General features: G+C 39.1%; 5 protein-coding genes and 1 pseudogene across 5 annotated transcripts in view; 2 read left to right on the top strand and 4 right to left on the bottom strand.

Annotated features, from left to right (window-relative positions):
• The first annotated feature begins 913 nt into the window (after positions 1-913).
• LOC110053600 (uncharacterized) lies at positions 914-20,625 on the top strand. Its single transcript, XM_020759851.2, has 22 exons — positions 914-1,606; positions 2,433-2,504; positions 2,856-2,979; positions 3,532-3,605; positions 3,797-3,918; positions 5,571-5,730; positions 6,565-6,731; positions 7,080-7,153; positions 8,441-8,563; positions 10,112-10,227; positions 10,574-10,713; positions 11,341-11,453; positions 11,987-12,099; positions 12,381-12,471; positions 13,283-13,410; positions 13,523-13,609; positions 14,158-14,266; positions 14,607-14,965; positions 15,215-15,682; positions 17,018-17,353; positions 17,829-18,120; positions 18,796-20,625. The coding sequence occupies exons 1-22, from the start codon at positions 1,484-1,486 to the stop codon at positions 18,948-18,950; spliced, it is 3,546 nt and encodes a 1,181-aa protein (XP_020615510.1). The 5' UTR covers positions 914-1,483; the 3' UTR covers positions 18,951-20,625.
• A 717-nt stretch (positions 20,626-21,342) lies between these two features.
• On the bottom strand, positions 21,343-23,861 carry LOC110053565 (ficolin-2 pseudogene; annotated as a pseudogene).
• Positions 23,862-26,983: 3,122 nt separating this feature from the next.
• LOC110053535 (microfibril-associated glycoprotein 4-like) lies at positions 26,984-30,100 on the bottom strand. The gene is made up of 4 exons (XM_020759777.2): positions 29,720-30,100; positions 28,439-28,514; positions 27,767-28,150; positions 26,984-27,510 (listed from the first exon to the last, which is right to left on the bottom strand). Exons 1-4 carry the CDS (start codon positions 30,068-30,070, stop codon positions 27,245-27,247), a joined length of 1,077 nt encoding a protein of 358 aa, XP_020615436.2. The 5' UTR covers positions 30,071-30,100; the 3' UTR covers positions 26,984-27,244.
• A 4,508-nt stretch (positions 30,101-34,608) lies between these two features.
• On the bottom strand, positions 34,609-37,921 carry LOC149118735 (ficolin-2-like). Its single transcript, XM_089271870.1, has 4 exons — positions 37,553-37,921; positions 36,163-36,238; positions 35,493-35,876; positions 34,609-35,309 (listed from the first exon to the last, which is right to left on the bottom strand). The coding sequence occupies exons 1-4, from the start codon at positions 37,916-37,918 to the stop codon at positions 35,044-35,046; spliced, it is 1,092 nt and encodes a 363-aa protein (XP_089127996.1). The 5' UTR covers positions 37,919-37,921; the 3' UTR covers positions 34,609-35,043.
• Positions 37,922-42,659: 4,738 nt separating this feature from the next.
• Positions 42,660-46,975, bottom strand: LOC110053526 (ficolin-2-like). Its single transcript, XM_089271917.1, has 4 exons — positions 45,584-46,975; positions 44,214-44,289; positions 43,544-43,927; positions 42,660-43,360 (listed from the first exon to the last, which is right to left on the bottom strand). The coding sequence occupies exons 1-4, from the start codon at positions 45,947-45,949 to the stop codon at positions 43,095-43,097; spliced, it is 1,092 nt and encodes a 363-aa protein (XP_089128043.1). The 5' UTR covers positions 45,950-46,975; the 3' UTR covers positions 42,660-43,094.
• Positions 46,976-51,308: 4,333 nt separating this feature from the next.
• The window catches only part of LOC110053528 (L-rhamnose-binding lectin CSL3-like), a 4,003-nt gene continuing 3,752 nt past the window's right edge, over positions 51,309-51,559 (top strand). Inside the window, exon 1 of the mRNA XM_020759765.2 lies at positions 51,309-51,350. The gene's annotated coding sequence lies outside the window, so the exon portion shown is untranslated. The remainder of the gene's footprint in view (positions 51,351-51,559) is intronic.

Here is a 51,559-nt window from a genome sequence, read left to right as displayed (position 1 = left end):
ATGTTTATATTTATAATTTCTGCCTGTTTCATTGCTCTTTTGGACAAAATCTAATTAGCAGCTTTCAACACTCAGGTCAAAAAAAGTCGATTTTGAAAAAAAAAGGCTGGAGAAAGGATCATTGAATTCTTTTTGGAGAGACAAAACTGTACTTTAAATGTACTCATGAACGCCCTAGAAAGAGGTTTTCGTTTCCGTCCTTCACGTTTTTTAGTGTTCTTACGGAATTAGTCACAAATAAACTGTTCGATAACATCAGCTACTCAAAAAGTACTATCGCTGCAAGATTCGTTTATGGATTTGAAATTTCATCCAAAAATTCCCCTTTCCCTTCCTATAAAAGTTAAAAAGATAGTGAGTAAGGATATTACATGTAAGAATACAAAAGCAAAAACCGACACAACGTAGAATGATTTTTTGAAGGTGTACGATATTTCGGCTGGCCAAACCAGCCTTCTTCAGGTACAATGGAAGATTTTACATTGGTGCGTGTTTTTATGTAGCCGATATTTACGTAATACCGGCAATACGCAAAAGTAATTGATAGTGTAAATTGAAGATAAGTATACGGTAAAATAAAATAACATGATAAAAGAACATAATAAAAGAAAACAAATGGAAACAATTAATATGTTTCTTCGCGGATGTTCAGACCATTAGGATCAATTGTTCTGCCTTTTTTAATTAAAAAAGCTTCCCTGGCCTTACGGATAGAGTCTCGGTTAGAAACGATTTCTCCTGTTGACATCTTCTTTCATATTGACATAATAAACAGGAACACGAATACCTTCTCATTCACCATTTACTCTAAAAACCCCTCAGAAATCGGTTGCGATATAATTTACTTCAAATTTTACACCGATTCCTTTTAATCACGTTTGACCGAGTTTTAGTGTTGCTGGATCCTGAGCTAGCATGGTCATTTTGGGTTGTTTATTTGTTTTTGTTTTTTTTTGTTTTTTTTTTTGTTTGAAAAGCAAGGAAAAGATCTCTAATGCGACAGTATCATCTCCTCACTGCATGCTCTTGGCAATAGGCAATTCAAGCAAAAAGTAAGGTCAACGAGTCGCGAAAGTTGAGTCAGTTGTCATGGATTGATGCGTTTACTCCAGGAGCGCAAAGTATAATAAAATTGGAAAACTGATCCTTACAAGAGACAAACGAAATTAAAAAAGTGGACTGTATCGTAGGTCACAAACCCGTCTTAAATAGACACGATTTGTGTCTATATTACATAAAAGACACAAAGAAAACCTTATGTTGAGATGAGTGAAGTTTATTTCTACATAACAGCGTCATGCGAATTTCTGTTACCAACTCTGTAAATCGTTCGCATCGTTGACCTTGGGCTGCCTGTGCTTGCGCGCCACTTGGATGGATTTTCCGGGAACGTTCGGTCAGCGGCAAACTCCTGTAAAATCCAAAAAACAAAATGGCGACGGGTTAAATGTATAAAAAGTGCCACAAAAAGTAGGAAGAGATCATGACTTCCAAAGGCTCGGCAAATCTGCCTAGCTTTATCACCGGGTACTACGGACCAAACTCCAGTAGTTCACGAGCGTTTGAAAGTTTAGTGAGAGCTATTGGAGAAGCCAAGTCAAAACAGGCAAGTTTGATTGGTAACTGTATGGTTTCATTTTACGAATTGCTGTGTAAATCGTCGGCTACCATTATTCTCGAGCCGAATATTTGGCTTAACGAGCCTTGACCTCTGCAGAGCTGCCCACTCTCCGCCGAAAAAAAAGAGAGCCGGAAGAAAAACAAAGTGGGGGAAAGGCTTCTTTGTTTTTACCGTTGCATAATAATAATTGCGTGCCCGGATTGTCTGGGAATTAAATGTTCTGATTAGTTAATCAATCGTTGGTAATTCTCATTTATTATATCTCTCAGTTACTACGCACGTTGTGATTGGTCAATTTAGCGGGCCGTATTACATTGTACGGTCCGCTAAGATTTAATTCTGTTTTTGTTGTCAAAATGTCTTATTTCATGATTTATCGCTAAGTGTTCTTAACTCTTATCGCAAGTAAAAGTTTAAAACTTTCATATATTTTAAGTTGTGTATTTAAACCTGTGAACAACTTAATGATTTTAAATTGACTTGTTTTGCATTCGATGAACATCAGAAGTTTGATGCCATTCTGCGTCAATAGACTGTTCCCAAACCTGTCAGACACACAGTAGAGATATAGTAAATATCTTACTAACCTTGTCTTCTTGATCAGTACAGTAAGTTACGGATCCTCAATTTTTCCCCTTTAATTTATGGTCTGTTCACTTCACGCTTAGGCCATAAATTGAAATTGAAAAAACATGGTCCGTAAACTTACAGTACTGACCAAGTTGAAAGTTGACCTGTCCTTGCACTGGTAACAATAATGCTATTGATTAGAATGGTGACTTAAGTCAGCTGTTTCATGTTTTTCTTCCAGGAAGAGGACCGAATTGCCAGGAAGGAGCTGGTTGTGTTGAAAGAGAAGCTTACCCAACGGGACACTTCCACAGTAAGGCAGTGTGAAAAGCACATGACTTAATTATGCAATTAAGTTGTTTTGTCACTGGGCTGTTATCTCTCTTTGATCAGATGATGTTCAAACCGATGATTTAATTTAGAAAATAACATTGAAGCTGTTGTACAAGTTTGCTTGCTTTTCTGGCAGGGGAAGGGTACATGTCTGTATAGCATATGTAGCCCATGATCTGTTGTGATCTTGAACTTACAGACTGTTTTCAGTTTTTCAAACCTCGCTAATTTATATTTAATATATTGAAATCCGAGCAGCCAGCACATAGTTATGTACAAATTCATGTTACAAAACAATTGTTGCAGTATTAAATGTTTCCTTGCTTTCCAGAAACAAATGCGAGAATACCTTGTCCGTCTAATCTACTGTGAAATGCTGGGTCATGATGCATCAATTGGTTATGTAGAAGCCATCAAGTTTGCACAACAGCCAAATATTTTAGACAAAAGGGTTGGTAAGTGACTGCTTGTATAGTTATTGTTACCTTTTACGTTCTTAATATAAATGATTAAAAATAATTAGTACAATGTTTCTTGGATAGGGGCTTCTCCATATCAGTTGAATTTTTTGGGGATCAGGGACGTAGCCAGGAGTTTTCAAGGGAGGGGGATCACACTGCATCAAAGTAAGGGTACTCACCAGATTGTCATGTTGTTTTCGCCACCTGTTTGCTTAAAAGAGGCTTACAAAAAGGGGGTCACAGGCACCCCAGGACCCCCTAACTACTCCCATGGGGATCTGCTTGTGGGGACAAAACTGATTTATAGTTTTCTTGTTGGGGGAGCCCCTAGAGGGGTGGTGTTCATCAGTGATTTGCCGCCTGGCTATTCTGACCTTACACATGTAGTATCCTTTACGTTCAAACAGGACATTCTTTTGGTAGGACCTCCACAATGTTGCAGCACAAAAATTATTCTAGATAAGGGAAACGAGATTAGAAACAAAAACTATATAATTATATATTAAATAAAAGTTATATTCAGAGAGCATTGTCTTTGGATCACAGGTTACCTGGCTGTGTCATTGTTTCTTCATGAAAACCATGAACTGATTGTGCTACTGATTAACACACTTCAAAAGGTTTGTGTCTGGGCATTTTTTTGTAATTATAATGATCTGAGGTTTATCACAGTATTTGAGCTCTCTAATTATTCACATCCTTTTAGCAGTAATAAACAGATTCTTATAATGCAGAACAATTTGCACATACATGTAGCGTATTAGCCTGCTTAATTATAAACTGCAAGCAGTGAATTTATTATTGATTTCAGGATTTACGCAGCACAAATGTCATGGAGGTATGTTGTGCTTTGACAGCTGTTTGCAAGTTGATCAACAAAGATATGATGCCTGCATTGCTACCACAAGTTCTGGAATTAGTTGGGTCCAAAAGGTTGGTTTTGTTTTGTTTTGTTTTTGTATTTTTCAACTTAACGGTAAAATTACATGTAGTTCTGCACCAATCAAGAATGAATTCTTGAGCAGTTTGTTGGATTTAAAAACTTGGCGTTTTTACTGTAGTTCAACCCATGAACTCCATAGGCACTTTCCTTTTTGATTGTAAATATTAATGCAGAACTTCTATTTATAAACCCATGTATGCAAAACAGCAATGCAGTCATGTTTCATTCAGTGTCCAATGCATGGGTAAGCACTGCTCGAATTGAGAGTTTGATAATAAATATTTCTGGAGAGGAGAGAGATGTCTGATGGCACATTATTTTCTTGTCACTATACAGGCAAGACTGATGAGTTGGACTTTTGCATTTGAATCTAGTAAATTAAAGTAGAACTCACAACGGGTTTACTGAATCAAAAGACAACTACAGTGAGTCCATAATGTTCAGCTTCTCTTACCATTGCCTTGCATAAATTCCCACTTATCCCATATTCTTTTCTGGATTTGTGTTTTGCCAAGGAACCTGAGTACGCAAGATGATTCCTCAGTATTGCATTGCACATCCCTGCTGTGCACAATTTTTGCGTCATTGGCACGCACATGTGTGTGGCGGAGTGAGCGTACACAATGTAGAGATTTTTCTCAAGCCAAGCTCGACAGCGAAATAAATACAGTGACCCCCACTTTTCAATGCAAGAATTTAACTTACTTGAGGTTATCTACGATATATCACGATTTGAAGAAAAGTTTAAAATTCTACTTTAAAACATTTTTATTTTAATGCTCTAAAGAGCACATCTTTAAGGAGTGCTGGATATGTGCGCATGCAGAGAATTCTTAAGTTTGTAATGTAATCATAACTCTTGTTTAACTAACACATGGCTCAAGTAAGTTCAGGCTCTATTTTGTTTTTAATTTCTCTAATAAATTAATCCAATAAGTACGTTTCTTAGAATTTCCAGTGCTCCTTTCTGCTAACTAAGGTTAAGTAATGACAACCTAGTCAGTTGCAAAAGTGCTTTATTAAGGCTGTCCATTTTTAGCAAAAATGAGCCTGGTGACCCCCATTTTTTATTCCATTTTTCTAATATACATATAACACGATTACCAAGTCGATAAAGTTTGAGAAATTTTTTATACTCCTTCTTTTTTTAAATAGAATCACTTTTAATGAAATACAAATTGTTTTGTCACTCTATGAACCACAGGTATTCCAAGTAATTGCAATTTAGTGCACTTCTGACTTAAGCCACTCACTGGGAGGTAATAGGGGTTGGTTAGCAGCTCCATCAAAGTGTCATGTGAATTGCTTGACACCTTTCAATGGGACGGTCAATAAGACAAACAACAGAAACAATGCCTCTACACCAAAACAATATCAGCTGCTACACTATGACAACACTTTTGACATATTTATGCATGGAAATTTAAGATTTGTTTAGGACTCGATGTCAGGATGTCCTTTTTGCACAAAAGAATCATGACTGTTTTGCTCACCTGTAGCCATATAGTGTAAAACTGTAAATTAAGCTTAAGACAGTCCTGAGGTACAATATAATCATGCAGGTTCAGCGTTGATGTTAAATAGAGTTTTTCAAATATTGTTGTGACTGTGTGTTTATATTTTTTATGTTGTTTTAAATCAGGGATATTGTGCGTAAGAAGGCAGTGATGGCATTACACAGTCTCTACATAAAAAACCCATCAGCTATTCCAGATGTGAGAGAACTTGCGAAGAAAAGTGTTGGTGATAATGATCCCGGGGTTATGTCGTCATCACTGCATATCTTCTATGAATTGATTAAGGTATGCAGTTTATTGTAAAAGCTACATGTACATGTACAGTGTACAAGCAGTCTTGTACAGTAGACTAGAATCTGCTCTTTATTGTCAAAATAATGCCCAGGTTTTCCACAACAGATAGAATCAAACCAACTGTAAAATTCACTTGTCCCTGGTTAGCTTGCGAGCAATAGCACACTTTCTTGGCGCTTCTGCACCAGACTCCTCCCACCTGATCACTGCTTTTGCTGACTAGGTCTTCACCCTTTGCGTGTGGGACTCAACGGTGAGCTTGCTTGCAGGCTAGTCCCTGGCTTCTGGTCACAACTTTCTTTGCAAACGGGAATAGCAATTTCTGATCCTACCTTCACGTACCTTGGTGTGAGAGAGATCTGAGACTGACACTGTTAGCCCTAATCACGCTGTGCATTACTGGGGTACTCATGCTGCACTTTGAATCAGATGCACTGGGGACACAGATTTCTGAACATCTCTATGCCATGACATAGTATTCAACTTGAATCTACAATGTAGCTGTGTGGCACCTAAGCCATGAATATGTAGTGTGATGTAGTAAGATGGCAGACATTTACATGTACATTTTGAAACTACAAGTAGCTGCAATGAAATAACCAGAATTCAGGACAACAGAAGAAAGTGTAATAATAATAAGACGAGATCAAAAAGATTTGGATTGTATGCGTACAGTGCACAGTGTACAGTGTACAATGCTGCTGGATTTTTCATGGGCTACACGAAGCAAGATTGCACAATTCCATCAATCAGTTATCTCTAATCAATAATAGCCAAAGCCACAGTCTGCACGATTACAGTGTAAGCTATACATCTCACCAACAGGCCAACCCTGCTGGATACAAGGACCTTCTGCTTGGATTTGTCAACCAGCAGACTATGATACTAGAAGGCAAAATAGCAAAGGACTATGATTATCATGGAGTAGCATCCCCTTGGATACAGATGAAGCTTCTGAGAATATTGGCATTACTTGGAGCAGATGATCAAAAGTAAGAGAAGTGGCTGCTGACGAATGAATATTGTTACTCTGTAGGGACAATTTATGACTTAACACGAGGGAAAAAATGAAAGTAAACTTATCTAGCTTAGACAGAGGGTAAGAAGGAACAAGAAGCGTTAAACACTGTTTTAGATTTCTTTACGTCAACCCCAGTTTCCATTGTGAGCATCGAGGGATATAGGTCTGAAATCAATCTCAGTGCATGCTCTAAACATATAGAAACCAATAACTTGCAGGACATCTATGCAGTTGTACAAATCGTCTTCTTCCTGAACTTTGTTGTATGTTATTAGCACCGTGTACAGTGTAGCGTTGTATTTTTTTTTTTCTTTTGCAGATCAAGCAAGAAAATTTACCCAGTGCTGGGAAAGACTTTGTCAAAGCTAAATACCAACTCTCTTATAAGTTATGGTGGGTCTGAGAAATTGCATATTAAGTAAGCTACCTTTAATCAGGAACCATGGCAAACAATTTAACCCCTTAACATCGCCTGAATACTAAATTTTTAAATATAGTTAAATGAAATTTAACATAGTTAACGACTAGGAGCTAGTCTTGTCTGTAGCGTTTTTGTAGGCGGTTGTTAGTGTCTCGGCCGTCTGTGAGCGTTTGGTTAGTGTTTGATGCGTTCTGTAGCGTTTGATATAGTTCAATGAAATTTTACATAGTTTATGACCAGGAGCGAGTCTGGTCAGTAGCGTTTTTGTAGGCGTTTGTTAGTGCCTTGGCCATCTGTTAGCGTTTGTTTAGCGTTTTGTGCGTTCTGTAGCGTTTGCAACAGCCATATGGTCGTGAGAGCCCTAAGGGCTGGCATTGGTATTTTTGGTTAGTACATGTGTTGTCGTCCCATGTGCTCGCAGTGTGTTCATCGCTCTGTTAGTGTGGCGTTGTGGATTGAATTATAGTTTAGCGGTTCTCGGCGTTCCCTCCCTATTCCCCCCCCCCCCCCCCCCTTCTTTTCAGCATTTCTTTTTTTTTTTCCACCAGTGCCATCTGGCTTGAGTGTGACGGGTGCCTGTAGGGAGCTTGGCGCGGGGGGCTCGTGGCTTGGTTGCTGGTTGGGCAGGCCAGTCGGGTGTTCTAGCGCCTTGGGGATGTGACTGCGGTTGCAGCCCCCGGGCTTCGTAGGCACCTTCCCTCCACTAGCGACTTGGGCGTTAATAATGATAGAAAAAGAGTATGCGACGCTATAATTCCCTGTGCCTGTATTAAAAACTGGATGATTGCATAACGCAGTTCAAGAGTTTTTCATTGGCTTAGCCATTATGGAATGTGAGCCAATATATACCACGCTCTTCAAATATGGGAAGCGTACGCGTGACTTTTTGGAGTTTTTTTCATCTTTATTATATTTTAGTTTTCTATATCTTGGGGCGTTTTTAATAAAACAATGATTTCGCTCGCGCTTGTTAGATATGAGATGATTATAATATAGCCAGCGAGGCGCTACATGCGGCTCAAAGACAAATGTACAGAGTGATGCTTATTCGTCAATTGCTAACCGGAATAATTTGTATGATTCTACTTGTTTTGAGCTGTATGTAACGTATCAAACATGTAGTGCTGGAAAATGAACAGTGCAAGCAAGCAAATTTAAAAGTGTCTATTTGATTTGAAATGTAAAGGAAATTAGCTCCTGGCCGATAGAGCTCTTAAAAGGTACGTCAATCCGATTCTTTTCATGGTTGTTATCTTTAGCTGTTGCTTATGAGTGTACAAGGACAATTACAAGCATTTATCCTGACAAGGGTCTTATAGACAAGGCCGCTAGGTGTGTGGGCGTATTTCTTGTGGCCAAAAGTAATGACATCAAATACTTGGGTAAGTGGTTCAAGTGTTTTTTTTTTTTCCTACCATCCATCATTCACGTGGATTTTCACATGAATATTGTAGCTATTCTAACCGTTTGTTCGTGGCAAGTCCGACTCGGCGTGTCGTCTCGGCCAAGAGACTTTTCAGGGACCTTTCAGAATTCAATAGCACACCCTCTGAGAATGGCGCTCAAAGTCCCTTTCACAAATTCAAGATGCTAGCAGTCTGGCCTTCAAACCGTACGTTTACGAGTTTGATGTTGAATTCTGAAAGGTATCCGAAGAACCTCTTGGCTTAGACGAAACCCTGTGTCAGAGTTGCCACGAACTATTTTTCATAAGTATTTGACAATTTTTTATTGTCTACAGCTGTACTAGGAAAATGTCATGTTTGATATTTGTGGTTTACCATATCCAAAATCGGAATTGACTAATCAGAAGCCTTGTTTACCGCCCTGATTTTCTGCAACATCACCAACCTCTTAATGCCGGAATTTTGGCCAAATTCTAAGTACTGTGGATCCCTAATGCCGTAATGGTGGCTTTTTCACAAACTTCTGCTGCATATCAGACTCGTTTGGTCTCGTATTTTGGCCTGATCGGTCTCGCCGAAATACTTGTACGAACGATAGCTCAACTGAACTCAGCTGATAAACACCCTGAGAATGTCAAAAAGGTACGAAAGCACTGCATGGCCATTTTAATACCACTTTAATTCAATTCCTCTTTTAGTATTAAACTTAACTTCTCGGAATTGGACCGGAACAAGCTTGCAATGGAGGCTCATGCGGGCCAATATCATCAATGTCATTTGCATTTCAAAATACTCCCCTTATTAGCCTCAGCTAGTTCCAGTCCAGTACCGAGAATACAAATATGGCCTGTTGTATTGTACATTCGACCGTTTTTCAGTGATGATCAACTACTTATCGAAGACTTACAGATATTGTCTAGAGTGCATTTGGCCGTATTAGATCATTTTCGGAACATTACCCGTATTACTGACCGAAGAATACTGAAGTTCCTGATTACTTCCGTAGGGAGGTTATGTTTCAAGTTGTCTTCACCATATCCTATCGTATTCCAAACTCTTTTTAATAAATTATTTAGTCTAGGAAAACTGGCGAAAATCAAAAGATTGCGTACGGTACTACCGAAAATGCAACGGCTCTTCTAGCCGTCGGATTAGTTCGTAAAAAGAAATATTCAATACATGCTTTTCCGTTGAATCCAAAGTCTGTAACACATACTATAGCATTTTCGATAACAATTCTTTAGAATACTCGACATGCATTAACCTTCAAATTTTTCGGAAATAGTGAGAACCCTTTTAGCAACCTTCGACCATTTTCAGGAAATGTCTGGTATTGGTTAGGAACGGTTGAGATCATTTTGATCATTTTGATCTTCGTGTGCAGTTCTCGTAACACTGCTTGATATCGTTGGTCAAATTCATCAATTTGTTACACCCATTTTGTTAGGGTAATGTTCATGTAGTAATTCCATGAGTTTGTTATGGACACTGACAAAGTAAAGTTCCTCTCTCGGTATTCCATAGGCATCAATTCATTAACATCTCTGATCCAAATGGGCGGTGGATTTGTCATGGAACCTGCCTACCAGCGGATTGTCATTGACTGCCTCAATGATCCAGATGAGACACTGAAAAGAAAGGTATGTACAACTTAGCAATACTAGTTATGTACATGAAGTTGTAGCTACAGTGTATGTAGCTACATAAGGGTGGCATGGATTTGAAGTTGATCAACGTCATCTGCACGCAATTTGAACTCAATGGGCACCTATTATTTCCATAATTATGTGGCAATTCCTTCTGTTTTTCACTTCCTTTTTCTTTACGTCATCTCTTTAACGTTGCCTTTACTAGTCACATACTACTGTGCATGTGAAGGTAGTTATCATCAGTAAGTTGTGAAGCTTGGACAGAATTCCTTAACTCAGTATCATTTAATATGGTGTTGTTTTTATGTATCTCATGTTTTCTCTTGATTGATCCCAGACATTGGATCTGTTATGCCATATAACAAATGCTGCGAATGTGGAAACAGTTTGTGATAAACTGCTGTCGTATCTCAAATCCACAACAGATGCGTATTTCAGAACAGAACTGGTCGATAGGATAACCGAGCTTGCTGAAAGATATCCTTTAATTCGTCAACTTCCATACTTAAACAAAAATATGTGTAGATTTTATATGTTTGTACATATTCGTGTCAACTGGGTCTCCAAGGTTAGGAACGAACCAACCAACCAACCAACCAGTGAACGAACCAACCAACCAACCAACGAGCGAGCGAGCGAACGAACGAATGAACGAAAGACCGACCGAACGAAAGTACGAACGAATGAAGAAGCGAACGAACGAACGAACGAACGAGCGAACGAGCGAACGAGCGAACGAGCGAACGAGCGAACGAGCGAACGAGCGAACGAGCGAACGAGCGAACGAGCGAACGAGCGAACGAGCGAACGAGCGAACGAGCGAACGAGCGAACGAGCGAACGAGCGAACGAGCGAACGAGCGAACGAGCGAACGAGCGAACGAGCGAACGAGCGAACGAGCGAACGAGCGAGCGAGCGAGCGAGCGAGCGAGCGAGCGAGCGAGCGAACGAACGAACGAACGAACGAACGAACGAGTGGACGTACGAACGAACCAACCACGACCCGGGCCAGAATATTCAACAAACGCACTCTGCGTTAAGCCCGCCTTATTATTTCAATAATTATTCCGTTAATAAGTAATGAACCCTTGACATGACTGTCAAATATGCGCCAGACAACTCGTGGTACATTCTGACTATCAATGAGGTGTTTGAGCTTGGTGGATCGCTCGTCAGAGAGGGTGTGGCACACAACTTGATGCGGCTCTTAGCTGAAGGTGCGCTATGCTAAGTTCTTTTCATTTCAGTATATGCTCACCACAGAAATGATTGTTCAGGTTTGAGTTTTAACTCTGACTTTGTTTGTGGACCTCTCTGATGTCCTATACAATTAGCAAATATCAATCGCGAACTGCTTGGGCCGGTATCGTTCAGAAACTCTTGGTGCCAACAAGCATTTAGAAACTCCCCGGGGATAGCAACATGCAGAGACTCGTCATGGCCTTTGGCATAGGAAACGCTTTGTGGTTGCTACAATTCGGATATTTTTCGTAGCCAATAGCAATCAGAAACTTTGCGGTTTCTTGTTACTGAAAAACGTTTCGGCTGCGTCTGGAATATTTGCATCCAATGAAGGAAAAAAAATATATTTTGAATAGTTAAAAAAAATAGGTTGATCAGGTGTTTATTGAATAAAACCTTTAATAGTGCATGATAAGCGTTAGCGCAAGGGGAGCGTAAAACTGGCGGGCAAACTGCGTTATGTAATATTTAATCGCCAGCAGATGTCTCGCCTTTCTTAAATCCACAGGAAATGATGATGAGGAACTTGATAATGAAACCCGCCGATTTGCTGTATTGTCCTACATCGACCTTCTTGAAAAACCTGTTTTACCGGATATTCTGGTTTGGGTTATTTGCTGGGTGAGTTGAATCTTGAACTAAGGGAACTATTAGGTTATTTTGTAAGGAAAGTAAAGATAAAATGGACCTTATGGTTATGGACCTCGACCGCGCCCTGGCTCATAAACATGCCAAAAAATAAAACAGAACTCTGCCAATATGCAGGGCTCTTTGTCCCACACTTGTGACGTCATGAACGTTACATCTTTCTTATTTATTTACTACCGCCCGAATTTAGAAAAGTATTTTTAAAAAGTATTTAAACGAATTTAACACTTCGTATTAATCCATCCTCTTTGAAGGTGTTGGGAGAATATTCATACGCAGCTTCCGAATACGAGCCGCGAGTCATTCTTGAACAACTTTTCTCGTTGCTGGAAAGGAAGTTCGAAGGTATGAACAGAAACTTCACATGTTCTTGACTAAACTTTTGCGAGCTATGATCGTAGCGAACTATCTTGTACGTTTTTATTTATGTAAAACCAGAGGTTACCTTTTACGCTTCCTGAAAGTGCCCATATTGTTTGTTTGTTTTCGTTTTTTTTACTTTTTCGCCTAAATCTGCACATCACCCGACGAAGGAAAAGAAAACTGAGATGTGAACGAAACGTCATTTCTTATCACTGTGTTTTAAAGTTTCTGTTTTTTTGCGGTACACCTACGCCGCTAATTAAGATGGTTCATGTGAAAAAGAGAAAGAATTCTGCTTTGCGCGCTCGTTTTGTTTGCAAAACGAAAGCAAAAAGTGAGTGTTGGTTTCTTGTTGTCTTGGAAACGCATCTTTCTGGTAAATTGCAGTCTGAAGCCACGTGTTCCTGACGTCACAGCTCTTTTGACAGGGAGAAGAACTGAGAGAAGACTGATGCGAAGGGTCAGCCAAAATGGCGGCAAATTTTAAATTTTTGGAAAATTAGTGAAATCAAGGTCGCGAGTTGGTGGCCTTGAATTGTGTGTGTGTGTGAGTTTTTTTTTCGCAGAGGTTTTTTACGCGCAGTGTAAATTCGAGTGAAAAAGTGAAAAAAAAAAAAAAGAAAATACGGTTTACGGGAACTTTAACACATTCTTATTAAAAAAAAGGTGGGAGTAACCACCTTCCTCTCAAGTGATTCTCTTTCTACACTCCTACATACATGTTCTTACAGAGTTCCTGTTATGTAATGTAGCAGTGTAATCTTGGCTGATTTCAACGTTTGTCATTATTTAGATCCCAGTACCAAGGGCTGGATAGTGACTGCTATTGGAAAGCTGACGTCACAAATTGGACAGCTGGATGATGGCACAAGAAATGTGTTAGAAGAACACGTGACAGGCACGGATGTCGAGCTTAGACAGGTCAGTAACCGAGTAGTGAGAATTTGCCAACCGATGCCATGTTATATTTCATGCTTGGTTTATTGCCAAAGTAATAAAGGCAGACCTCTATCTTGTGCTATATTTTTCCCAGCGTTGTTCAGAAATTCAAGAACTTTCTCAAAACGTTTTCCTGATGCAAAGTGTGCTACCTTTAGATGGTTGCTGTGAAGAACTGGAGGTGAGTGGATTCGAAACAATTCAGTCGCTTTTCATTTTTGTCCCGCGATAGGTCATTTGAGTCTCCTTTTCGGCCCTTACTTGTTCGTCACGAAGGACTCCTATCGGAGCATTACGTCACGCAACACTTTTAAAGAGCGTGATAATCAACTAACATCTCCAAACGGAGACTTTGGTTTTTTTTATCTCGCTGTTGTTAAATCTGTGCTAATGGACTTCCTTAGGCGGACATCTCTCTTAAGTGGTCACTTGCCTTCGTTACAGCCAAACTAACAATATAGCTGACCATGAGAAGACACCTCTCCCAAATGGACATAGGCAAAAATGAAAATACCAACATAACTTCCCATGAACGGACACCTCTCTGAAGTTTCTTCGTCCCAGCCACTTACAATCACCTCATTTTTTAAGACTCTCTGTAAGTAGGCACCTCTCCTTAGTAGACTCTCCCACTCACAGGAATTTTAACTGTGCAGACTACCCCCGAAGAGTCAGATCCAATGAACAAAGGAATGTATGTATTGTTCTGCGTTTATTTGGCGTTGACAGGTGGACGAATCCTTGTCTTTCTTGGATGACTTAGTATCAGAAGCGCTATCTAATGGAGCTTCTCCATACAGGCCCATGAGAGAGCGAGAGATCGACACAAAAGTTAAAGGTCTGTAGTTCGCTGGCAATAGCATTATGATAAAATAAAGTTGTAGGATAGAGAGTTTTGTACATTAGGCAGCTTGATGTATCAGTTGTCTGGTAACGTCTTGTAGTCCAATAGTTCTAGTAGAAGACTTTATTTACCTTGACTGACTAGAACAAAATAACGAACGGGGATAACTCTCTTTTTGTTAAATACCGTTGTACAGATAAGTAATAAACTTGCGCATCCCCGCTAATGTAAAGTACTGAAAATAGAATTGAGCAAGGTAGAAGTTATCGTTTCTATTTCTCGCTAATAAATTATTCACGCTCCCTAATGCGTCACGTTTCCGTTTGTCTTTCAGAGGTTCCAGATTCCCAACCGAGCCTTAAGTTCACACCTTACGAAAATCCAGTGAAAATTTCTAACAAACCGCCACAACAATCATCTGTAGCACCTGAGATAAAAGAGCAAGCAAAGGCCGCCAAGCCTGCTAAAGAGCGTAAGAATATTGAAACCAAAGTGAAAGGCCGAACCCATGCAAAGACCATCGAGGTGTCGCCTCCTAGTAACAAGCTCTTTTCTGGAAAGGCTGTGTGGGGACCTGGGGGCTACGTAAGGGATCGAGGGCAGTCTGGGTCAGTGGAGTCCAGTAGTAAGTCTGATTCCTCATCGCGGAGCTCTGGGTCTGACAGGCAAACAGTCGTTAAAACGAAAGCTGAGGTGAGAGAATCTGAGAATCTATGTGGCAGCCTTCTGTTTTTTTTTTTTTTCGCCAAAGGGTTTTTTTTTCCCCTTTCCAATGAGCGGTTAAATTCCAAGTGTATCGAGAAAGTTACAAGCAGTAGAACTGAGAAGTTACGACCTTATGAAAAGATTCTAATGAGAGGAATAGTCTTACTCTCATTCGTCATTCTCTACATTTTTGTAATTTTAAAGTATATTTAATTGTGTACGGGTTCGCGACTCTAGGTCAGCACCAGTCCTTCTGTGACTGATCAAGAAGACGTCCGCAAACAACAACTAGCCACTCAGCTCTTCAGTGGTGTCACAGATAAACAACGTCCATCTGCAGGCAGAGGTCACTTGGCAGCCAATAGGATAACTAGAAACCCTGGGAAAACAAGGTTAACTGCTGCTAATTCTGGAATGACTGCATCAGCCGATGATCTATCGCATTCTGTAAAAGGCATAGCTTCAAAGTCTGCAGGAAAATCGAACATGGATCTTTTGCTAGATCTTGAGAGCACTGGAGCTTCTCGTATTGGAGAAGAAAAAGCTTCATCCGGTAATGATGTCCTTCTCTCACGTTTGGACAACACAACAAAATTAATACCGCCAAGGGATAATGAAACGTTAAATAGCACACGGGAATCTTTTGATTCTGATTCTCCTGTGGTGATGAACACAAGTGAGGCTGGTTACGGGAACGCTCAAGAGGTTTGGCATATCTTCTTATTTATTTAGCCGTTTTCCGTGAAAATAATTCTGACTACATTAACACGAGACGTTGAATGTGAATAGTTTATTGAGGATGCTTCAGTCAGTCATCTGATGCAGATGTATCCCTTCTAACAATTATAGCTATTACTTCTAACAATTAGAACCTGTGCTACTCCAGATGAGAAAAACCACTAAAACCCACCTTTTAGATGTGGCCAAAAATGTGGAAGCAGCAGGAGACCCTCAGGATAGGATGCGAAATCAATAAGCCAGAACATTATACAAACATTTATACAAGCTGTTAAAACAAAAGCTTAATCCAAAAGGGTGGGCGAACACGAAGACTGACTAACCTAGAATGACCTGAATCTTCCGCCAAAAGCCTAAATGGTCCCTTGACGTCCCATGACATCCCGCGATCCCTTCTATCGTGCCGTCAGAATAATAACTTCTGACTAACTCGCTGTTACTCAATCGCCATAAATTACATTAGCTTATAGTCGACCAGGTTTATTGTTTCACATGCAATGCTAGTTCATCTCGGAGTGGGATTCTTATCTACTATAATTTGTAGGTTTATTTAGGCTTTACAAACTACTGAATTTTCCAACATAAAACTGAGGAATACTGAGGAAATCAGAACATAAAAATGGACATAATACCTGTAGATTATGGGAAGAAAGGCGGACGAGAACGCGGAATCTGATGATCTGTGGAAGATGAAAGTGACAGGCGGCGCATTTTGCCCGTGTATGAAGTGTAGTCACAATCAACAATTCACCATTTTGTTTGCCAAAGCACATGAGGCAGAAAAAGTAATACAACGAATAAAATAAATATGTTCGTGTTATCTATTAATTATGTGATAATTGTTCTTATGTGGAAAAGTTAGTGCAACTCAGTTACTAATTTCAGTGCGGCCACTTTTTCCCACTTGAAATCAAAATAGTATCTTAACTAGCAAGTGCTTGAAAAAACTTTATACAAGTGTTTAAAGTCCATCTTTTTATTAAGCAGTTTAACATTTCAGATGTAGAGATAACCCTTCCAGGGTGCTCACTTCTTTGGAACTGTAGGTGGATTAATAACATTCGAAACTTGTCTTCAGACATAAAATTGATGCTCTTTTCTTTGAAATATTATGTTTGAGAAGTAATTTAAAATGTAATTTCACACTAAGGGAAAATGTCATTTCCCAGGTATTTTTTAGTTCGTTATAATTTGGACATTTCTGGAGATAAAAATCGATTTCTTTGCAAAGTGAAAACGTTTAAGACTTTGAATGTTGTGTCTCTAAGAATAATGTATCTTTTTGTATAATGGTCTACTCAGAATACAACTTTGCTGGACGAAGATATTACAGAACGAATTCACCGATTAGAGCTCACAGGCACACCATCTGCTTCTTTACCGGAAGACTTGGTTGACTTCCAGCATTCTCCAGAAGCTGTGGAACTCTGTTTCGATAGCAATCTTCGTGTTACTCTTCAGAAAGTCTTCAAACCTCTCGAACTTGTTCTTGTTCTTTACCTGACCAATCAGAATCAGGCTAACGCGCCGATCCATGACGTCAGCAGCGTGCTAGAACCACCCTCCAATCTGATTGGCTCCTTTGATTCGTCGACAAGTAACAAACTTCAGGATGAATCCATTGGTCCTCTCGAATGGGTAGGAATATCATCCCTTTGTTCAATTTCTAATTCCGTGTTATTCTTGTTGCTTTCCCTAAGGCTTGTTTTCGTGTCCTTATCTGTTTATTAATTCCTCTTAGAGCGGTTTTCAGTTGAGTGTCGAAAGTAATCAGGCAATTAATTTGGTTTCGTTTTTGGTTTTTCTGTGCTTTGGGATTGGCTGAGTAGTCTAATTGGTAAGTACTTGGTTTGGTTTTGTTTTTATGACACTCAATTGAAAACCGCTCTAATAAACTGTTCAAACATGCACTGTAGATCGGATTGTATAATTTTCCCTTGTCCTCTAACGTTTAGCTGTAATTTTATAAGGTTTCCCAGTGAATCATGTATTGTTGAACTATATAAGATCAACTTGTAAGCCTTCTTTATAATATCAAAACATCTTGACAAACAGACAAGGTGGTGAACATGCAGGTTGCCCAGCATACTAACGCCAAGTTGTTTCTTTATAGGCGAGGCACAAAATTGAATTAAAATACAAATCTCCTGCTCTTCATATGAACTTTAGTGGCAAAATTTCGTATAAAGATCCTAACAGGACATCAAAGCATTTGTTTTTTAATCACACTTTGAACATCAGCGACATTTTACGGCCTCTTGCGATAAACACGGAAGACTATGGACAAAAGTGGACCGAAGCTTCGTTTGAAAAGAAGCAGAGACTATCAAGTTCACTGAAAAACTGTCAAGACATCTGTGAAACAGCGGAAGAACAGTTACGACTTCACACGGTCGAACAAATAGGTGAGAAGTACTAATATAAGGCACCGTCTACACTACACCAGAGGAATTTGAAAACGCAACAATCAGCGGCCATTTTGCATTTGTGTTTGAGGAAAACTTGGACAGGGGAATACCGTGATTATCGTGACGTCATCGCTTACGAAAAGCTTTGTTTTCAAAATGTTTTCCGTCCACATTAAGACGCAAAGCCGGCGTTTTCAAATTCCTCAGGTGTGAATAGCGTTTTCGTGACTGAAGGCCTAGCCGGAAGAATAAAGCATTTTCCAATTTCTCCGGCGTAGTTTGGACGGTGTCTTAAAGTGGCCCAGCCTGGTCATTCTCGCATCGAATTGTTAATTGAACACAAGGGTTTTCGACCTGAGCTCTTGCTTGTAGCTTACTCATTTCCCTAAATCTAGATCCGAATTATATTCTTATTTTATGTTCTAAAAAAGACTGATTTTTCTCTTCGCCCACCTTTTGATCAGCGAGAAACTGTGCGCAGTTTAAAACTTTGAGTTTTAAATCAATCAGCCACAGGTCCAAGAATACAGCCGCCTACGGAAAGTCCTTTGTGGTCTGCACAGCGCCTGTTTTCAGGAGGCTCGTTTTGTATTTGGTCGCGTATATGGATAATAGCGGCTCTTGTTATAGGATTGCCTTGTCTTTGAATGACACAGTGCTATTTCTTCTTAGGTACAAAAGTTATATTGGCTGGTACCGTGATGCAGTGTGGGATATGTCTGTTGCACATCAGCTGTAGTAGTGACGATTTAGAACTGTCAATCAAGTCGAACAACAGACTTCTAAACGATGCACTGATGAAATATTGTGTGACTATCCTCAGATAACGCTTCAGCGCCTGGCGGTTTCTGCTGTGGAGAAAATGGTGCCAGGTCAATATTTATTTCTTTCTTATATCCCGTGCGGTTGGCGTCACGGACGATGTTGAACTTCGACTTGAACACGGTCCCATAATTGAATGATTTCTGTCAATTTTTCTGTTTTCTCAAATTCGACTGTGGATTAGCGAACGGACATATATACCACAAATATTTAAACGAGTTAACGTACAATTCAATCGTAGGACTCTTGCTCTCATTATGTATGTATTAACTTACAAACCTCGAGGACTGATGGGTACTCGGAATATTCTTGATAATACGTGTGGTAAGCGATCGATAAGGAGAAGATTGTTTCCTTGTATTAGTATATATGAATTGTTGTTCTCAGTTTGGAAGCCCCTACGCCCGAATGTAGCTTGTCCACAGCTTTGAACAGCACATTTTGTTGTCTTTATTACTGGTTCGGATGGTCTTGGGTGTGACCAGGGTTCGGAAAGCAAGAATAGCTGCAGTTTTGTAGCGGATTTTGAGGTTTAGGAATTGACTCACGAGGAAGGTAAACTTGGTAAATTCTATTGTCTCATAACAGAGGAGGATTTTCAACACTTGTACAACGCTTCGTAGAGATGACTAATGGTCAAAAAATCTAATTTTACACCATAGCTAATAGAGGGGACTGGTTATGAAGCCCGGCAAACATCAAGGGAGCAAACAAAGATGGTAAGATTTATGTGGAAGGTCCACGACCGTGCACAATTTTTTGTTTTGCACTCATACACTATGCATGAATTAGGAAACCAACACGTTTCTTTTGGTTAGTTCCTCGGTCAGTAGTAAACAACTATGGTGTTTTGTGCACGGTCAAGGCCAAAAAAGCGAACAAAAACACACAACAAAGAACTTTGTCGGGTTTCATAACCATTCCCCTCTGTTAACTTTGTTTACACATTTCTTCATTTACTGTAATGCCAAAAACCTCAATAAGTCCTGAATTGTGATATTTACCTCTGTCATAGCACAATAGAGATTACCTTTTATCACTAAATTATGTAATCGTTTAAGTATTTCACTGTCTTTCTAATGTAGCCGAAGACTTGGACACAAAATTGCATTTTCTGCCGTGTTTACTACAACACCTTGAAAAATCCTCGTCAACGGTTCACAGTAAGACGCAACAACCTTTAAGTGTAACAGAAATTTTTTAGCGGAATCTATGGTAAAAATTCAGAGAATGAGAAATATTTTTTTAATAACTGTAATCTATTAAGGGACGGACCATTTTGTTTTTATTTTTTTAAGGCGGGGGGGGGGCGGGGTAGGCAATTTTTGGGGGCATGATTTTTTTTTTCTCACCTTTAAGCTGTATATGATTGTTTTTTTGGTGGGCAATAGCTTGTGCAACAATTTTTCTTTAACGTCAAAAACAGGACCTGAATAGTAGAATGCTTGTTCTTGATTTTTTCCCCATGGCTTCCCTTGCACGATTTTTTTCCAGTTGTACTGTGCAGGAACTTTTTCGAAATCGCCGAACCCTCCCCCCTCAAAAAATAATGGTCCGTCCCTAACGAGCGAGGGCCCCGCTGGACCTTAAATGTAGCTGCTATTTTTAGTTCTTAACTATATTTGTCAGGTGGAAAGATATGCAACTTTCAGAGAGATATTAAAATAGAAACGTAGTGTACGTTGAGACTTGTCTTTGAGGTCTTTTTTTAGGAGTTATACCTCGGACGAGACTAAGATGTTGTTGATTGGGCTTTCAATAGACATCTCGAAGGCATTTGACAACTTTAAGTATGATCTCCTACGAACTCAATTTTACACTTTGGGCGTCTCTCTCTGCTAGAAACTGGTTTGAAACTTGCTCGTCCCAACGCCAGCTAGGTCGTGATCAGGCCTGAGAGGCCTGGGTAGTGATGATTGAGGATGCTTGGGAACCAATAGACCAATTCTGGTCCTCTATAGAGGGAGGGGATAGAACTGGACCAGGAAACCCAGAGAAGACCATTTACAAAAGGTTCGAGAAAATAGCCGCGGGGAACACAAAAGTTTAAATGCATAGTGAATCGGAGATACATCCATTGTCTTCTTTTGGGAATGGGAGTTGGGTCGGTTGATGCATGAGACATTTAATATTTCGGTGCAATAACCTTTGTTTCTTTCAGTCCTTGTTGTGAAGATCAAACCTTTTTTCATATGTATCATGATTTTGGTTACCAGAATTAAATAGGTGTCCGCTAACTGCACTTTCGAAGAAGGGTATCGCCAGGCTAACAAGTTTGCTATCTAGCCTCTTGAGGCAGCTTTTAATATTTCAAGGCGGTACAGTGAGTCAAATATTATAAAACTGAGCGACAATAAAGTCACTCGTTGTGCGAGGCAAACCAATAGCGCCCCAGTTTTAGAGGATAACTGGTCTGATCTTCATCTCGGCTCGCTTCATGGGGTAATTAGGTCCTTTCCAGTGATACCAGCTGACACCATCACCAACTGAAGAGTGTCCGCCGTGATGATACAAACCGTTCAGGTTGGACTGACGACATGACTTGTACCACCAGGCTCCTTTAAACTCCGCAGCACAGTCTCTGCTGCTGCTGTCATTATCCTGATCTTTGGTGCTAAAGCGTTTACCACTATGAGTAGAAAGAGAATCACCAGCCAGTCCTGAAAAGCAGACAATCGCGAAGATAGATGAGGATTTAGAAATAAAAGTATGTTCCGTGTTTAGTAAAAATCTGCTAGTATTCCACTCGCGCTTGTTGGATATGGGATGATTACTGAGCCAACTCGGCGCAACGCGCTTCGGTGGCTGCTTATCTCATATCCAACGCGCGCTCGTGGAATATGTGGAATTGTCTTGTTGCTTTACGCTTTTTAAGCGCCCTAGTCAGCCACACCTTTCTTTTTGTTTACATGCGAGAGTTTGGCTATTATATTTTATTCGGAGCATGTCGAAACGAAGGAAATCATTGTGAAACTACTAAGGATAATTAAATATACTTTCAGGAACACAACTTACAGTAAAGCAATATCAATAACTTCCATTACATCGAAAATGGCTGAGGTTGACTAGGGTCCTTTAAAGGAGCTAAGTCATTTGTGCTGCTTGAAAAGTTTAGCCTAAATATTACAAGTTTGAGTATTGTAATCCGTGTTAAGCTTCACCATCCTAAACCGTACACGTTCCTTAATGGTTTATTATTATCTCTTCAATAATATGCATGAAAAAATTACTCGATTCTGATCGGCTGATCGGCTGGCTCGTGCAATTTCAGCTTTTTGAAAAACTCACTCGTGCAAATTAATTCCAAATTGAACTCGGAACCGTATGATTACCTATACTAATTTTCTTTATATCTTAGCAACTACTATTTTCAAGTTTCCTTGAAACTGAAGTTAATTTTTTGCGTGGCAAAAATAACCGCGTATGTGTCCTGACCAAGCTCCTTTAATGGTATCACTCCGATCTTCACAACGAGCCAAACTCGTCGTTCTTCAAAAGGAAACGAACAAATAAACAAACACCGTTTATAGACTGATTTAAGTTAGTTAATGTTTATTAGCGGTGCACGAGAAGAGGCTGCAAAATTAGATCCCGGCTGTAGCTTCATAACTTGTAGGATGTACCTGAATATGATCCAAGACTAAGAATGCACTTAGATGCTTCATCCTCAATTACAAACATGTCGTACTCGGCAAATCTGGTCTCTCCCTGCCAATTCTCTAATTCCACTCGAAGCTTGAAAGTATCACTGTTGGTCAGGCGGTGTATCTTGTCCAGTCCCAGCCAAAACTCGCCATTCAGGTTACCAAAGTCGTTCTCACAGTCGGCCCAGCCGCGGTAGAAATCAACGGAGCCGTCTATCCTCTTCTGGGACACAGTGCACCCTCAACCGTCTGAACCATCAGGGTCTATTGTATAAACACCACCGCTTGTTTTACCAGCGTTGTACAGCTCATTACAGCTTTTCATTGGAGCTGCAAGGAAGATTTGAATTAAAGTGACTGCCTGCGTATGAACGGTGACTTCATGATCAACTAGTGCCGTGAGATAATCTCAGGTAATGCAGAGTGCAATGTGCAGTCCCAACCTGTGCTCAGTCCAAATTTGTATTGGCATCGGTAGTCAGCCTGGGCTTTTTCCCGTGGAGAATATGAACAGAAAATGAAAGGACAAGTAGTGTGAAGGTTTTATGTTTTAAGTTTATTCAAGGTACAAAAATAACTTATCAGAGCATCACTCTGTGTGGTTCTGGAAACGGGAGCAAAGCGTATCACCCTAACCGTGCCATTCTCAAACGTATGGTCCTACCACAAGGAAAAGCAGACAGCGTTCGCGAGAAATGTGTCGTTTACTTCGTCTGTAGTCGATATCGTAGTCTGTAGTCTGTAGTCCACTTAACTGAGCGCGCGTAAAGAGCAAATTGCTTTTGTTCTTCAAAGAATAGTAACACAAAGAGAACTAGGGGTCTTCTGACAAAAAATGTACAACACTTTTTACGCCGTACAAACAGGTACCTGCCCCAACCCACTCCAGCCCCTTCATCGCCAGCCCACTGGATCATCCCAATAGTGCACTCGGCGCAATAAATACCAATAATGCAATGTCTGACAGACAGACAGACAGACAGACAGACAGACAGACAGAAAGACAGAAAGACAATACTTTCTTTGTCATGTAGGTAATTAAATGGCAACTAAAAAACTGGTGTTGACCTACAAACTAAAGTATAACTACAAAATTTAGATGAGAAAAGAAAAGGAAAAGAAACTTAAGTTTTCAGTCACTCGAGTTTTCAGTATACATACAAGTTTTGCAGTGGAAAATCAAGTCTTGGGAAGAACAATTTTAAAAAGTTGAAATAATACCTTTTGGTATACCTTTTGATATGAAATACCAGGTTTGAAAACAAACTCCATGATTAATATCACATGGACGTGATAAAAGTTTCCAAGATTAAACATTACGCAATTTGACAATCAGCGTAATATTTCCATTAATTATTTTCCTACCTACCGATGCATTCGCAAACCTTGGGCATTTCATTTAACGCGCATTAGTCCGCATTCGTGCATCCAGTCAGCGGATAATCGTGCTGTAGGCAAATGAAAGGAGAATAAAGGAGATCGAATGTGGCGAACGTTTGTGGATGAAAATTAACAAGTTACCATCTCTATGTGGATGAAAATTAACAAGTAGCAATCTTTATCAAAACTTAAAGGTGTCTTTTGAATGGTACATTCCATATTTTTTGTAATTGAGCACCAAACTTGTGGGAATGTTCGTGCCGGTAAAGTTCCAATGCTACTTCATTTCGCCGCCGGCAATTCGTAAGACGACGCAGGCAACAAAATTTCCATCCAATGAAAAAACTCTAGGCTAAAAAGCCCGATCAGACAGGACAAGAGAGCTCTAGGTTCGCTTAGCTTATTCACCAGTTGACACAACATGTTTGCAGGCGTGGCCAAAATTAACTAAACCTCGGCAGAAAATATCTGAAACACAAATATAGTTGCCTCGCAGACCATACCACTCTCAGGGCCATAGCTATTAACAGGCGACCCGAGGCCCTAACATCGGTAAAAAGTTTGGAATTTATATATTTATTTCAAGTTTCGACAAGTTCGCGTCAGAGGCTGCGCATTTGAAAAAAATAAATCAATACAAAAAAAACGTTTTCTTCTGATATTGCCTCGGTTAAAATTTTACAGTGCGCCTGTCTACAGTACGCCGGAGAGATTTGAAAACGCAACAATCACTGCTCATTTTGGCAACAATCAGCGGCCATTTTGGATTTGTGTTGAAGGAAAACTCGGGCACGGAAATTGCATGATTATAGTGACGTCATAGTTTTCGAAAAGCTCCGTTTTCAAAATTTTTCCCCCCACATTAGAACGCAACGGCGGGGTTTTCAGATTCATCCGGTTTGAAGAGCGTTTTAGAAAAGCTCCATTTTTTTGACGGATTATACTGAGTGTGGATGGCAGGCCTAACCGTAGATGTCACGTTGAGTTTTCAAATTTCTCAGGCCTAGAGTGGACGCGCCCAAATCTTGCTTTTCCTGGAGAAAGTCAGCCATTACGAGAAATAAATCAACAATGGCTCTAGTTGGAATCGAATGATGTCTTTACATAGCTAGCTGCTAGCAGAGTACTATATCAAACACGAAAGACCGTGTATGACCACATTTCCAAACACCGAGCAGAGAGTTGAAACCACGACACGCAGTGGAGTATTTTTGACGAACTTCCGGGTGTTTCGTAACGTGGTCAAACACGGTCTTGAGTGTTTGGTATATCTTGTCAATCGAAACTAATAAATATAAGAAGAAAACGGAGAAATAAAATCTTAAAGATCTATGTTAATAAAGATCAGATATCCGAACACCGTCACGATGATGATTTCCGTTGTTTAAACGAGATAAATTTTATGAGTTTGAGAAGTACAGTTCTAATACCGACAAACAAACTAAACAGATTCAGAGAATCGTGAAAATATTACGTAGGATATGGATAAAATTAAATCGACGTTGTCCTCGGCCTTGCTGCTGTGGTTGCTGAAACCCCCCAATACTTCAGTTGTACATACACAGCATTGTTGTGTTTTGCATATCTCGTACCCGGTTTCCACGGTTTACGCGTGAAACGCCTGAGACCATAACCCCCCTTTTGGCGACCAAAACGCTTGCATTTTAAGACTCGGGCTTTCCTACGGAGGCCCGAGTAAAAATTCCAATCATTAAACGACCTTGGTCAATTTTCTTAGAAGCTAAGAATTTTGATGGGTTCGTAAAAGTTGCTACCGGATTCGCAAAATTTTAAGGTAGATTCTAAAGAGTTTCAGACAGTATTATAATGATATGTTCAGTTCTCTGGCCACTAGCAGCTGGATTTTAAAAGGGGGATATTTAGCTGTTGCGAGTTTCTAGTCGAGTACTTGCTTCTATGAGCTCGCTTAGTGAGCCTGTTCCTTCGCAAGGATCACAAAACCAAATGGCGCCCCCGCGTGGAAATTACTGTCAGTCCTATCTGGGTCAAAAGCCCAAGGGTTCATACAACTTGTTACGTATACAATAATTCAGACTCAGCATTCAGACCTATTTTACAACTATTATACGATCCTGAGTTGAATCCTCGACCAAATATGTATACTAGGAAGTACTCTATTATAGGGCACTGAAACCTTGAATTTTCGTTAAAAAATAATAATAAAGCACGACTTATGACAGTGTAAACGGTACATGAAATCGTTCCTTATGGCAAAACCCCTACCCAGAAAAAACCCATCAGATCGCTCAGATTTGCTTCATATTTGGTTTGCTTTGACAGTGAGTTTGCAAAAAAAAAAAAAAGCACCACTTCTTAACAAGGATTCGAAGGAAGGAAGATTTTCTAGCAAGATTATCCAAATGTCATTACATCATTCCCAATCAGTTTTGAACATTTATGCAGATTTTGGAGAACATCCGACGACGTTTCGACCATTGATCCCCCCAAAAAATTTTATTCAGAACAAGCTACTAAGATCCTTATTAGACCAATATTAGTAGAGTTTTTTGATTTTGTTGTTTTGTTTTGTTGTTTTTTGTTGTTGCAAGTTTATGGACCAAGCCTTGTGCAAGTTCCATAAACTTGCGAAGACCAAAGACTTCCTAAGATCACCCAAGATCAAAACAATCGCGACGAACGCTTGGAAACCGAATTGAAATCTGAAATGCGGGATCATATTCCAGATGACTCCATACTAGTCTAAGTTAGACCGAAAATCTGTGGGCCTATAGCAGACTTCCTCTTTTCCGGCTAGACACTGAGTTATATAGTTCAGTAAAGCTCAACCAAGGGAGGGAACCGAAAGAAGTCTATTTACAAAAGGCTCGAGAATATGTCAACGGGGAACAGAAAAATTTAACTGCATATTTAATCAGTTATACATCCACTGTCTTCTTTTGGAAATGAGAGTCGCGACAGTTGGGGTCGAAGACATTACATTTTGCGTTCCAGTAACCGTTTTTTCCTTCAGTCCTTGTTGTAAAGATCACACCTTTTTTCACATATATCACGATGGTTTAATTTGGTGAAAATAACTAACTTGGTGCCAGCTAACTACACTTTCTTATATAGTATCACCCAGGAGCAACAACGAAGACCGGAATCGTCAGTGCCTAAAAGTTCTAACAGGTTTGTTATCTACACTCTTGAAGCAACTTATAATGTTTCAAAGCAGTACAGTGAGTCAAATGTTATAAAACTGTGTGACAAAAGAGTCATTCAAACGTGCAAGGCAAACCAAAAACACACCAGTTTTAGAAGTTAACTGGTCTGATTTTCATCTCAGCTCGTTTCATGGAGTAGTGATATCCTTTCCAGTGCATCCAGTTGATACCATCAGCATATGATGAGTGTTCACCACCTTGATGATACAGACTATTCAGGTTAGAGTAATGACATTCCCAGTACCACCAGGCTCCTTTGAAGATCACAGCACAGTTTTTACCCCAACAGTCGTTATCCTGATCTTTGGTTGTAAAAGAATAACCACCATGCCTAACAAGAGAATCACCAGCTGATCCTGAAAAGCACACAAAATCATGAATATTGATAATGAAATGGTTTAAAGTTCATACGTTTACACCAGAACACAACATTCTATATTTCGCCACAATTTACATTGACAGATAAAATCAACTAGTTTATAAATTTGTTTTTCTGCTGTGTTTAACAGCGTGTATAGACTGAAATATGTTCGGTTAACGTTTACTAGCAATGCACGAAAAGAGGTCGCAAAATTAGATCCTGGCTGTAGCTTCATAACTTGAAGGATGTACCTGAATATGATCCAAGACTGAGAATGTACTTAGAAGCTTCATCCCCAATTGCAAACATGTCGTATTCGGCAAATCTGGTCTCTCCTTCCCAGTCCTCCAGATCCACTCGAAGCTTAAAAGTATCACTGTTGGTTAGGCGGTGTATCTTGTCCAGTCCCAGCCAAAACTCGCCATTCAGGTTACCGAAGCCTTTCTTATAGTCGGCCCAGTCGCGGTAGAAATCAACAGAACCGTCTATTTTCTTCTGGAACACTGTCCACCCCCCGCCAGCTGTCGTTTGGTCGCAGAAAACATCAAAGGCTCCTGAATCATCAGGGTCTATTGTGTAAACACCACTGCTTGTTTTACCAGCATTGTACAGGTCAGCACAGCTTTTCATAGGAGCTGGAATGGAGATTTGAATTAAAGTGACTGCCTGCCTATGGACGGTAGATAGTGCAGAGTGTTAGGTACATTCCCCACCCGCGCTCAGTCCAAATTTGTAGTGACATCTTTTGTCTGCTTGGGCTTTTCCCCTTGCAGAATATGAAGAGTAAATGAAAGGACAGAAGCAGGGTGAAGGTTTCATGCGTATATTTTTATTCAAGATACACAAAATAATTCATGAGAATTAAGACACCAAGCGACATTGGAGACGAGAACCATAATATTTTCCATTCGGTACCTACTTACTGCATTCGTAAACCTTCGACACTTCATTTAACACGCATGAGTCTGCATTCATGCATCCAGTCAGCGGACAATTGTACTGTGGACAAATGAAAGAAGAATTTAGGAGTAATATGGCGAACGCTTGGGGATGAAAAGTAACAAGTAACTATTCGAGTTCTCTATAGAATTCTGTAAGTCATAAGTAAATCAGATTTCATGATGTGTGATTAGCTAGCTTTGGACGGCAGGAAGTCGTTGTATGGTAAACACATCTGTACTTTTCTCAGGCTTTATATGTTAGATAACACTCAGTTTCGACATGTACAACAACTTGATTGCATATTTCGGGCAAACTACAGTCGTGTACTATATATAATCTGACAATGAAAGAAAATGCAAATGACCCTTACCAATCAACTATCCCCAATGCCAAACTGAACAAGATGTTTTAGTAACTCAGCTTAAGACATGCAAACACCTTACCCGTGATTTGAAGGAAAGAGAAAAAGGTTCGGTCGATGTCTTTAAGAAAATATGCAAGTCACAACGATGGCAAACCATTTAATATATGCACGTGCGTTATAAACCTTCATTAGTACATTTCTTACAGGTAGCTGTCTTGCGAGGCGTCGTCCACACTACGCCGGAGCAATTTGAAAACGGCTTTCTTACTCTGAAAACGCATTGCATGTTTTCTGTCCACACTACGCCGGAGAAATTTGAAAAGGCAGCAAACACCGTTCCTCTCCGATTTTTGTTTTAGGAAAACTCGGGCAAGGAAATGAGATCCTTATCGTAATGTCATCCTTTTTGAAAAGCTCCGTTTTCCTATTTTTTTGCGTCCACACTTAAACTCAAAGCCGGCGTTTCGAAGAGGGTTTTTCAAAAGCTCCGTTTTGTTGGCGGATAAGTGTGGACGGTAGGCCTAACCGAAGAAATAAAGCTGTGTTTTCAAATTTCTTCGCCATAGTGTATTTAACTGTCTTCTGAGGAAACAACAACGTAAGATAACCAAATCTTGCTTTTTTTTCTGGAGGACATCAGCCATGACGCGAAATTAATAACCAACAGTTCTGGTTGGAACGGAGCGATGTCTTTACATACCTAGCTGAGGATAGTTCTAATACTGAAAAGAGATATTAAACATATTCAGAGAATAACGAAATTATTTCGTAGAATATAAATTAAATTTAATCGACGTTGTCCTCGACCTTGCCGCTGTGGTTACTGAACCTCCCCAAAACTTTGTACGCTCAGAGCATCATTTTGTTTTGTATATCATAGCAGCACATTTGTTTTTACCTTCCTGTCGTAAAATTGAGAATAAACTGTTTCTTCGTCATGTACAAACTCCCTTCCTTTGATAGCTTGAGGCAGCATAACCCCTCTGTCGTTCAACTCGCAAATTCCGTCTGTTTCCTCAAAAGTCGAAGCTTTGCGAAAATTTGTTGAAAAGCACCGAGGGTTTCTCTGACACTGCAAAGCACAAGATACCAGACTAGCAGAGTGAAATGTGTTAAAAGTGAAGCCTTTGAGTCGGCGATGATAACGAGTCAGAACAAGTCGGGACAGTGAGTTCTCGTCCGAAGCAATTACTCGAGATGTTAAAATTTTAGACACAAAAACTGCAGAAAGGAAAAATGAAAATTTCATTTTGAAGTCCTGTATTCACTCCATCAAACACGTTGCACTACTTGTGTTTTAATAATGTTTGAAGCGTAACTGAAATATGTTTTACTATTGTTATGTTGTGGAAACATACTGTGATGGAAACTCAAATTAATCTTTACTTAAGGTTGCTTAAGCACTTCTCAGAAGGGTTTCAACATACAAGGCTCCAAGCATGGGCAGGTTATCAATAAGGGACGACACAGACAACTTTTTGGATCCAAAGTGATTTTGCAAGATGATGTAATATTACACCCAAGCTGCGTAAAGTAAACGAATAAATGTCCAGTTAAATTCTAGCATTCATTCCTTACAGATATGTAGATTAGGATATCTTTTATAGTGAAGCATAGAAAAAATGAAAATGATTAATTTTTCGATACTATTGTCTACTGATATATTCACATTCATCAAAATTTTTAAGGCTGTATAAACAGGCGGTTGGACGCCGGTTTCTAGTGAAAACGAACTTTGTAAAATCTTTATTGATTTAGAAATCTAATTTTATTAATCGTGCTGCAAAAAATATTTATTTAGATCGAATTGTAATTTTTAATTACACTGATAGAAATGGTAAGCTCTTAACACTATAAACGTGTTTTCTTTTCTTTTCTTTTCTTTTCTTTTTTTTTTTTTTTTTTTTTTTTGCTTTTAAAGGGACTATTCTGAAGTCTATGTTCTTTAACATTTCTTTTAAAGAGCCTCTGTAGATAGAAAGGTGAGACCCTCCGATAGTGTTCAGTGCCTTCAACGTTGTTGGCATATCATGATCAAAACTTATAATCCATCAATATTTTTGCCCGCCCACGACTGGTCTAAACACGTCACGTAACTGTATATGCCCTCGCCAAAGATGGGGAATATTGGAGTGATATTCCCCAATTTTCAAAACGACGCGCGTTGCCAAAAATGTTTGAAGGATAATAAGCACAATCAGCCTACATTTGGTGCGAAAATATGTATAAGTAATCGTATGAATGCGAGTGTAATTAAGGATTTACACTTGAAAATCCTCTCAAACTGCAGGAGTCTTTAGGCGAGTTCAATTTGAAAGGATTTTCAAATATCACTCGTAGTGTAAATACTTAATTGATTGAGCTTTCATACGATTACTCATTTATATTAAATGTGGCCGGAAAAATCACTGCAGTGCAAATTAAAAGTTAACGATAGATGTGCCTCCTCTCACCCAATCACAATGAAGTAGTTTTCTCAGTTATATAATGAATTCGGAAAATTGTCCTTGGAAATCATCTGCTCGTCAAAGCTCACGGAAAACTGTTCGTTTCTCGAACAGATAATGTGTTGAGACAAATATTCGCGCATATTTTGGCACCAAATGGAGGTTATTGTTTATATAACGTAAAGGAACGCATCACAAGGTAGGGTAAGGCGAGGTAACGTAACGTAACGTAACGTTAAGTCTGTATAAGAGCCCAGTGGCCCATCAGGCTGGAGCTTATCCCAGTTTCTGTGGTATGAAACGACTAGGAGTATTTCTACACCCCCCTGGATGAGATGCTGGTCCATCCTTTCATGCACTTTCCAAAATCTTAAATGCTTTAGAAAGTTTTAGTAACAATACTATTTCGTTTTCTTTTTCTTTTAGACCGAACTTTAATTTTTACTGAGTAACACTGGTAAAAAAGCTCTGAACACTATAAACGTGCATTGTTTTTTTAGGCTTTTAGAAGAACTACATACCTCTCGTCCCCACCAGAGCTTTTCAGGAACAATAACTTTAAAATTTACAATTATAGCGGAGCTCCTGCCCGTGGAAGTCGCGCAAGCGGAGCTTCATACCTTAGAGTCTTTGGTAACCAGGGCCCAAAAACTCGGTTGTCACGTGATTGTGCGTACGCTACTTGCACTGCGCCTGCGCGAGCCGATCCCTTCACCTTGAAAAATAAGAGTAGTAGTAAAGAGTAGCACCACAAACATAGGTACATCTTTGATGTTGGATTCATGTTATTGCTAATTGACAGCTGTCAAAACAAGGTATCCGACCAGTATCACTTGACCATATCGCGGGCTCAGGCTTTTAGCTACTTGAGCTCACGTGTTTTTTGAAGTACTGGTTTTCGATTGGATCGCTCGCTAATGCCAGGTTAACTTACTGTAATCAGGAGTTCCGCGTTTTTCCGCTCCGAAGTTAGTCGATAATCTACGAAGCTAAGAATTTTCTTAAACGTTTATGCCTCGGTGTCTTTTTTAAAATGCTACTGGATTAGCAAAAAACGTAAGGTAGACTCTAAAGAGTTTCAGACAGTCTTATAATGATATGTTCTCTGGCCAGTAGCAGCTAGTTTTAAAAAAAGGGATATTTAGCTGTGGCAAGTTTCTAGTCGAGTGCTTGCTTACATCAGCTCGCTTAGTCAACCTCTTCCTTCGCAAGGAAAACAATACGAAATGGTGGTTCCGCGCGAAAATTACTGTCAGACCTATCAGGGTCAAAAGTCCAAGGGCTCATACAACTTGTTACGTATACAATAATTCAGACTCTGCATTCAGATCTATTTTACTACTATTGGGCGATGCTGTGTTAAATCCTGGACCAAATATTTATGCTAGGATACAGTTTGTTATACGGCACTCGAACCTTGAATTTTCGAAAACAAAAAAACGAATTATGTCCACGTAAACGGTACATGAAAACGTTCCGTATGGCAAAACTCCTACCAAGAAACAGTGATGATGAAAAATGATAATATGATGTCCTAGATGATCCCATACTAGTTTAAGTTACACTGATTTGACACTTTTAGGTCAAATCTGAGGGCCTTACTATTTTCCGGATAGACACTGTGTAATATCGTTCACTAAAGCTCAACCAAGGGAGGGAACCGAAAGAAGTCTGTTTACAAAACGTTGAGTATATCAACGCGGAACAGCAAAATTTAAGTGCATGGTGAGTCAAAAATACATCCATTGTCTTCTTTTCCGAATGGGAGTCGGGACAGTTGGGTTTGAACACAATTTTACAATAACTGCAGAAATTCTCGTGCGCTCATTGGCTAATTTTCATCGTCAATAAGCGGACAGACCCATGAGATTGTAAGGGATGTTGTTATTTTAAAAAACAAATTGACGTCAGTTTTTCATGCGTCTGTCCTGTTATTGACACTCAATTTCGCCATAACATTGTCAAAGTAGTCTGCGGATCGCCTCGTAGATCCACAGCCACTTTCACAATTGTATGACGAAATTCATAATCCATAACAGGACAGACGCATGAAAAACTGACGTCAAATTTATTAATTACATAAAAACCCAGATTATTCTCGTATTTTGATTGGTTCTCGCCTATGATCTATTAGAGGACAGACGCACGAATGACGTCATCATTACAAAGTTTTTCCGTCTGTGTTAGAGATTCTCTTGTTCTGTGTTTTAAAATGGTGGAAACTTTTGAGAATTTAGCTAATATTTTACGTGACTGGGCGAAAGATAAGGTTTGTGTATCGCGTTTCGCTCTCTGCCCGCTAATCCACCTGTTCTGCAGGCTAGTACAAAAACGTCTTGTCGAGGCATTGATCAGGTACGAAAAGCAGGAAGAAGAAAGAAAAAGCTGTTTCTTTTTTAAGAAAATGACTCAAAAAATATACTCGAGCAGTCTCAGTCGACCCAATCAACAAAATGTTTATGAGGTTAACTGGTTTAAAAAATTCAACTTTTCTTAGTCTCAAAATAATTGTTGAAGCAGATTGATTTCAGGAATGAAACGTTAAAACATCACTTCTTAAAATCAGTTAAAATAAATACATAACCTTGCTTTACGACGCGAATGTTTCAGTCCGTTTTAGGGCACAGCAGCGAGCAAAGTATAGCACACTACAACTCGCGGCCAATTGTATCGCAGCCGTAAGCCAAAAGGTGTCTCCGATACTATACGGTAAGCTGATTTGAGAATCACCAACCACAGAGGTCACAAATTTCCACCGTCTATAACGCTCCTTTCATTCAAAACTCGAATCAAATGGCCTCCAGTGTTGACCGCAACCGCAAGGTTTCCGAGCGTATTTTTTAGCTCCTGCTATATCCAAGGCAACGTTCAAGCTTTTCGGCTCACAGAGCTGCTCTGATGACAAACACTTAACATTCCAGCATTTTCTTTAAGATTTGGAGATTTCGTAGTTCGGCGCCCGTCTGTTCAGTAATAGACCACAGAAGACATCAAAATGTGGTAAGAACATCAGTGACACACTCGGCTATCGCCTCTTATGTCACGTTTTTGTTCTTGCCACATTTTGACGTTATCAGTGATCTATTACTGAACAGACGCACGACAACATGGAATTCATTGCGCTTGAATAACCTTTTTCTTTCAGTACTTGTTGTAAAAATCACACCTTTTTCACATATATCATGACGATTTAATTTGTTATTTGTTGTGAGTTCGATTGTTAGCGATTGCCGATGGTAATCGACAACGATTGATTCATCGATTGGTATTGATCGGTATCGATAGTTGTCAGAAATTTTTTTTGTCCTTTTAGTACACTGATAAAGTAACTTACAAAATCTCTCTGTAATGGTTTTATTGAGTCATTTGATCTTCATAATAAGCGTATCTTTAACATTCATCAACAAAATAACGGGAACAGAAACAACTAATAACAGAAACATTTTGGGCTTTACATCCTACTTTGTTAGTTTACGACACCGGAAAGAGCTCAGGCAAGAGTTGCAGTGTAAAACCCTCCAGTCCCATTGTCCGGGAAAAAAAATGATAGATGGTTAAATAGTTATTGTCGATTTGTTCAGTCGATATTGCTGAAGAATACATAATCGATTGACCAGGCCTGGATTATCAACGAAGACTGACGGGAATCGTCAGTGCTTAAAAGCTCTAATAGGTTTGTTCATATTTCAAGGTACTATAATGAATCGATGGTTATTAAACTGCGTGAGAATAGAGTCGTTTATAATGTGCAAGGCAAACCAAGAACACGCCAGTTTTAGAAGTTAACAGGTCTGATTTTCATCTCAGCTCGTTTCATGGAGTACTTATGTCCTTTCCAGTGCTTCCAGTTGATACCATCAGCATGTGATGAGTGTGGTCCGCCTTCATGATAAAGACTATTCAGATTGGAGTCATGACATCCCGTGTACCACCAGGCTCCTTTGTAGGACACAGCACAATTTGAACCAAAGCTGTCGTTGTCCTGATCTTTGGTGGTAAAGGGATAACCGCGATGCCTGGCAAGAGAATCACCAGCCGATCCTGAAAAGGGGGCAAAATAACAAAAAATACGTGATGAAATGTTTAAAAGTTTAAACGGTTTACACCATAATATAACATAAAATAACATACTACATTTCCTCACAATTCACATTTACATATAAAATTTGCAAGTGTATCAATTAATTAGATCCTGGCTGTAGCTTCATAACTTGTAGGATGTACCTGAATATGAGTCAAGACTCAGACGGTACTTAGAAGCTTCATCCCCAATTGCAAACTTGTCGTACTCGGCGAATCTGGTCTCTCCTTCCCAGTCCTCCAGATCCACTCGAAGCTTGAAAGTATTACTGTTGGTCAGGCGATGTATCTTGTTCAGTCCCAGCCAAAACTCGCCATTCAGGTTACCGAAGCCTTTTTTATAGTCGGCCCAGTCGCGGTAGAAATCAACAGAACCGTCTATCCTCTTCTGGAACACTGTCCACCCTCCACCGGCTGTTGTTTGGTCGCAGAAAACATCAAAGGCTCCTGAACCATTAGGGTCTATTGTATAAACACCACTGCTTGTTTTACCAGCATTGTACAGGTCAGCACAGCTTTTCATAGGAGCTGGAATGGAGATTTGGATTAAAGTGACTGCCTGCCTATGGACGGTAGATAGTGTACATTGCTATGTACATTTCCCACCCGCGCTAAGTCCAAATTTGTATTGACATCGTTTGTCATTTCAGCTTTTTCCCTTGCAGAATATGAACAGAAAATGCACGGAAAAAAGCAGGGTGTAGGCTTCATGCGTATATTTTCATTCAAGATACAAAAATAATTCATGAGAATCAAAACACCGGGTGGCCCTGGAGAAGAGAATCATAATATTTTCCATTCGGTAACTACTTACTGCATTCGTAAACCTTCGACACTTCATTTAACACGCATGAGTCTGCATTCATGCATCCAGTCAGCGGACAATTGTACTGTGGACAAATGAAAGAAGAATTTAGGAGTAATATGGCGAACGTTTGGTGACGAAAGAAGTCACTATTCCAGTTGTCTATAGAATTCTACAAGACCTTCTGTATACAGGACAAGCAGTGCGAGCACTGATGCGCTGAAGAAGATAAAGAAGAAATCTTGATCAAGAAGGTAAAGTTGTTCTCCAAAAGCCCTTAAATGGTAAATTTCATATTTTTTGAAATTGAACGGTAAACTTGTGAGAGGCGGTGAATTATGAAAAAAATAAATTAATATTAAAAGAAGCGTTTTATGCTGACATTACCCCGATAAGAATTTTAGTCTGGCAACGGCCGTAACGATGACGAAATTGTGACTTTTGCGACTAAATTGCGCTTATTTTGTGCCATTTTAGTTTGATCAACTTTAATTTCTTTGGCTAATCAACCTGAATTGTAAATCAGATTTCGTGATGTATGATTAGGTAGCTTTGGACGGGAAGTCGTTGTATGGTAAATACATCTGTACTTTTTTCAGGCTTTAATAGTAGATAACACCCAGTGTCGACATGTACAACAACTTGACTGCATATTTCGGGCAAACTACAAGTATTATATTAATCTGACAATAAAAGAAGAAGCAAATGACCTTTATCAATCAAGTATCCACTATGTCATACTGAACAGGTTTCTCAGTTCAGCAACTCAGCTTAGAACATTCAAATACCTTAATCGTGATTTGAAGGAAAAAGAAAAATGTTCAGTCGATGTCTTTAAAGGATATACGCAAACAATAACGATGGCAAACCGTGCACGTGCGTTGTAAACCTTCCTTGGTACATTTCTTTCGTGTAGCTGTCTTGTGAGATCTCGTCCACATTACGATGGAGAAATTTGAAAACGAAGGTTTTACTCTGAAAACGCATAAATTGTTTTTCGTCCACAATAGCCGGAGAAATTTGAAAAAGCAACAGTAACCGGTTTTTTTTTTTTTTTTTTTTTTTTTTTTTTTTGAGGAAAACTCCGGTAGGAAAACACATGATTACCGTGATGTCATTGTTTCGAAAAGCTCTGTTTTCCAATTTTTTTTTCGTCCACACTTAAACTCAAAGGCGGAGTTTCGAACTGAAGAACGTTTTCCAAAAGCTCTGTTTTCACGACGGAAGTCGCCTAAAATCGCCTTAAGTCGCCTAAAATCGCCTAAAGTCGCAATGTTTTTTCTTCCAATTTTGCTTAATTGTCATCGGCCTTGCCGCTGTGGTTGCGGAAACTCGCCAATGCTTTGTAAGCACAAAGCATCGTTTTGTTTTGCACATCATTGCAGCACAATTGTATTACCTTCCTGTCGTAAAATTGAGAATAAACTGTTTCTTCGTGATGTGCAAGCTCCGCTCTTCCTTTGATAGCTTGAGGCAGCATAACTCCTCTGTCGTTCAACTCACAAATTCCGTCTGTTTCCTCAAGAGTCGAATTTACGCGAAAATTTGTTGAAACGCACCGAGGGTTTCTCTGACACTGCAAAGCACAAGATACCAGACCAGCAGAGTGAAATGTGTTAAAAGTGAAGCCTTTGAGTCGGCGATGATAACGAATCAGAACAAGTCGGGACAGTGAGTTCTCGTCCAAAGCAATTACTCGAGATGTTAAAATTCTATACACAAAAACTGACGCAAGGAAAAAAGGAAGTTTCATTTTGAAGCCCATCAAACGCGTTGCACCACATCTGTTTTAATAATGTATGACGCGTAACAGAAATATTTTTTACTTAGCGTACTGTGTCTGAAACTCAAATGAAACTAAGGAGATAATTTTGTTTTTAGCACTTCTCTGGAGGGTTTGAACATAGCAGGCTTCTAGAATGAAAAGCAGGTTGTCACTAAGGGACGAGACAGACAACTTTTTGATCCAAAGTAATTTTGCAAAATGATGTAATATTACACCAAAGCTGCGTAAAGCAAACGAAACAAATTTTAGACACAAAAACTGCAGCAAGACAAAAAGAAACTTTCATTTTGAAATCTTGTATTCACTTCATCAAACGCGTCGCACTCTGACATGTGTTTTAATAATGTATGAAACGCAACTGGAATATTTTTTTACTATTGTTATATTGTGTAAACATACTGTGACTGAAAATCAAATTAAACTTTTCTTAAGGTTGCTTAAGTACTTCTCAGTAGGGTTTCACCATGGTAGGAAAAAGAAAAGCATGTTATCAGTAGGGGGGGGGGGGGGGGGGGAGACGTAGACAGACAACGTTTTTTATCCAAAGATGCTGCAAATTTGCACCCAGCTGCGTATATATTTCCATTTTGAATTCTCATATTCACTCCTTAGAGACGTGTAGATTTGGATATATTTTGTAGTAAAGCATAAAAAAAAATTAAAATGTTTTTTCTTTAGTACTATTGTCTACTGATATATTGGCATTCATCAAAATGTTTAAAGTTGTATATGCACGCGTTGTCAGATGAATCAAGTTAAACTTTAGCACTTTGTTTCACGTTGATTGGACTCAAGTTTTTAGTACAACAAACTTTGTAAAATCATAATTAACTTAGGAATCAAGTTTTAGTAATCTTACTGCAAAAACTTAATTTCATCACTAGCTTAGATCAAATTGTCATTTTTTTTTTTTTGTTACAATGAAAGAAATAGTAAACTTTGGACACAGTAAAAGAGGTCCCATTTTCATCTTGAGCCAGTTTGCCACGTATTAAAGGAAAAAAATAGATCTTTTTGTATGCTGAGATCAATAGAACTGCGACGAATGCTTGGAAACCAAATTATAATTAGACTTACGGAATGCAGTGTTATATGATTCCATACTAATCTGAGTCACACCAAGTTCAACTGTTTGCCAAACCTAGCTATGGGCCGCTTTGGCCCTAGAGCAGATTTCATATTTTCTCTTCCTGAAGTGCAAGGTTTGTTAAAATAGACACTGAGTTATATCTCTATAGCTCAACTAACACTAGAAACTAAATGAAAACTGAAAGAAAATCAGCAATTTCATATAAACCACTGTTGTGTGCTATCCTCAATAACTAAATCATCATCATCATCATCATCATCATAATCATTATTATTGTTATTATTATTATTATTATTATTATTAATGGTAATAGGACTGAGAGGAGACCAATTCCGTCTGTAATCATACGAGTGATTAACAAAATCGGACGACCGCGAAGCGGGAGTCCGATTTGTTAATCACGAGTATGATTACAGACGGAGTTGGACGACCCGATGTCCTGTTACCAATTTTCATAGCCATTACAATTTCTCACAATTTGAAAAACAGCTTTTAATAGTCATTTTTAAATATCATAATTAAGAATATGGGAATAGCTTGCAAAATGGCCGTTAAGTTTCTTTCAAAACAGTCTCTGGAAACTAAACCTTCACAAATTTACTAAGTCAGTCTCTAATGAATTGGCTACTATAGTGACTGTAATCAATGTTGTGATTGGTGGATTTAGTGGAGAGGACTTTTAAAATGATTGGCTAATGTAACTGTCCGATTACACCCAACTGTCCGATTACGCAGTCCGATTACAACTTTGCAGATTAATTAGAGCAAAATACACCAGTTTATGCACCAATCACATTTGAGGAAATTGTAATTGTCATGATTAGTAGTAGCAGTATAGGTAATCATACGGTTTCGAGTTCAGTTTGGAATTAATTTGCACGAGTAATGAAGTGTTTCAAAAAGCTGAAATTCACACGAGCCGCTTCGGACAGACCTGCTTCGTTTCATCAGAGGATTTTAATTCGTCGTTAAGTTCAGCCTTGTTGAGGCTGGAGATTACGGTCTTGACGTTGCTCATACAGCTATAGCTCAGTTTTAGAGTGTTCCAGTTAAAGATTTTATGGAGTGGATTCCCCATAGGAAAGTGTTGGTCGACGAGTGAAAGAAAGCTTTTCCCGACTTTCGTTTCTACATTTTTGCTCTATGGTGGACTGAACCACGTTGTGTTTCTTTGACGGTTTCTGCGGTTTGTTCGCGGTGCATCAGGGGTTGTTTCTTGGTAGGACACTTTGTAATTGTTACAATTACAATTACAAACTGTCCTACAAAGATTACAATGAAAACTGTAAATTTAAGAACGTAATTTATTTGATCACTTCTATGTAATATCCAGTAGGTAGGATCCACAACTAACGAGTTTAAAGTCCGATTTCGGAACCACAAATCAGCCATGAGCACAAAGAAGAACACTTGAGAGGTTGCGATACACTTTAACTAAGAAATGCATGTCTTGTCTGATTTTGATTTCGTCATCATTGAACAAATTTGCAGTTTTAGTGATCACAATAGCATCGACGATCGCCTGCTAACAAGAGAAGCTTTCTGGAGTGCACAACTTTGCACCCTTCAACCTCACGGTTTGAATAAAAGATCAGAGTTTAACGCTAGGAATAGAATAAGATACAATTAACAAGTCATTTTTATCACCCACAAGTGTTCTCCTTTTTCAGTCGTCAGAGAGGTTTTCAGCTTTTTATTCCCTAAGATAATTCATAAGATCCATCGTTCAAAGGCTCAATCAAGGATTTTGTTACAGGGTTGAGAGTAAAACACACAATACTGGAGTTCAGGGGCCGATAATTGGGATTTTGTTATTAACCATTCAAAGGCCTTTCTTTTCGGATCCTGTTACGAAGAATGGTATTGTGAGCTAGAAAACGCCTTTGTTCAAGGACTTTGATTTTCCCCTCGCTTTTCTTTTTTTTTCAATCAGAATGGCGGCAATTTTTGGAAATTCAGAGGACGTTTTAACCGACTGGGCAAAGGATGATATAGAAGAAAGTCTCGCCCAGGCAGTGACTTTGTACGAGAAACAAGAGGAACCAAAGACGCGTTTCTTTGTGGAAGATAACCTCCAAAATATACTTGAGCAGTCGCAGTCCAACGCGATTAAAAGAAACACAAAATGGGTCGCTTGATTACGTCTTGTTGCGAAACTACAATTGAAAGATTATCTGCCCTTACTGAATTCTACCTGAAGCAGTTAGCGCAAAAGTTACCATCATTCGTCAAGGATACCACAGATCTCATCAACGAAATCCAAAATCTTAACAGGGAAAAGGGTCCCTTGCCCACTAAGAGTTTGCTAATCTTCTGGGACGTCGTTGCGATGTTTCCCAATATAGACAATAATCTAGGCATTTCAGCCGTTAGAATGGCACTACATTCGAGATCGATAAATTTTCATCTACTGACTGCATAATTGAAGTAATAGAGATTCGTCTTCAGACTAACAATTGCCAATTTGCCAATTGTAATTTCATTCAGAAACATGAAATGGCTATGGGTCCCAAGAATGCATGTAGTTATGCTGATCTGGCCATGGGAATCATTGATGAAAAAGCTAGATTTGGCGGTGCAATTAGACCTATGTTGTGGTGGCGATATAGGGATGACATTTTCGATCTTTGGACTCATGATGTACCTAAATTACTGGAATTTACCGAGTACATCAATTCTCTATATCCCACTATCAAGTTTGAGCTGGTGTACTCCGAGTATAGCTTAAACATGTTGGACCTTACTTTGCACCTCCAGGACGGCCTCATTCAATTCAACTTTTCTTAGTCTCAAAATAATTGTTGAAGCAGATTGATTTCAGGAATGAAACGTTAAAACATCACTTCTTAAAATCAGTTGAAATAAATACATAACCTTGCTTTCCGACGCGAATGTTCCGGTCCGTTTCAGGGCACAGCAGCGAGCAAAGTATAGCACACTACAGCTCACGGCCAACTGTATCGCAGCCGTAAGCCAAAAGGTGTCTCCGATACTATACGGTAAGCTGATTTGAGAATCACCAACCACAGAGGTCACAAATTTCCACCGTCTATAACGCTCCTTTCATTCAAAACTCGAATCAAATGGCCTCCAGTGTTGACCGCAACCGCAAGGTTTCCGAGCGTATTTTTTAGCTCCTGCTATGTCCAAGGCAACGTTCAAGCTTTTCGGCTCACAGGGCTGCTCTGATGACAAACACTTAACATTCCAGCATTTTCTTTAAGATTTGGAGATTTCGCAGTTCGGCGCCCGTCTGTTCAGTAATAGGCCACAGAAGACATCAAAATGTGGTAAGAACATCAGTGACACACTCGGCTATCGCCTCTTATGTCACGTTTTTGTTCTTGCCACATTTTGACGTTATCAGTGATCTATTACTGAACAGACGCACGGAAACTTGGAATTCACTGCGCTTGAATAACCTTTTTCTTTCAGTACTTGTTGTAAAAATCACACCTTTTTCACATATATCATGACGATTTAATTTGTTATTTGTTGTGAGTTCGATTGTTAGCGATTGCCGATGGTAATCGACAACGATTGATTCATCGATTGGTATTGATCGGTATCGATAGTTGTCAGAAATTTTTTTTGTCCTTTTAGTACACTGATAAAGTAACTTACAAAATCTCTCTGTAATGGTTTTATTGAGTCATTTGATCTTCATAATAAGCGTATCTTTAACATTCATCAACAAAATAACGGGAACAGAAACAACTAATAACAGAAACATTTTGGGCTTTACATCCTACTTTGTTAGTTTACGACACCGGAAAGAGCTCAGGCAAGAGTTGCAGTGTAAAACCCTCCAGTCCCATTGTCCGGGAAAAAAAATGATAGATGGTTAAATAGTTATTGTCGATTTGTTCAGTCGATATTGCTGAAGAATACATAATCGATTGACCAGGCCTGGATTATCAACGAAGACTGACGGGAATCGTCAGTGCTTAAAAGCTCTAATAGGTTTGTTCATATTTCAAGGTACTATAATGAATCGATGGTTATTAAACTGCGTGAGAATAGAGTCGTTTATAATGTGCAAGGCAAACCAAGAACACGCCAGTTTTAGAAGTTAACAGGTCTGATTTTCATCTCAGCTCGTTTCATGGAGTACTTATGTCCTTTCCAGTGCTTCCAGTTGATACCATCAGCATGTGATGAGTGTGGTCCGCCTTCATGATAAAGACTATTCAGATTGGAGTCATGACATCCCGTGTACCACCAGGCTCCTTTGTAGGACACAGCACAATTTGAACCAAAGCTGTCGTTGTCCTGATCTTTGGTGGTAAAGGGATAACCGCGATGCCTGGCAAGAGAATCACCAGCCGATCCTGAAAAGGGGGCAAAATAACAAAAAATACGTGATGAAATGTTTAAAAGTTTAAACGGTTTACACCATAATATAACATAAAATAACATACTACATTTCCTCACAATTCACATTTACATATAAAATTTGCAAGTGTATCAATTAATTAGATCCTGGCTGTAGCTTCATAACTTGTAGGATGTACCTGAATATGAGTCAAGACTCAGACGGTACTTAGAAGCTTCATCCCCAATTGCAAACTTGTCGTACTCGGCGAATCTGGTCTCTCCTTCCCAGTCCTCCAGATCCACTCGAAGCTTGAAAGTATTACTGTTGGTCAGGCGATGTATCTTGTTCAGTCCCAGCCAAAACTCGCCATTCAGGTTACCGAAGCCTTTTTTATAGTCGGCCCAGTCGCGGTAGAAATCAACAGAACCGTCTATCCTCTTCTGGAACACTGTCCACCCTCCACCGGCTGTTGTTTGGTCGCAGAAAACATCAAAGGCTCCTGAACCATTAGGGTCTATTGTATAAACACCACTGCTTGTTTTACCAGCATTGTACAGGTCAGCACAGCTTTTCATAGGAGCTGGAATGGAGATTTGGATTAAAGTGACTGCCTGCCTATGGACGGTAGATAGTGTACATTGCTATGTACATTTCCCACCCGCGCTAAGTCCAAATTTGTATTGACATCGTTTGTCATTTCAGCTTTTTCCCTTGCAGAATATGAACAGAAAATGCACGGAAAAAAGCAGGGTGTAGGCTTCATGCGTATATTTTCATTCAAGATACAAAAATAATTCATGAGAATCAAAACACCGGGTGGCCCTGGAGAAGAGAATCATAATATTTTCCATTCGGTAACTACTTACTGCATTCGTAAACCTTCGACACTTCATTCAACACGCATGAGTCTGCATTCATGCATCCAGTCAGCGGACAATTGTACTGTGGACAAATGAAAGAAGAATTTAGGAGTAATATGGCGAACGTTTGGTGACGAAAGAAGTCACTATTCCAGTTGTCTATAGAATTCTACAAGACCTTCTGTATACAGGACAAGCAGTGCGAGCACTGATGCGCTGAAGAAGATAAAGAAGAAATCTTGATCAAGAAGGTAAAGTTGTTCTCCAAAAGCTCTTAAATGGTAAATTTCATATTTTTTGAAATTGAACGGTAAACTTGTGAGAGGCGGTGAATTATGAAAAAAATAAATTAATATTAAAAGAAGCGTTTTATTCTGACATTACCCCGATAAGAATTTTAGTCTGGCAACGGTCGTAACGATGACGAAATTGTGACTTTTGCGACTAAATTGCGCTTATTTTGTGCCATTTTAGTTTGATCAACTTTAATTTCTTTGGCTAATCAACCTGAATTGTAAATCAGATTTCGTGATGTATGATTAGGTAGCTTTGGACGGGAAGTCGTTGTATGGTAAATACATCTGTACTTTTTTCAGGCTTTAATAGTAGATAACACCCAGTGTCGACATGTACAACAACTTGACTGCATATTTCGGGCAAACTACAAGTATTATATTAATCTGACAATAAAAGAAGATGCAAATGACCTTTATCAATCAAGTATCCACTATGTCATACTGAACAGGTTTCTCAGTTCAGCAACTCAGCTTAGAACATTCAAATACCTTAATCGTGATTTGAAGGAAAAAGAAAAATGTTCAGTCGATGTCTTTAAAGGATATACGCAAACAATAACGATGGCAAACCGTGCACGTGCGTTGTAAACCTTCCTTGCTACATTTCTTTCATGTAGCTATCTTGTGAGGTCTAGTCCACATTACGATGGAGAAATTTGAAAACGAAGGTTTTACTCTGAAAACGCATAAAATATTTTTCGTCCACAATACGCCGGAGAAATTTGAAAAAGCAACGGTAACCGGTTTTTTTTTTTTTTTTTTTTTGAGGAAAACTCCGGTAGGAAAACACATGATTATGGTGATGTCATTGTTTCGAAAAGCTCTGTTTTCCAATTTTTTTTTCGTCCACACTTAAACTCAAAGGCGGAGTTTCGAGCTGAAGAACGTTTTCCAAAAGCTCTGTTTTCGCGACGGAAGTCGCCTAAAATCGCCTTAAATCGCTTAAAGTCGCAATGTTTTTTCTTCCAATTTTGCTTAATTGTCCTCGGCCTTGCCGCTGTGGTTGCGGAAACTCGCCAATACTTTGTAAGCACAAAGCATCGTTTTGTTTTGCACATCATAGCAGCACAATTGTCTTACCTTCCTGTCGTAAAATTGAGAATAAACTGTTTCTTCGTGATGTGCAAGCTCCGCTCTTCCTTTGATAGCTTGAGGCAGCATAACTCCTCTGTCGTTCAACTCACAAATTCCGTCTGTTTCCTCAAGAGTCGAATTTACGCGAAAATTTGTTGAAACGCACCGAGGGTTTCTCTGACACTGCAAAGCACAAGATACCAGACCAGCAGAGTGAAATGTGTTAAAAGTGAAGCCTTTGAGTCGGCGATGATAACGAATCAGAACAAGTCGGGACAGCGAGTTCTCGTCCAAAGCAATTACTCGAGATGTTAAAATTCTATACACAAGAACTGACGCAAGGAAAAAAGGAAGTTTCATTTTGAAGCCCATCAAACGCGTTGTACCACATCTGTTTTAATAATGTATGAAGCGTAACAGAAATATTTTTTACTTAGCGTACTGTGTCCGAAACTCAAATGAAACTAAGGAGATAATTTTGTTTTTAGCACTTCTCTGGAGGGTTTGAACATAGCAGGCTTCTAGAATGAAAAGCAGGTTGTCACTAAGGGACGAGACAGACAACTTTTTGATCCAAAGTAATTTTGCAAAATGATGTAATATTACACCAAAGCTGCGTAAAGCAAACGAAACAAATTTTAGACACAAAAACTGCAGCAAGGCAAAAAGAAACTTTCATTTTGAAATCTTGTATTCACTTCATCAAACGCGTTGCACTCTTTTGAGTGCATTTGAGTACATCAATTCTCTATATCCCACTATCAAGTTTGAGCTGGTGTACTCCGAATATAGTTTAAACATGTTGGACCTTACTTTGCACCTCCAGGACGGCCTCATTTACACCGATATCTATATGTTAAGTCCACAGCTAGTCACCTGCATTTGCCTTTTTCAAGTTCGCATTCCTTTCATTGTAACCGAGCCATTCCCTATGGGGCAGCGTTGCGAATAAAGCGTAATTGTTCCACAGAGGAATCTTTAGTCAAAAGGAGCGAAGAGTACAAAGCATATCTTAAGATGCAAGATTACAACGCTGTTTTAGTTGATGCACAATTTGAGAAAGCTTTTAACATAGAGAGATCCGAACTCCTCAAGAAAAGAATCAAGCCTAACAAAAAAGTGCTACCGTTAGTGCCTGACTATAATCCTCAACTTCCACATATCCAAAAGATGATCAAAAAACACGCTCATTTACTTCGGTCTTCACCGGAATTAGCAGAGATATTTCCACGTAAATCGATCTTTCCTGCCTATCGCAGAACTAAAAACTTAAATTAAATTTAGGGTAAAACTTTGCTCACTATTAACTTGCGCTTTGTTCTCCACAACAGCATAAAAGACCAGCGAACTCAGGATCCACTTTGCTTCTCCATGCACCGTGACGTTAAGAATAGAATTTTCACGGGAAAATATAGCCTTAATAATGGTAAGGATTTGGCGAGTTCGAAATGTTTACCCGTAGATACCAATTTTAACTACACTGGATATTGATAACAGTGTAAAAGACCATCAGAAAAATGTTTTTCTGTGGAAATAAACTGCCGCACTTTTGAAAAACGACTCGCTGAAAATGGCTAAAACTTGGTTCACCCCGATTAACGATTCGGCGGTGATATTTGGCACCTCGTGAAAACCGTAGAATTAATACGGAAGACTTCAAATATATCTCAGTCAACTAATAAGGGGACAAATACTATCGCGCGAAAATAGAAGTTTCTGGAATTTGTGCGAAGTATCTTCTAGGCTCACCTAAAGTTGCCCGAAATTTTGGCCATTTTAGACCGCTTGCATGAGAGGCCAAAATCATGATGTGGTGATATCTCGAAGAAAAACGAACGCCTACCTCGGTAAATATTATGGTTGTTAATCTTTTCGGATAGCATTTATACTGTGAAAAGATGAAGGTAAACGGCCGACCTCGATGTTTTGGTCCTGCCCGGTTTTCTCTGAGAATGACACTTAATAAATCAATCAATCAATTAAAAACTTTATTACCGTTTCTTGCCTTCTAGCCAGCCATCAGGCCTACTATTAATCAGGAACAACACATAAATGAGTTAATAAGAGAGAAATACAAGACGTAAAAATGCCAAAAGATCTCAAATGTAAAATCCATTCTGGACAATTTAAGTCTGTTTTTTAATTACGTGGAGAGACACAGATGAAACATTACAGGAAAAAATAAAGAACCTAAGTGGCCAAGTATAGTTATGCTTTAGAGATTTTTGTAATACATCGAAAGCAGAACTTTATTATGTCTGTCGAAAGTTTCTAGTTGAACTCGAAAGTTCTTGCATGCGGTCTAACTCACGCGGTCAGTTACCTGCTCAGTGCTTCTTTTAATAGGTTTAAGTGCACAATTTCAAATCTATACTATCATTTTTAGCTCTCTGTATAAATTATGTGAATATGTCATTTTACTTATGAAGTTGCATTGGAGTGTTCTGCGAGTGGAACGTTTCAAATTTGGTTACGTCAAAGATTCTGAAAGTGAAGAATGATCATCGCAGTAAATTTTCCAATTTGAGCAATTGGAAAGAAGAAGCCTGAAAAAATCAGGGCTTCTTCTTTCCAATTGCTTTAATTGGAAAATTTACTGCGATGATCATTCTTCACTTTCATCTACAACCGCAGTTCATATATGAATAATTTCATATAAACTTCACGTCAAAGATTTTCTTCGACAAAAACACACTGGCATCGTCTTTTGATAAAGAAAACGAAGTAAAACGCATTTGCAAGAAACCTTCAGAAAAAAAAATAACGAGTCGCTATACACACTGACGCTGAAGAAGTTGGTTTTGATTTTGTCAGTAATTACCTTAGAACTAACAGATAATGGTTGATTTGATAACGACTGCTGTTAAGAAGCTCTTACATCGACACAAACCAGACAGCACTACATGGGACGGATTTATTTTTATTTTATTTTCAAACACGGACTAAAAGCGAAGTAGAACTGATCGAAAATCTATCGTAAGCTTGTGCCGAACCTCTTTATTTCTAAAACTTTGGTAAAGGCCATTGACGGCTCGTGCTTTAATTTTAATTTAGTTATTTAAACGCACGTTAAGTAGCCTTTTAAATGTTCAAACAGTCCGGAAAAGTTGACAAATCATCACTTAGCGGTTAAAGAATATGGAAAGAAAACACTTTTTGTGGAGTTACTGAAGAAGAAAAACTTCCTGTTTAGCTACTCCCGGCCCGGCTCACTTCTTTTCCCGTTAATTTTGGACGCCTATAAACAGCTGTGGAAACACTCAGCTCTGGTTCCTGTTTTCACAGTCTTGTTGTCGATTTAAGCTAAATTTAATTTAAGCAACTTTTTAGATAAACAAACACTCGTGAGAATGCGAAAAGAAGGAACAGCTATGGAAATCTTCATATGTTGATAATTGAAGACTATAACACGCTTTTGCTTATGTCCTTAATAACTTGCCTAAATAATTGTCCCGATGAAAGATAATGCGTTTTCAAAATAACGCCGGGCTTAAGAGAGACAATTACTGTTTCGAGGCATGTATGGTTCAGTAAAATGATTCCCAAGGACGTTTTAGTTCCTATATATAGCCATTGAGTTGGTTCTGACAAAAATGAAGTGGGCAGAACTAGCCAAAGATTACGAAAATGCAAATTTCTAATTGCATACAAACAAAACAAAACTTGACCGGATTGCCTTCTCCAGCTTGACTTCTTCATCTCCTAAAGAACAACGAGTCAAACAGCTGTGGGAACAGCCGTTTGACGGATAGTGTTTCTACTATCTTTATTGCGAATTTTCGAGTTTTGTTAATTAAGGTAATTTTAATAAGCAACCTTTTAGATACATAAACATTCATGAGAGCGAAAGAGGAAGCGACAGCTATGGAAACCCTCGTATATTGTTACCGCACACAATTGTACATGTGCTCGCGAAAAAGATTACCTCGACAGAAACAACCATGCCAATGCCTTCTCAAAAGAAGATCATAGTAAAACCTGCTGCAAAACTGGCTTGATCACACGCTATACTTGCCACTTTACCTGCTACACACTAATAGTTTTAAAAGTCCCTCGTGTCAACAACAAACCAAAGTGAGAATTGAGTTGTGATTGGTTAACCAACCTAAAACTACTCCTTTTAGTGATGCAATACAGTGAACAAAATGTTCTATTTTCAAATTTCATTTTCAAAAATTTAAAAAAATTATTTTGTTTTGCTTCAGCAAGAGAATTTGCAAACGGAGGCCGTCTACATCCCCTCCTCATAAAAGTCATAAAATCATAGAATTTAACTGACTTATCTACTTTTTTGCTGATTACTGACTAAATCCATTTTTTCAGTTTACTGACTAAATGGCCTTTTCAGCTGTTTACTTACTAGAGCTATACCCCATTGACACACTCTTAATAGGATGACTCAGGTCCGAAACGTAGAATGGAATGGACTGATGGTTAGTGCGCTTGACGTCGTCAGATCGAGTGGTCCGGATTCGAGCCATGGCCGGGGTCATTATGTGGCAAGACACTTGGCTCAAACGCATTCCCTTTTTATCTAGACAGGATTAGGCGCGAAGCGACTCGGTGGAAACCAGAACCAATTAAACGTCAATGTTATCTGGCTTCATTTGCCAGTCTTTCATAAGGTCGGTACACACAAGGCCAAAACAGTTTACAGGGACTAGTCCCTTGTAGAAGTCACACGCCGGAACTAATTGCACAGGAACATAGTTAAGACTAGCGACAAAAGCTATCATTGCTTCAGTCTTTGGCTTTCCCAAAGTGAAACGGAATTAATTGATTAGCAATGCAGCACTGAAATAAATCAACCCAAAAAGCTGCTGCAGATTGTCTGTTAATTTGTTCAGTGCCCGTTTTTTTCTGATTTCCGGATGACAGAGTTATCAGTTTCTCTTGGTAAAATTCTATCAGGATTCTCGAAGTAGTAACACCTTAAGCTGCTTCTAACATAATTGTCGTCTTCCCGAACCGAGCCTGAGCCCCCATCTCGAAACAGAGTTCGTAAGGACTAATTCAATTAGAGCCCATCATGCGTATTTTTGACTGGTTTCTTTTAATCTGGTTGCAAGGACTTTTCCCAAAAGCAATTCACATGGTGCGGTTTGAGGGAAAAGTCCCGGTGACTAATTTTTTGACAAAAAGGTTTATTTTACAGGAAGGGACTTGTCCATGCGTCTAATTACAGGGAATAGTCGCAGGAACTTGTTCGTCGTGTGTGCTGACCTTATTTTTTTAAACATATATGATGCTGCGTAACCAATTTTTAAACAAGAACCTAAAGTGGATCCCAAAGCAGTTTTTGTGGGTCGTGAGTGTCTCACGATTGTCCTGACATGTTAAAGTTTGTTTAAAATTTTACGATAACAGGAACAATTTTGGAAACTCAATCGGATTTTTAATGTTAATGGATTTGTTTTGGAATGACAGTCTGCCACGATTATCTTTATATCTAAAAGCTTGTTAAAACATTTAATCATACCTTGAAACAACTGTGAAAACAAACCCAGTGATGACCTTAAACTAAATCAATTTACAATGTTTACGTTAGTTTAGCAACCTCTTAACAAGTAATTAATAACTCAATAGCTGGTTTTATGGTAATTATCTCTTTTAAAATACCTGTGACAAGCTCTGACAGTAATTTATGAACAATGTTTAACATGCACTTACCAATCAGGTGGCAGAATGCGTCTTCTTAAGCATTAGTGCGGAATATTGACTTCATCAGTCTTTCAAGCCGCTGAGGAGTTCAGACAAGACAAAGACCTTCTAGGTAAAGTGGCATCATAGCTAACTCTATTCAGGTAGTTCCAGTTCAGGCAATCAACAATTCGTGTGAGTTTCTTTTAAGGCAAACTTTTAAAAAATCGCTCTCTTTATTCGTGTTTTGTTTATTTGCAACATTATGGACTCGAGGATCTGATAACAAACATGAGGGAAAGGGGAACAAAAGCAATCAAAAGCTAGTGTTTACTGTAGCAA

The sequence above is a fragment of the Orbicella faveolata genome, unplaced genomic scaffold, assembly GCF_042242905.1.
Source record: "Orbicella faveolata isolate gen_17 unplaced genomic scaffold, um_ofav_v1 contig_1, whole genome shotgun sequence".
Classification (NCBI taxonomy): Eukaryota; Metazoa; Cnidaria; class Anthozoa; order Scleractinia; family Merulinidae; genus Orbicella; species Orbicella faveolata.
The sequence above is the reverse complement of the archived record's forward strand: the minus strand, read 5'-3'. Positions and strand labels throughout refer to the sequence as shown.

Excerpts from the sequence above, each read along its gene's own strand:
- LOC110053600 (XM_020759851.2), top strand. The coding sequence starts at position 1,484 with ATGACTTCCAAAGGCTCGGCAAATCTGCCTAGCTTTATCACCGGGTAC. Across the intron at positions 7,154-8,440 it reads CAACTCTCTTATAAGTTATG|CTGTTGCTTATGAGTGTACA; the intron begins GTGGGTCTGAGA and ends TGTTATCTTTAG. Across the intron at positions 13,610-14,157 it reads GTTGCTGTGAAGAACTGGAG|GTGGACGAATCCTTGTCTTT; the intron begins GTGAGTGGATTC and ends TGGCGTTGACAG.
- LOC110053535 (XM_020759777.2), bottom strand. The coding sequence starts at position 30,070 with ATGAAATTTTCATTTTTCCTTTCTGCAGTTTTTGTGTCTAAAATTTTA. Across the intron at positions 28,151-28,438 it reads GTCGAAGGTTTACGAATGCA|CTCCTATGAAAAGCTGTGCT; the intron begins GTAAGTAGGTAC and ends TCTCCATTCCAG. Across the intron at positions 27,511-27,766 it reads CAGTCTTGGATCATATTCAG|GATCAGCTGGTGATTCTCTT; the intron begins GTACATCCTTCA and ends TGTGCTTTTCAG.
- LOC149118735 (XM_089271870.1), bottom strand. The coding sequence starts at position 37,918 with ATGGGCTTCAAAATGAAACTTCCTTTTTTCCTTGCGTCAGTTTTTGTG. Across the intron at positions 35,877-36,162 it reads GTCGAAGGTTTACGAATGCA|CTCCTATGAAAAGCTGTGCT; the intron begins GTAAGTAGTTAC and ends TCTCCATTCCAG. Across the intron at positions 35,310-35,492 it reads GAGTCTTGACTCATATTCAG|GATCGGCTGGTGATTCTCTT; the intron begins GTACATCCTACA and ends CCCCCTTTTCAG.
- LOC110053526 (XM_089271917.1), bottom strand. The coding sequence starts at position 45,949 with ATGGGCTTCAAAATGAAACTTCCTTTTTTCCTTGCGTCAGTTCTTGTG. Across the intron at positions 44,290-45,583 it reads CTCAATTTTACGACAGGAAG|TACAATTGTCCGCTGACTGG; the intron begins GTAAGACAATTG and ends ATTTGTCCACAG. Across the intron at positions 43,928-44,213 it reads GTCGAAGGTTTACGAATGCA|CTCCTATGAAAAGCTGTGCT; the intron begins GTAAGTAGTTAC and ends TCTCCATTCCAG.